This window comes from Cannabis sativa, chromosome 7, assembly GCF_029168945.1.
Source record: "Cannabis sativa cultivar Pink pepper isolate KNU-18-1 chromosome 7, ASM2916894v1, whole genome shotgun sequence".
Taxonomy (NCBI): domain Eukaryota; kingdom Viridiplantae; phylum Streptophyta; class Magnoliopsida; order Rosales; family Cannabaceae; genus Cannabis; species Cannabis sativa.
Genome location: NC_083607.1, coordinates 43053784 through 43125872, shown reverse-complemented (window position 1 = coordinate 43125872; position 72089 = coordinate 43053784). Strand labels below are relative to the sequence as shown.

The window sequence follows — 72089 nt, the reverse complement described above, 5'->3', positions numbered from 1 at the left end:
CGCTGCTTTGACATGTACAATCTCACCCGAGCTCAGGTCCACTCCTGTTCAGCCTTCGCCTTTCCTTTACCTACACATGAAAGTAGAAACTGTGAGTCGACAGACTCAGTAAGAAATGCATATAACATATCACATAAATTCCGACCTGTAAATAGGCACCCATACACCTATCTACAGGGCTTAACAGATGAGCAAGAACGTTCTAACTGCTTGTGCTACTGACCATGATATCACTCCTACCAACACTATAATCGTGTTGTAGGACCGGCACTATGTTCGTGCCGCTATGATAACATCAATAGCATCCAAAAGTATGATTGGCCATGATATTCAACCTAACTCAAAAGCTTGAAAACTAAAAAGGGTTTCATTAGAACTTACCTTAGGTTGATCCCCCCCTTGGATTACTTGCTGAAAACTCAGAAAAATGGAAGAGAGGATTGATCCTTGCCCTTGCTTGTCCCAGCCGAAAGAAAGAGAGAGAGAATTTCAAGAAAAGTCTAAATTTCTAATTTTCTTTCTTTCCTTAAATGAAAAAGGACTTTTCCCCAAATTAATTCATGCTGAATAAATCACTTGGCTAGGTGTCAATCACCTAGGGCAGCCACCTATCCTCATTAAGGAAAAGACTAAAATGCCCTTTAAGTTATAACTTAAGTATTTCTAAAGCTAGGGGTAAAATAGTCAAATTCCATAACCCCGCTCAATCCCGATAATTATTTCCTTTTAAAATATTTCCCACTAAGAAATAAGGTTCTAAACTTACCCATGTGATCAATCTAGCCATCCATCGCATTTTCCGTTGTCGCCGAACAAAAATTACAAAAAATATTATATTCCACATATAAACTAAATAATACCCCTAGAGTCTAATAAAATCTCTAGAATTGAGAAATTATAACTCTAATATTTATTTCTAAATATTGGGATCCATTATTAAATAAATTCACAAATAATAATAAAATAATAAAAAATTAGTGCTAATTGCCTTTACTAATCCTTATACTAGAGCGGTCATTACAATTATCCCCCCGTTAATAGGATTTCGTCCCCGAAATCTAACCTGAATAGCTCTGGATGTTGAGTCCTCATATCCGACTCCAACTCCCAGGTGGCGTCTTCCACCTTACTGTTCCTCCAGAGCACCTTAACCAGTGCGATAGTCTTGTTCCGAAGAACTTTTTCTTTTCTATCCAAAATCTGAACAGGTTGCTCTTCATAGGATAAGTCTGGTTGAAGTTCAAGGGCTTCATAACTCAAGACATGAGTCGGGTCTGACACGTATTTCCTTATCACAGAAATGTGAAATACGTCTTGAACAGGTGGCTTCTTCTACCTTACTGTTCCTCCAGAGCACCTTAACCAGTGCAATAGTCTTGTTCCGAAGAACTTTTTCTTTTCTATCCAAAATCTGAACAGGTTGCTCTTCATAGGATAAGTGTGGTTGAAGTTCAAGGGCTTCATAACTCAAGACATGAGTCGGGTCTGACACGTATTTCCTTATCATAGAAATGTGAAATACGTCTTGAACAGCCGATAGTGCTGGTGGTAAGGCTAGCCGATACGCTACCTGCCCGACCTTCTCAAGTATCTGAAATGACCCAATGAACCTAGGGCTTAACTTACCCTTCTTCCTGAAGCGTCTAATACCCTTCATTGGTGAAACCCGCAGGAAAACATGTTCTCCTGCCTGAAATGTAACATCTCTACGCTTCGGATCAGCATAACTTTTCTGCCTGCTTTGAGAAGCAAGCATCTGAGCCTTGATCTTATCAATAGCTTCATTGGTCCTCTGCACTAACTCTGGACCCAGGTACTTCCTTTATCCTATCTCGTCCCAATGAATAGGAGAACGACATTTTCTACCGTATAACATCTCATAGGGAGCCATCCCTATTGTACTTTGGTAGCTGTTGTTGTAGGAGAATTCAATCAAGGCAAGTACTTACTCCATGAACCCTCAAAGTCCATGACACAGGCTCGCAGTAGGTCTTCTAAAATCTGGATAGTTCTTTCTGACTGGCCATCAGTCTGAGGGTGAAAGGCTGTGCTAAACTTAAACTTGGTACCCATAGCCTTCTGAAGACTCACCCAAAACTTCGATGTGAACTTTGGATCCCTATCTGATACAATAGATTTAGGGGCTCCATGGAGACGAACTATCTCCTTCACATACAATTCAGCATACTGATCCACTGAATAGGTAACTTTCACTGGTAGAAAGTGAGCCGACTTTGTGAATCTGTCCACGATGACCCATACTGAATCATACATCCCCGTAGTTCTAGGCAAACCAGTTACAAAGTCCATTGCAATGTCCTCCCACTTCCATTCTGGAAGGACTAAAGGTTGCAATAATCCTGCCGGCCTCTGATGTTCAGCCTTAATCTGCTGGCAGGTTAAACACTTGGACACATAGTCCACCACATCTCTTTTCATTCCATACCACCAAAGGTAGGGTTTCAAATCCTGATACATTTTGGTGGTTCCCGAATGCAATGAATAAGGCGTGGTATGAGCTTTATCTAGTATCTCTCTCTTAAGCTCATCAACATTAGGAACACAAACTCGAGCTTTGCATAACAACATTCCACAGTTTGAGACTGAAAAGCCTCTAGGCCGACCAGCCATTACCTCGTCTCGAACCTTAATTAGCTCGGGATCTTCCAGCTGTGCGTTTCTGATTCTCTCCAAAAGATCAGATGGGAGTGTTAAATTATGTAATTTCCCAACCACAAACTCAATCTCTGCACTAACCATTTCCGAGGCTAGTTGAGGGGCTATCATAATCGTAGTATAAACTTGCCCAGGACCCTTTCTGCTTAAAGCATCGGCCACAACATTGGCTTTCCCGGGGTGATACAGTATTTCACAATCGTAATCTTTAACTAACTCCAACCACCTTCTCTGCCTCATATTCAAATCTTTCTGGGTGAAAAAGTATTTAAGACTCTTATGATCAGTATAAATCTCACACTTTTCACCGTAAAGATAATGTCGCCAAATCTTTAAAGCAAAAACCACAGCAGCGAGCTCTAAATCATGAGTTGGGTAACGCTGCTCATAATCCTTCAGTTGACGAGAGGCATAGGCTATGACTCTGTCAGCTTGCATCAGAACACATCCTAGACTCTGTCTGGATGCATCACAATAAACAACGAATTTCTCTTGATTTGATGGCAAAGCTAACACTGGAGCTGTTATCAAACGTTGCTTCAACTCCTGAAAACTTGTCTCACACTTATCTGACCACACAAATCTCTGATTTTTCTTGGTCAATTCGGTTAGGGGCATAGAAAGTTTAGAAAATCCTTCGACGAAACGTCGATAATACCCTGCTAACCCGAGAAAACTTCGAATTTCCGTCACAGACTTGGGCCTCGGCCAATTCTTCACTGATTCCACCTTGTTTGGATCGACCATAATTCCATTCTTCCCAACAATATGTCCCAGAAAGGACACTTCAGACAACCAGAATTCGCACTTTTTGAACTTGGCATACAGCTTGTGATCCCTAAGTCGCTGTAACACCATTCGAAGATGATGCTCGTGCTCCTCTTCTGACTGAGAGTATACAAGAATGTCATCGATAAACACTATAACGCAGTTATCGAGGAAATCCTTAAACACCCTATTCATGAGATCCATAAAGGCCGCAGGAGCATTAGTCAATCCGAACGACATTACCAGAAACTCATAGTGCCCATATCTGGTTCTAAAAGCAGTCTTCGGTATGTCCTCCTCCCGAATTCTAAGTTGATGATAACCAGACCGTAAATCAATTTTCGAAAACACTGTCTTTCCCTGAAGCTGATCAAACAGATCGTCGATTCAAGGCAACGGGTACTTGTTCTTAATCATTAATTTATTTAGTTCCTGATAGTTAATACATATTCTGAGGGAACCATCTTTCTTCTTCATAAACAGAACCGGAGCTCCCCAGGGCGATGCACTGGGTCGGATAAACCCAATGTCAAAGCATCCCCTGAAGTTGCAACTTAAACTCCTTGAGTTCGGCTGGAGCCATTCTATATGGAAACTTTAGAAACAAGTTCGACTCCAGATGCCAGATCAATTACAAAATCAATCTCTCGCTGTGGCGATAATGCCGGTAACTCCTCGGGAAACACATCAAGAAAATCTTTCACCACCCTGACTTCCCCAGGCCCAAATGTTTCAGGTCCGCTGTAGTCAAATACCACCGCTAGAAATCCTACACAACCATTGCATAGTAAATCCCTAGCTCTCAGCACAGAAATAACCGGGAACCGAGACCCCTGAACCGATCCAACATAAACAAATGGATCTTCACCTTCCGGCTGAAAAGTCACCATTCTACGCCTACAATCTATACTGGCCGAATACTTGGATAAGAAATTCATTCCCAGTATAATATCAAACTTAGTTAATTCCAATTCTATAAGGTCAGTACTCAATTCCCTATCTTCGATCCTAATCAGCATAGACCTAATGCGCCTATTAGAGATAACCAATTCCCCGCTAGGCATTAGGGTTCCAAACCCTCTTTCTAAAATATCCCAAGGCCTACTCAAAAATGAATTATTCTCATAGCTACATCTGAACGTGCAGCTCCCGAATCAATCAACACGATAAAAAAAATCGTTTACAGGGAGCTAACCTCCCACTACAGAAGGGTTGCTGCATCATCAGCTTGAGCATTATCATTCACCGGGGTAGGAACAAATATCGCTCTCTGCTCTTGTTCTTCTTTCTCCACCTGTGAGCAATCTTTCTTACAATGCCCAACCTTGCCACATTGAAAACATACTTTTCGGTTGCATTCTCCGGGATGGTGTTTCATGCAACGTGGGCACTTAGGGTAAGAATAACCCTGGCATCCTCCTTTGCCTTGAAACCTTCGGAACCGCTTGTTCTGTCTTAAACCCACCACTGATGACGTAGGTTTCCTCTTCCGCTCAATCATGGAGCTCCTACAACTTCCACCATAATCTGAATTCAGGCAGGTAATATTCTGACCCTCTGCCATAATCTCCTGAGGTCTCATAATAATTTTCCTAGGGCTTCAGCCCAAGAAGCATTCTTCATATTTGAACCTCCCTGAAAGTCTGAAGGTTCTTGGATCCAAATCTTTCCACGCAATGGTTCCACTTGATTACCAGCCATTCCATGCTTCGCTGGTAATACCAAATCAAAAATGATTGGCATATGTGGTAAAGATACTACAGGAGACCTTTGTTGTTTCAACCTCTGAATCTCTTCTTCATGTCGTTGAATCACAGCTTCCATTTTTGCAAACCTTTGCTCCAAATCCAACGGAGCCTGTGCGGATAACCATCACTCCCGTCAGAAGTCCTCCAAGGGATTTCACCTTGGTTACGGGGACAACTTGAACTCCATTCTCTCCAACCGTTACTAGCCCTGGCCACTATATTTTGACTCTCCATAATGCACCAGGTGTCCATTCTATAAGACTAACCTGTCAGTTAGTAAGTCACCTTGGTCAGGCAACGGCCTATTTACATACTTACTACCGCACTTATGGATTTTAAGGCAATGCACTTAACATAAACAGTTATAATCTAATATGCATCCTAACATGCTTTCACATTTGTAATCATTAAAAATACTAAACAAGTACGGGCTTACTGAACCGTAAACCAAGCTTTCTCTGATGAAGATTGTACATGTCTTAGCAAGCTTCGGTAGACAAATCTGGCGGCTCTGATACCAAAATTGTAACGCCCTAATGCTAAGGCACGCTACAGTGCTTTTTCAATTATTGTGCAATCTTTGCTAATCAAAGATTTTTCTCGAAAAATGTGTCAATTTAAAACTTTTATGTTAATTATTAAACTTTATAATATAATAAAATATTTACATATATCGGGATCCCATTTTCAAACTTATAAAATTAACTTTTCAAAATATACATTTATTACAGGTCGCACAGCGACTACCAAAATACAAATCCCCAGATATCCCGAGACCGAACACTCCAGGTCGCGCTGCTTTGACATGTACAATCTCACCCGAGCTCAGGTCCACTCCTGTTCAGCCTTCGCCTTTCCTTTACCTACACATGAAAGTAGAAACTGTGAGTCGACAGACTCAGTAAGAAATGCATATAACATATCACATAAATTCCGACCTGTAAATAGGCGCCCATACACCTATCTACAGGGCTTAACAGATGAGCAAGAACGTTCTAACTGCTTGTGCTACTGACCATGATATCACTCCTACCAGCACTATAATCGTGCTGTAGGACCGGCACTATGTTCGTGCCGCTATGATAGCATCAATAGCATCCAAAAGTATGATTGGCCACGATATCACTCTTAACCAGTACGATGCCTGTACTGCTGAACCGACACAATGGTTGTGTCGCTATGATAGTACCAAAACATACTTTCCAGGGTGAATAACACTCTTAACCAGTATGATGCCTGTACTGCTGAACCGACACAATGGTTGTGTCGCTATGATATCACCCAAACATATACAAGGATACACACAGCATGCATATATATATCATACATATACATACACCCAGATATTTATATCACACGTTATATTCAGTTCTTACCTGTTTTCCGAATTCAAACGTGCTGGTCAACCTGAACAGAAATCTCGTGCTAGATGGATGCCCTAATCACATTTTGAAACCGGGTAAGTTACATGATTCAAAACCCTAATCCTGGGAACCCAAAACTAAAACCCTAGGTTCTGCTATACTCTAGAGGGGTTATTCTAACTCTGGAAATGGGGAAACACCCATCCGAGGCATTGAAATGGAAAAAATTGAGAAAATGAAAGGCCCGGGGAACCCTGCCAGAACCGGCTAGCCGGTTTTTGTGGCCCTGCAAACCGGCTAGCCGGTTTGCACCAGTTTCCCCAAAGCATTTCATTCAATGCTCAATCTTCCACCAAATGCCATGAAACCTTCGAGAGTACCTAATTAGTGCATAAGCAACAAAATCCAGGCAGTATTTCACAGAACAAACCATTCAAAATCAATTTGCCATTAAAGCTCAAAGCTTTGAACTCACTATTCAAAGTTACATAAAACCAATCAATAACCTCAAAACCAGCTGCTATGGGCTAAATTCAACTCAACCTAACCCTAGAATTCAAACCAAACCAATATTAAACTCAAACAGCTCCTAAAACCAAGAATTACATATTCAACCTAACTCAAAAGCTTGAAAACTAAAAAGGGTTTCATTAGAACTTACCTTAGGTTGATCCCCCCCCCCCTTGGATTACTTGCTGAAAACTCAGAAAAATGGAAGAGAGGATTGATCCTTGCCCTTGCTTGTCCCAGCCGAAAGAAAGAGAGAGAGAATTTCAAGAAAAGTCTAAATTTCTAATTTTCTTTCTTTCCTTAAATGAAAAAGGACTTTTCCCCAAATTAATTCATGCTGAATAAATCACTTGGCTAGGTGTCAATCACCTAGGGCAGCCACCTATCCTCATCAAGGAAAAGACTAAAATGCCCTTTAAGTTATAACTTAAGTATTTCTAAAGCTAGGGGTAAAATAGTCAAATTCCATAACCCCGCTCAATCCCGATAATTATTTCCTTTTAAAATATTTCCCACTAAGAAATAAGGTTCTAAACTTACCCATGTGATCAATCTAGCCATCCATCGCATTTTCCGTTGTCGCCGAACAAAAATTACAAAAAATATTATATTCCACATATAAACTAAATAATACCCCTAGAGTCTAATAAAATCTCTAGAATTGAGAAATTATAACTCTAATATTTATTTCTAAATATTGGGATCCATTATTAAATAAATTCACAAATAATAATAAAATAATAAAAAATTAGTGCTAATTGCCTTTACTAATCCTTATACTAGAGCGGTCATTACAAAATCCCTGCTTATTAATTCCTTGTTGAATCCACTCTTAGAACTTAGAATTGCACTCTCAGACTTATATAGAGCATTCTATATGTTTCACGATATAGATATGCTATCTCATTTAACCATTGTTATAATCTTAATATGATCAAAGATCTTCTATATAGATGATTTACATCTAGATGGGATAATTTTATCGTTTTCACCCCTCAATGTATTTGGCCCCTTAAAACACTTAGCTACCTGTAAATGATGTTTTAGTGATCTATGAATTAGTCATTGAAACAAGAGCTCATCCATTTCCTTCTATTTTGCTAAGCTCGAAGGGAATCATCACTTGACTTCTATACACCAGTAGAAGCTATAGATTCCATATTTATGTTCAGCGCTCCCACTCAATCATACTATCATGTTCCCAAAATATACGTATCACCCTGACCCAAAAGTAGGCTTAACTAATAAATCAAAGAACATGAATAGTACTCCTGAGTTGAGCCTAAGCATATCAAGATTTAGATTCTTTTAATCTAAGATCAACTACTGATATTGACTTGGAAATATACAACGGTAAGTTTATAATATCTTAACTAAGTTCAATATCGGTCCATTTCAATGTATACTCCATACATTCGAAACTAGTATACTTTACCAATGTCCTGGAAAGAACATAACACTTACTCTAAGTGTAAGTACACATCATCGGTTATTATCACATCAGTGTAAATCCAAAACACTGATGAAACAGGGACTTAGTCTTTTGAATCATATAATCACAATCACATTCCACTGTGTTGACAATACTGTAATTGTGAATAAATATATGTTCTGGACTTAACAGATTTTTTGCATAAATATAATAAACATACTAAACCATAAGCATGAAAAATTCATGCAAACATAAATCAATTGAAATTTCTTATATTGATAATTAATCAGATTGTAAAGGGTTTTATTTAGGGCACAAAACCCAACAGTATCCTCCTGGAATGGGTGGTCCGTCTAGACTGCGGGGTTGGTAGACCTTCTAGAGCCCATGGGCTCTTTTCCAGAATGATGATTAGTTTCCTCATATGGGGTATTAACATTTTCTGGATTTTCAGCCATGAAGGAGGTGGTTTTTCTTCAAAAGAAGGTGGGGTTTTTCTGAGTTTTTTCAGAGAGACTTTCAATGAAAGAACCCAACTGTTAACGCAAATTCTTGTTAACTAAATTTGAGCCTAACCGTGACAATCTCACACAGAAAAAAAATAAAAGTTATAACATAAAAAGTATGAACACACAAGGTTTTTTATGTGGTTTTGCAGTTAAAATTCTGCATAGTCCACGAGTCAATCTTATTCAGATTTCTGATTTCTTTTCAGGGCCTCTTTTGTATGAGTTTTTCCATCACTTTTCTGATCTTGTTTCCCACTGTTTATAATTACATAGTGGGAAGTTAATTACAAAGTTGACTGCAATCTGTTTACAACGATCATCCCCTTAAATCACGGGGTTTGATTACATATCACGTAGTGTACATGCGGGTGTGATTTGAAAATCATATAGTTGTGATTTTCTCGCTTTTACTGGGTCAAAATGATCGAGTATTAAACACATCTTTAATTGTTGTATCTAGGGATGTCTCGACAGACACTTGGTTCCAATGATCTCAATAGCGAGATGGGGCCATTTTTCCTTCTGAGGTCGAGGATGCATGTCTTGTGACGATCGTGGTTCTTATTTACAAAGAGATCTTCAAAGCTTGTTTGAATGTTAGCTTCTGACTTGTCAGGGTTGTAAGTCTCACCGACGTTAACTGGATGAAGTTACAGGAATCCTTCCGATAGCGAGATGGGCACCTCGCTTACTTGGTCTCGAGTCGATCCGACTATTGCACTTAGTTTTTACATTATATACTAAGGGCTTTCGCAGTTGATATGTGTCGCTTTCGTCTTCCTATGTATACTGTCCTTGATGCCTCTCTATCCGCTTTCAGCGTCATACAGATTCTCGCTAATTTACTAAGCACCAGTTTGTATATTGATTCCTTGCCTAATACCTTACACTCAACAGGTTACAAATATACTCTGATACTTACGTAATTAATGAGTTATTCCATAAAAAGTGATTGCAGCGATCCATATTCCCTTTATCTTGACATGTGTCCTTCACTGAGATCGCAACCGAATTTCGTGGATAACACAACGAAAAGGTGGAAAAGAGGCTCTTCAACGTTGGAGACTTGGTGCTAAGACAAGTATTTGCAAATACGAGAGATGCATCCACAGGAGTATTTAACCCAAACTGGGAGGGTTCTTATGTGATCGAAGCGATAGTAGGAAGTAGGGTTTACAAATTGGCTCAGCCAAATGGCTCGCTGATAAACAACTATTGGAATGTGGAACATTTGCGACCCTACTACCAGTAATTTGATGTTGTAACTCATATTTCTGATGTAATATTTTGAACTTAAGTTATTAATAAAATTAATCATTTTTTAAGTAATTACAAAGTATTATTCTTTAAAATTACTTGAGGGGCATATGTTTATGATTAACCAGAATTTATCTGGAAATACATGATATATTGCAAACCCAGTACTTTAAAAAATTTCAAAATTTTTAAAGTTTTTTTATTAAAGAACCTTTTTGACGAGAAACGAAAATCAAAAATTATAAATGACTTATTGATTAAAGAACCTTTCTGACGAGAAAAGAAAGTCAAAAGTTAAAATGAGATATAACTCATAGGCTACATGCGAAGCTGAATACTAACGGCTTGCATTTTATAGAAAAGAATTAAATGAGACACCAAGATGCCTTGAAAAAATACTTAAACCTAGTCTATGAATAAACGACTTAACTATTCATATAAGCAATTAAAAATATACAAAGTGATAAATCATAAATAGTATATTCAAGTTTGCTTAAAACAGATTATAACTGTTCATGCGAGGAAGAATTGATGACAGCTCACAAATCAAAAGCATAGCAGATAATAACTGCTCGTGCACATAATAGATCGTTAACTACTCAAATAATATCGAAGGAAAATATGAGCAATAAAAATCCCTAACGTAATTTAAATTTGATCAAAATATAATTGTTTAAGTTGTGAATTAAAACACAAACAAACAGATATATTAAGTTCAAATATAAAATTACGAAGCATTCAAGAAAGATAAAATAAAAGCAAAGTTGGCTATCCAACCTTGCAAATTTGTCTTTACAAAAAAGTGCCACAAGGGGCAAACCATTGTCTCATTCTGAAGACCGTTTGCCTAAATAAAATCAAAATAAATAAAACCAAGCCTACATAGTAGGAGACTTGGACAGTTCTTCTTCTGTTGCTGCCTTGTCATCTTCTTCCTCCTTCTTAATCTTTTCGTAGAAGGCAAGGATTTCCTCCTCAGATTCTCCCAAGAAGCTCTTGTCCATCCCTGGATTTGCCATCCAGGCTTGATAGATGGTACGAAGGGCAACATCGTTGCATCATTCAATGATTTTGGCCTCTTTCACATCAAGCGTTACCTTGGCTGCATCAAGTTCCTCTTTGGAGTTTTTTGCATGCATCGGCCTTGTCCTTTGCCTCCTTCTTGGTAGCTTCAAGCTCGGCATCGAGGTTCCTCTTCACCTTCTCGAATTCTTTGGTAAACGAGTATTTTACAGCGGCATCAGTCCATTGCTTGGTATAACCTCGAGCTGGCCTATGAGGTTCTGGACCATGCCTTCCAGATACTTTATCTTTTCCGAGCCTCGCTGCTGGGTGACAAAGGAGAGGAAAGAAGTCTAGAAACCAACAACAAAGATGCATGAGTATTTTGAAAGATGTAAAAAAAAAGAAGTGAGCAAATAAGGATAAGGAAAACTTACCGAGAGGCTATGAGACAAACTCCTGTTAGAAATTTATTGGGGTCACAATTGTATATATAAAAAGTGTGTTGGGTCATCAAATAAATAAGTCAAATTTATGTTGTCTATTTTGGAATAAAGTTTGTGACTTAAGGGCATGATTGTCATGATTTTAATATGTGGATACCGTAAGGACAATTTCTATTTTGATGAGGGGCCAAATAGAAATAGTCAAAAATATTGCCAACAGTTTTGTCTGTGGGTAATATAACAGGTAATGGTCCCCATTTGCATCGTATCTTTTCACTCTTGTATCCACATCACCAAGAGAAAAAGTTTCAGAGAAAGGTTTTGATGCAAATTGGAAGATCATACACCAATTAAGGATCGTTACAAAATCGATTCTATGGACTCCGGTACGCTTCCGCTATTCCTTAATCCTATTGTTTAATTCTCATGAATTAATTAGGGCTATATACAGATTTACAGTATTCTAAAAACTCCTTGTAAGCATCGCCCCCAAATCCCCGTGATTGATGAAATCCCATTCGTGGGGGAGGAAAGCCTTGAAATGACATAAGCATGCTACAAAAAACTCTACAATGTACTCTGGGCCAGTTTTTTTAGCCTCGACAAACAACGTTTCGAGGGCTTGGCTCGAGGAGGTAGAAGCTTGGGTCGCTTTGGGAAGAGGCTCGTCGGTACTTTCAGGGATCGGAGGAGGAATCGAATTCTGTATTTCAATTTCAGGGACCTCGAGATTAACGGTCTTGGAGGCTTGCTTCTTGTTAGCAATGGACTTCTTATGCCTTTTAGGGGGTTCCACGTCAACGTCTGATGGAGCCTCCGGGATGGTCCTCCTCTTCTTTCCCTTTCACTGAACGAGACCCTCAAAATTTATTTCTGTGAGATAAGATAAAGTGTTAAACATGTATAGAAAGACAAATAAAAGTGGAGATTGGGGCATAGTTTCCTACATAAGGAATTTACCATAATCACAAGAAGATGAGGAAGTAGGACTATAATATCCACTAAAATCCCTGCAACCCGTGATCCTGCATATATCATAGGGATTAATTGGTTCTAAATTCCAGCTCTAGTCTAAGTGACTCGCCCTATCCATCATAGTCCCGTACTGCTCGGCTATCCCGTAGTACGACTCAGTACAACTAATTTGGACATGGAATCTTGGATACTAACTATCAAATCTATGCGTAATACGATCTATGAGGAGGGGATGCCAAGTATAAAAGTTATAAAGGCTATCTTGAAATGAAACTAGAATGTTACACTCGACCCTGAGCACTGTGGGTGACCAACCACATTGATTACCTGGAGATGCTCCTTCTCTGGTTTCCCGAGGGACATTATTCTGGAGGTATTATGCCCGAGCCACACGATCCTGAGCTTCTTCCTCCGTTGGGACAGGAACCTGCTGCCAAGAAGAATACTTGGGATATTTATAATCGCAAGTAAACTCCTTGTCAGTAAGGAGACCCACGGACCTCAAGTTCACCTCGTTTAAAAGAAAGTCACATGGCCGAAGGCCGTATGGGAGACCCATCAGAAGTCTGCGTCGCTCGGCCATTTCAGGAGCAGGGGCAGGTCTTTTCGAGACAACTGTCAAAAACAAAGTAAAAATTCAGTCAAATAAACCAGAATAAAAGACATGGATTAATTTAACCAAGTCTTGTGCAAATAATAACTGATGAATTATATGGAAAGTGGTTGTGCCAATCGGGGAGAGACCGGCCGTCCAAAAGAAGTCATCTTTAAAGGGAGTTTTGTTGGGCAAATCCATAATGATCTTACGATCACCTGTATGAGTCCCAAGATAGTAAAAACCCCTACTACATTCTTCCTCGCTGGAACCGCCTTGACAGAGTAGAGATACTCTATTTCCAAGGGAGTGGGGCACTCCCATCTTAAAATTTTGTACAGAACCTTCAAGCTTGTGAGGATTCTGTATGAAATGGGATTTAGTTGAAACGGGGCAAGCTCGAGATGGTTCAGGAAGACCTTGAAATAGTCTCGCAGGCGGATTATTTCTCCAGCCCTGATGTGTTCAACGCTCAAAGCGCCTATCCTGGTCGAGCCACTTGTACTGGTCTCGCCACTGGCCCCCTCAAATGTTTCGCGAGTAAGTCGCACTGGTGCATAACAACTAAACTCGCCAACAACCACCAATCTAACCCAGCTGTCTCGTTTATATTCAATACCACAAGTCCTCAAAGTATCACCTACATAACCTCAGATGGCTCGCACCTTCGACTCTATTAGCTCTGCCTCGAAAGTGACGTTAGGGTAGTAGGGAGTCTTTGATTTACGTGGCTTGGAAGACATAATTTCAAAATCTAAGTCACCTGGTTTAAAAGCAATTTTGACCTAGGTTAAAAACAAAGGCTTAGCCAAAGGAATAGAAGACGAACTGGGGGGTTCAGGCCAAGCAGCGTCTCGCAAGAAACCACATCTGCCTTTTGTAATTTCTTGCAAGAAGCGTCTATGGCGACTAGCAAAATCTTCTTTGTGAATTTTCACTAAGTGCTCTCTAATTCTTGCATCATTTATCTCTAATTTGGATTTGGGCTCTGAAGCTCTAGGGTTGTATGGGATGGCAAGTTCAGTAGGACACTCTATTTCTAATTCTTCTAGATGATAAACTTCTGAACCAGATTGGGACATTGTTGCAAGGAGAAAGCAATCCCAATTCCTGGAAGAAATTTATCAAACCAGAAGTTGGTAGAGTGGAGATCTCGAAAACCTATGTTTTGCCTAAACCTTAACATTTACCCAGATACAATTCAACCCTAAAGTTTCTAAAACCAAATGAAGTAACAAAGGTGCTAACTAAGAAATTAGTAATCAAACCCAGAAATGCAAAATTAAAATCATGTAAGAAAATAAGGAGAAAAATAACTTAGTGTTCGAAGTTGGGTTTTGAGACGATGAGCGGTTCTGCAATCTACGAAACAGCGAACCTCAGGAAGATGTCAAGCAAGGTTTTGGGTAAATCTGGGTTTCCGCAGAAAAGCTTGAGAAACTTTTAGAGTTTTTGAAATGGCAAAGATATTGAAAAAATGGTTTCTTTTTTCGTTTTATACTCTTGGGTCAATCTCCGTTAGATCAGGGAGACAATTGATCTAACGAATAGAATTTGAAAAAAATATGAAAAGATGGTCATTAAATGCTGATATACCTTGAAAGTACAAAACTACCAAAATCAGAAGACATGTGCTTTTTCAAAAGGGATTTTGACAAATATACCCTCTATAATCATTTAAAAAGCACTTTGCATTGAAAAGAACTTTTCAAGGGGCGATTGTTATACCCAAAATTCGGCTAGTATTTTAGAGGAGGACACGTGTCAACCAAGGAGAATACGAATCAACAAATATAATGATGATTATATTAAAGGATATTAAAATAGAATAACTCATTAAATGCAGAGCTGATAGAGTATATTTACAACTCGCTGACTATAAAATCTTAAGCGAGATAAGGATATATAAAATATTGTCTCATGAGTTGACAAGAAACCATTCCGCGTCAGAAGACACAATCATAAGGATGACATCAGTAGTACAAAGCGAGGCACCAACTTCACTATGTATGAAGAGATGTAGACGAGACATGTTGACTGTTAGAACACTTAGCGTATAATATACATTATACAAACTAAGCATAACAGTTGAATGGATCTTAAAAACGAATGGCGAGGCATCCATCTCGCTATAGGATGGCATACTCCTGTTACCTTCACTAATCAGCTTCAAACATCTTTCAATGAGATCCACTGCTTCGTCAAGTCAACTCTCTCAGATAGCAGCTGTCATTCAAATGATGCTGACTGTTGAAGTTCACCTTGTCACCAAGAACTGCGATTGTCAAATGGAGTGTTATGTCTTCAGTAGCAGAAATGAAGAGATTTACATTATCAACCTCGGAAAGACATGGGAAAAGTTCCAGCACGCTGCCAGGGTTATTGTTGCTATGTTCTTAGCGAGATGGCCCAACAAGATACACTTTGCAACGTATTTAATCCACGTATACATTGACCCGGTAAAAGCAGATAAATCACAGCTGTGTGATTTTTAAATAATAACCGCATTTATTTTATGTGGGTCGTAATCAAATCCAACAATTTTAGGGGATTATTGTTGTGGGATATCAATTTGATTGTAATTAACTACCCTCCTATGAAACTATCAATAGGGGCAGGATACATTGAAAAAAGGAAAAAAATTCTTAGACAAAAGACCCTAATACTGTATCAGAAAAATCTAATAAGATAGACTCGTGGACTATGCAAAATTTTAACTGCAAAACCACGTAAAAGAGCTTTGTGTTACTTCATTTTTATTTTAGTATTAATATTATTTCTATGCAAATCCATCACGAAATAGGCTTTAATATAGTTAACAAAAATTTGCGTTAACATACACTACTACAATATAGCCTTTTAGTGACATGCACAAAAGTGTGGGTCACTAAACAGTTAAGAGTAATTTTTAGTGACATGCACAATCACACTCTAAATATGTGGGGTTAGTCTCTTGTAATGTGAGTCACTAAAAATATGGAGTGCCACTATAGAGTAAAACCCAAAAGTACTTAATTTTTATTACTTAAAAAAATATTGCTCTATAGTGACCTGCCAAACGTAATTGGGTAAATATTTCCCAACGCACCTGGCGCGTGACTATATCATAATCTTACTTTTTTTTTAATGAAAAGTAAAAATATTATTAATATGTAAATGAAAAAATAAATAAGAAATAATAAAATGAAATATTTAAAGAAAACAAGGCAGTTTCTTTCTTTAAAGAAAAGCAATAAAATAAAATAATAAAAAAAAAGGTTGTATATGTACTGCTTCTCTCTCTTTAAAAAAAAACCTAATATCATTAACAATATTTCTCTCTCATTCTCGCCTCTCTCTCTCTCTCTCTCTCTCTCTCTCTCTCTCTCTCTCTCTCTCTCTCTCTCTCTCTCTCTCTCTCTCTCTCTCTCTCTCTCTCTCTCTCTCTCTCTCTCTCTCTCTCTCTCTCTCTCTCTCTCTCTCTCTCTCTCTCTCTCTCTCTTTTTGTCAATCGAAGCAGCGCCTCTTTCTTTCTCTTAATGGAGCTACTACTATTTTTCTCCGGTGACCAGCAACACCCTCACTCTCTCTCCCTCATCAGTCCTCAAAGCCCAAATCTCTCTTCTCAGGTCGACTTTTTGTTGCCCAGGACGAAGCCCCGATCTCTCATCTTCTCAGCGCCGCACCACACTTCTCTTCTCCCTCTTTATTTTTTCATCCTGTGGAACTTCTACTCTGGCCAGATGGCCCTGCTTCGGTGACCGACCACCCAAATCCACCAAAGATTCAGAATCCCGGCCCTCAAAAATCCCAGGTACCCTCTATGTGTGTTTTTTTTTTTTTTTGAGAAAATTCTCTATGTGTGTTGTTTTGTCTCACTTTCTCAGATTTATTAATAATATAAAATAGAATAAAATTAAATATAACATAATATAATGTATATAGAGTTGGGCTTGTGCGTGTTCGTAGATGCAGTGGGCACTTCGAGTAGAGCTCACCAGCCTCCGCAGTTAGGGTTTTTTTTGTCTCATTGTTTCTTTCTCTCTGTGCAGGTGGACTGAGGCGAATTAGGGTTTGTTGCCAAGGATAGTGGATTGGGTTTGTGGCCGCCGTAGTTAACGTTTGTTGCCACATTTTGTATATAGATCTAGATTTTCTTGTATTTGTGTAAAACCCTAACTAGCATAGGCGTATTACGTGATTTTTATACGTACTGTGCAGCTCGTTGCTAATCAACGAGGTTTATGGAAATCGTGATTAATTAAAATTTTTGCTTTTTAATTAAACTTATAAAATATTTATACAAAAATACTCGGGATCCCGATTACAAAACATTTTACAAAAGTTCACTGACTATACAAAATACTTGTCGCATGGCGACTAATTACAAAACAAGCACTGTTGTCCCGAGGATCGTACGCTCCAGGCCTAACCGCCCCGACATGTACAATCTTCACCGGCTTGCTCTCACGGTTCTTCTGTCTTAGCCTTGCCCTTACCTACACATAAACATAGCACTGTGAGTCGACAGACTCAGTAAGAAAAGCATAAACATAAACATACATAAATCCCGGGTTATGATCAGACGCCCATACCCCTGACCATAACCCTAACTATCGTGTCCCACACGATACTGAGTCCCGAACGTTCATAAGACAGTACTATTGACAAGTAACAGCCTATACTCGGTACACTGGTCATACTCCAGCTGCTAGTCATACTCTAGCCCGTGCCAATGTGTTACAGTATCAGCCTATACTGGGTTCACTGGTCATACTCCAACTGCTAGTCATACTCTAGCCTAACCGATGTGATACGGTCAAACAGTACAGAACCACCAACCATAGTATCAGCCTATACTCGGTACACTGGTCATACTCCAGCTGCTAGTCCTACTCTAGCCTGTACCGATGTGATACAGTTTCAGCCTATACTCGGTACATTGGTCATACTCTAGCTGCTAGTCATACTCTAGCCTGTACGGATGTGACACAGTCAGATGGTTCGAAGCCAACATACATATCTAATGTAATCTAACAGGCTTCCTACATGCACGCTAAACATGTAATACATATGCATACTGTTATACTAATTTTACCTCAATTTCGAATTCAAGTGTGCCGATCAACCTGAGTGGAACGAACTGCACGGCGATTTACAGGCTCCTAAACCATAACAATCATAACACTTAGGTGACTCACTAAATCACAACCGGGACAAAGGTTTTAAAACCAAACTTAACCTACTGCAACTTAATACAAAAAATACCCTAAACTAGCAGGAAACAAACTGCCTGAAAACCTGAAGCTAGCACGAAACGACCAGTTGAGAAAAACCGATTTCTCACCCTAACATGCATTCAAATCAACCCCAACCTACATAAACATGCATAAAATCACCTCTGAAAACTACAGCAAACATCAATAAAACAACAGCAACAGATTTCAAATATTCTCTTTGAAAACCATAGTTTTGAGCCAAAATTCCATATTTGCTTAAAATCAACTAATCATGCTTCAAAACCTATTCTATTTCACTCATTCAAACATGATTAAACTTCTGAAAACCACACATAAATCCAGCAGCAACAAGAACCAAAAACAAAGCATGCAAACTATCATTTTCTTCCAAAAATTGCAAGAAACTAAAAGAGAGTTGCTAGAGCCTTACCTTGAGTTAAAACCACAAAGAATTTGCTTGAAAATCCCTAGATGAAGTTGCAAAATCCACAACCATAGCTGGGTTCTAAGGGAAAAACGAGAGAGAGAGAGAGAGAGAGAGAGAGAGAGAGAGAGAGAGAGAGAGAGAGAGAGTGTTTGATGAGAGAGAGATGTATATCTTTTCAATTTTCTCATTTTTTACAAAAAAGGATAAAATGGGATAAAATGATGGTTTTATTAAATCATTTCAGCCAAAATAAGCTTTAAAAATCTTATTTCTCATTAACATAAAATTCACTAAAAGACAAACATACAAATGGGCAAAAAGACCATTTTGCCCTTTCCACACTAAAAGGCATAAAAGGTACTTAGGGGTATTTTGGGAAAACTCTAAATTCCCGACTAATCCCGACATTCCCAATGTCTAAATAAACCATCCCACTATACTGAAATACTAATTTGTGATTCTACTGAGCCATACACCGAGTTCCATATTGCCGGACACCGAAAATGCAAAATTATGAAATTTCACTATATGACATAAAAATGTATTCATAATTCAAAAATAACAGCATAAATAATTATTTAAATATCTATAAATAATTTTCCATAATTAAACATAATTAACTGCTAATTTCCAAATTAAACTAAGCGATCTTTACAACTATTCCCCCCTTAAAAGGATTTCGTCCCCGAAATCTAACCTGAATAACTCTCGATATTGAGCTCTCATATCTGACTCTAGCTCCCAGGTGGCTTCCTCCACCTTGCTATTTCTACAGAGTACTTTGACCAAAGATATGGTCTTATTCCGAAGGACTTTATCCTTTATATCCAGGATCTGCACTGGCTGTTCTTCGTAAGACATATCTGGCTGCAGTTCAAGGCTCTCATAGTTGAGTATATGAGAGGAATCTGAAACGTATTTTCTCAGCATAGAGACATGGAATACGTTGTGAACTGCTGATAAAGCTCGACGCAATGCTAACCGGTATGCCACTTGACCTATCTTCTCGAGAATCTCGAAAGGTCCTGTAAACCTAGGGCATAACTTGCCTCTTTTCCCGAAACGTTTGATCCCCTTCATTGGAGATACCCGTAAAAATACATGGTCCCCTACTTGGAACTCAACATCTCTGCGTTTCTGATCTGCGTAACTCTTCTGTCTGCTCTGTGAGGCAAGCATTCTAGCTTTTATTTTCTCAATTGCCTCATTAGTCCGCTGCACTGACTCCGGACCTAGGTATTTTCTCTCTCCTGTCTCATCCCAGTGGATGGGAGATCTACACTTCCTACCGTATAACAGTTCATAGGGAGCCATCCCTATTGTACTCTGATAACTGTTGTTGTAAGAAAATTCTATCAACGGTAGATGTTTATTCCAAGAGCCTTCAAAATCCAAAACACAGGCTCGTAACATGTCCTCCAATATCTGAATTGTTCTTTCGGACTGCCCATCTGTTTGAGGATGGAATGCTGTACTAAATTTCAATTTTGTACCCATTGCCCGTTGCAAACTCTGCCAAAACTTGGAGGTGATCTTCGGATCTCTATCCGAAACTATAGACTTCGGTACCCCGTGAAGTCTTACAATCTCTCTAACGTACAATTCTGCCAACTGATCCACTGTAAAGGTTGTTCTAACAGGCAGAAAATGAGCAGACTTCGCGAATCGATCCACCACAACCCAGATGGAATCGAATAAACTCGTGGTTCTAGGTAACCCAACCACGAAATCCATAGTGATATCCTCCCACTTCCATTCAGGTAGGGTGAAAGGCTGCAACAACCTTGCTGGTCTCTGATGTTCAGCCTTAATCTGCTAACAGGTGAGGCATCTCGATACGAATTCTACCAAATTCTTCTTCATACCGCTACACCTGAAGTACAGTTAAGATCCTGGTACATCTTGGTGGTGCCGGGATGCAGAGAATAAGGGGTAGAATGAGCCTCTTCAAAGATCTCATTCTTGAGTTCCACACTACTCGGAACACAAACCCTAGCTTTATTCAGAAGCATCCCATTGTCTGACACTGAAAAATCTCTGGCTTGACCAGCCGAAACCTCATCTCTGATTTTCGCTAACTCTGGATCAGTCATCTGAGCAGTTTTAATTCTTTCCAACAGATCAGATTGAAGCGTCAAGTTGTGAAGCTGACCTACCACAAACTCAATGCTGGATCTAACCATGTCTTCAGCTAACTGAGGTGAAATTTGAATCATGCTAGCTACCTGCCCGGGACCCGTCCTGCTCAGGGCATCGACCACTACATTGGCTTTCCCAGGGTGATAGAGAATCTCACAGTCGTAATCTTTCACTAACTCCAACCAACGCCTCTATCTCATGTTCAAATCTTTCTGAGTAAAGAAATACTTGGGACTTTTATGGTCGGTATAGATTTCACACCTTTATCCATAAAGGTAATGCCGCCAGATCTTCAATGCAAAAACAACCGCGACCAACTCTAGATCATGAGTCGGGTATCGCTGTTCATAATCCTTTAACTGACGGGAGGCATAAGCGATAATACGATCGACTTGCATCAGCACACACCCCAGACCCTGTCTGGATGCATCACAATAAACTACGAATTTCTCGCTGTCCGAGGGAAAAGCTAGCACTGGAGCTGTAATCAACCTCTGTTTCAACTCCTGGAAACTAGCTTCGCACTTATCTGACAAGACAAACTGCTGATTCTTCTTTGTAAGTTCGGTTAAGGGTGTTGAGATCTTAGAAAACCCTTCAACGAACCTACAATAATACCCAGCTAAACCCAAGAAGCTTCTATTTTCTGTCACTGTCTTCGGTCTTCGCCGATCCCTGACGGATTCTATTTTCCCTGGATCCACCTTGATCCCATCTTTGCTAACAATGTGCTCTAAAAAGGAACCCTGAGATAGCCAGAATTCACATTTCTTGAATTCGGCATAAAGCTTGTGTTCCCGAAGCCGTTGCAAAATCATCTAAAGATGTAACTCATGCTCTCCTTCTGATTGAGAGTACACAAGGATGTCGTCGATAAACACAATTACACAGATATCGAGGAAATCCTTGAATACTCTATTCATCAGATCCATAAATGCTGCAGGAGCATTGGTTAGTCCAAACAACATAACCAAGAATTCGTAATGTCCATACCTAGTACGGAAAGCCGTCTTCGGAATGTCCTCCTCTCGGATCTTCAACTGATGATAACCCGATCGGAGATCAATCTTGGAAAAGACTGTCTTCTGCTGAAGTTGATCAAAAAGATCATCGATCCTAGGTAATGGATATTTATTCTTCACTGTTAGCTTGTTTAATACTCGATAATCGATGCACATTCTCATAGTTCCATCTTTCTTCTTGATGAATAAAACTGGAGCTCCCCAGGGTGACACACTAGGCCGGATAAACCCTATGTCAAGTAACCCTTGAAGTTGAATCTTTAATTCTTTAAGCTCAGCTGGAGCCATTCTATACAGAGCCTTGGAAACCGGTTCCACTCCTGGTGCCAAATCTATAACGAAATCAATTTCCCACTGAGGTGGTAACCCTGGAAGTTCTTCGGGAAAAACATCTAGAAATTCCCGAACCACCCTAATATCCTCTGGCCGAATAGTATCTGGCAGAGTGGTGTCCATCACCACGGCCAGAAACCCTAAACAACTGCCATGCAGTAACTCTCTAGCTGACATGGCCAAAATTGCCAGAATCTGAGATTCCCAAACCGAACCGACAAAAACAAACGGTTCTTCATTTTCCGGTTGAAAGATCACCATCTTCCTTTTGCAATTAATACTGGCTGAGTATTTAGATAGGAAATCCATTCCCAGAATAATATTGAAATCTACTAGGCTCATTTCTATCAAGTCAGCACTTAACTCCGTACTGTCTATTCTGATCGGCATAGACCTAATCAACCTTTTGGAGATAACTAACTCTCTGCCAGGTAATAGGGTTCCAAACCCTGATTCATAACTATCACAAGGTCTATTCAATTTACTAAAGATTCTGGCTAGCACATAAGAATGTGTGGCCCCAGAATCAAACAGCACTGAGTAAAATGAGTTATTAACTGAAAGCTGACCTGCTACAACTGAGGGGCTGGCTTCTGCATCAACCTGCGTAATGGCGAACACCCTAGCTGAGGTGGGTCTCGCCGGAGCCCTTGGTGCCTTTGATCTGATCTAGGGACAATCCCTCTTGTAATGTCCAGGCATGCCACACTGAAAGCATCCTTGACGTCTGCACTCACCCAGATGGTGCCTTTTACAACTGGGGCACTCTGGGTACGAAAACCGAGTCTCAGCACCACCTTGACGGCTGCCTCTACTCTGGTTCCCCCGGAACCTCTTGCTCTGCCCCGAGCCACCGGATGCAGCGGATATTTTCCTCTTCTGGTCCATGGCCGAACCACTACCTCCCCTGCTAAAGCCTGATGCAGGAGGGGTAGGAGCCCCGCCACTCACTGGAGTCCTAACTGACTCCGACATACATCCAACTGCGCTCTCAGCTCGCACTGCTTTTTCCACCCTTTTTACTGAAATCGGTTGGCACAAATCCCGAGACCAATTTTGCCAACCGTTCAAATTGAGTTGTGTACTCGGTCACACTCATAAAATTCAATATTCTCGTAATCACTGATAGCCACTGCTCGGCTTTCATGACATCCGGACCTCCAAGAAACACCGGAGGTGCCTGCTTGCAGAACCTTTCATACAGGGGTTCCATTCTATTCGCCGCTACTACTGATTCGACCTAGACAACAGGAGTAGGTGCCACTGGAACTTCTGGCACAGGCACTGCAGGAGCCCTTTGCTGTCTTATCTCTGAATCTCATTATCTTGCTCCTCTATTCTGGCTTGCATTTCAGCAAACCTAGTTTCCCAATTCTGGGCTTCCTAATTGGCTTGGGCAGCCTGTGATGGGTTAACATCATCCCGTCCACGAGCCCTGCCCCTAGGACCTCTACCTCGGCCCCTAACATCTGGGGGAAACTGAGCTCCTTGACCTTGATTTGACCCGACTGAGTTGCCCTGACTCCTGGTGTTCTGCCTGGCGTCCATCTAGTCTGAACAGCCTCGAAACCCATAGTTGGCACATCAGGTCACGATCAACGAGAGCTTATTAATGCCGCTTAATTTAGAAATTAAAAACATGCGCCTATTCTACTATCAGGCTACTAACAAGCTTCCTATCAGGGTTTTCTTATTTCATAATAATTTAATAAACTACTAAAGCAATAAAAGCTTACTGAACCGTAGAACGAGCTAACTGCTGATGATGATTGTACATGTCGTGACGATCTTTGGAAGACAACCTGGCGGCTCTGATACCAAATTGTAACACCCTAACTAGCATAGACGTATCACCTGATTTTAAACGTACTGTGCAGCTCGTTGCTAATCAACGAGGTTTATGGAAATCGTGATTAATTAAAATTTTTGCTTTTTAATTAAACTTATAAAATATTTATACAAAAATACTCGGGATCCCGATTACAAAACATTTTACAAAAGTTCACTGACTATACAAAATACTTATCGCCTAGCGACTAATTACAAAATAAGCACTGTTGTCCCGAGGATCGTACGCTCCAGGCCTAACCGCCCCGACATGTACAATCTTCACCAGCTCGCTCTCACGGTTCTTCAGCCTTAGCCATGCCCTTACCTACACATAAACATAGCACTGTGAGTCGACAGACTTAGTAAGAAAAGCATAAACATAAACATACATAAATCCCGGGTTATGATCAGACGCCCATACCCCTGACCATAACCCTAACTGCCGTGTCCCACACGATACTGAGTCCTGAACGTTCATAAGACGGTACTATTGACAAGTAACAGCCTATACTCGGTACACTGGTCATACTCCAGCTGCTAGTCATAATCTAGCCTATACCGATGTGTTACAGTATCAGCCTATACTCGGTTCACTGGTCATACTCCAACTGCTAGTCATACTCTAGCCTAACCGATGTGATGCGGTCAAACAGTACAGAACCACCAACCCTAGTATCAGCCTATACTCGGTACACTGGTCATACTCCAGCTGCTAGTCCTACTTTAGCCTGTACCGATGTGATATAGTGTCAGCCTATACTTGGTACACTGGTCATACTCTAGCTGCTAGTCATACTCTAGCCTGTACCGATGTGACACAGTCGGATGGTTCGAAGCCAACATATATATCTAATGTAATCTAACAGGCTTCCTACATGCACGCTAAACATGTAATACATATGCATACTGTTATACTAATCTTACCTCAATTTCGAATTTAGGTGTGCCGGTCAACTTGAGTGGAACGAACTGCACGGCGATTTACAGGCTCCTAAACCATAACAATCACAACACTTAGGTGACTCACTAAATCAAAACCGGGACAAAGGTTTTAAAACCAAACTTAACCTACTGCAACTTAATACAAAAAATACTCCAAACTAGCAGGAAACAAACTGTCTGAAAACCTGAAACTAGCACGAAACGACCAGTTGAGAAAAACCGGTTTCTCACCCTACTGCAAAATCCAGGTAACCAGTTTTACAAGCAGTGTAAAATCGGTTAGCCGGTTTTACCCAGAAAAACACCAAAAGTCAATTCTCCAACAAAAACGTTTCCAAACTCAACCAAACTTTCCAGACCTGCTAATTAGACCCTAATAAACATTTTCCAAGTGATAAAACAAAGCTTCCAACATAAAATCAAAATCCACCATTAAAGCTCCAAGCTTTGAGTTCAAAACTCAAACTTTGTTAAACAACACTAACATGCATTCAAATCAATCCCAACCTACATAAACATGCATAAAATCACCTCTGAAAACTACAACAAACATCAATAAAACAACAGCAACAGATTTCAACAATTCTCTTTGAAAACCATAGTTTTGAGCCAAAATTCCACATTTGCTTAAAATCAACTAATCATGCTTCAAAACCTATTCTATTTCACTCATTCAAACATGATTAAACTTCTGAAAACCACACATAAATCCAGCAGCAACAAGAACCAAAAACAAAGCATGCAAACTATCATTTTCTTCCAAAAATTGCAAGAAACTAAAAGAGAGTTGCTAGAGCCTTACCTTGAGTTAAAACCACAAAGAATTTGCTTGAAAATCCCTAGATGATGTTGCAAAATCCACAACCCTAGCTGGGTTCTAAGGGAAAAACGAGAGAGAGAGAGAGAGAGAGAGAGAGAGAGAGAGAGAGTTTGAAGAGAGAGAGATGTATATCTTTTCAATTTTCTTATTTTTTAGAAAAAAGGATAAAATGGGATAAAATGATGGTATTATTAAATCATTTCAGCCAAAATAAGCTTTAAAAATCTGATTTCTCATTAACATAAAATTCACTAAAAGACAAACATACAAATGGGCAAAAAGGCCATTTTGCCCTTTCCACACTAAAAGGCATAAAACGGTACTTAGGGGTATTTTGGGAAAACTCTAAATTCCCGACTAATCCCGACATTCTCAATGTCTAAATAAACCGTCCCACTATACTGAAATACTAATTTGTGATTCTACTGAGCCATACACCGTGTTCCATGTTGCCAGACACCGAAAATGCAAAATTATGAAATTTCACTATATGACATAAAAATGCATTGAGAATTCAAAAATAACAGCATAAATAATTATTTAAATATCTATAAATAATTTTCCATAATTAAACATAATTAACTGCTAATTTCCAGATTAAACTAAGCGATCTTTACAATTTGTGTTAATATATGTGCATATTGTTCTTGATATTGTACAAATATGATGTTTTTTTTTTTTTTTTGCATTATAACAATTTGGTAATTTTTCTGAATTTTAGGGTGCAAATAATAAATTTTTGTGTAAAATTTTCATTTTGTTTTTATTTTAATTTTGAGCACCAAACAAATAAATTATTTGATAAATTAAAAAAATTATTTATTCTTCCCAAATTAACAAATTGAATTTTTCAAAAAGAAAAAATAATAATAAAAAATAATTACTTATATAAAAATTTTATTTAAAACAATTAAATATTATTTCTTTTAGAAATATATTTAATGTAGTGGCACTTTTAATGTGTCACAATATCTCCAAAAATATTAATAAAAAATAATAAGAAGAAAAAAAAAAACGATATAGTGACACTTTATTTGTGTTGTTGTTACTTTTTCAGTTTGATAAAACTTGACTCTATACACTTATAGTGACGCGCAAAAAGTGAATGTAAAAGTGTTTAGTGACACGTGTGAAGTGTCACCAAAAACTGTCTTTCCAGTCACCCTCATTAGTGACGCGCGTTGAAGTGTCACAATACAATTTTAGAGTTATTCGATGTGGGTCACGAAAACCCATTTTTCTAGTAGTGATAATAAAATGGCATACCAATAATATAACATTGACAATTACCCTTACAAGATGGTAATTGTATTTGATGATGATTTCACATTCGACTGGAGAGTAAACATAGAACTTCTACTGCTCAAAGAGAATTTATATGAACTTATAGCCAAAGAATCAGGTCACGCTGCCTGGAAGGCCTTTGAACAATGGCATGAAAGAAATAATCATTCAAAGTATATCTTGATGACTTCATTCAATGAAGAGATTGGAGAAAAATATGAGACTTTTATCTATGTTTGTGATATTTGGAAGGCATTTCACAACCAGCATGGTGTCGCTCAAGAACAGCTAGTTCAAGATAGAAATATTCTTTAAAATAAGTTAAACATTTTGACAAAATTGTAACATGATAGGATGAGATAAATTTGATTTACACAATATTCCTATTATATTAATGGATATAATAGAATGAATTGTTCTTTGACACTAACAATATTTTCTCATGCTTCCAGATTTCAAAATCTTTGGAGATGATAAAAGGAAGTGAGACTTATTTACAGTTCAGTTGCAGGAGATTTTAGAAGAGCATTGAAGCAGTCCAATGTAGTCTTAGTGTAAGAATTTTTGTTTAAAGACAATTTGTTTTAAGTTTAACGAATAAAATTTCAAGTTGAATATTTTTTAAACTTTTTTTTATGAATAATATAAATTATATAATATATTTATGTAAAACTTCTTTTATATTTGTGATTAGCATAAATATTAATCACAATACAATAAAAATAAAGATGCATCTCGGATAACGTTATTTATAATAATTAAAAGCTATTGAAAATATAAATTCTTTTTAAATGAGTGAGATATTAATTATAGTAGAATAGATTTTCATTCATTTATAGCAAAATTTAATTTTTTACTCATATATATTTAAATTAAATATTTTTATATATAGAGTTAATAAGTATAATACTCACATAGTTTATAAATAATGTTGTACTCTTACAAAAATTAAAAATATACGTCACTTAGAAGACATATTATAAAATAGATAAATAGTACAAAAACGATCATAAGAAGACATCTCATTTGATTTGTATTTTTTCTTATATACAGAAAAAATAAAATTTGCCTAGTTTCATTTAAAATAATTTAGTTTGAACACTTTTTTGAGCTAACAAAAATATAGAATAGTATATGTAAAATTTTTAAAATAAAATCAATTTATAATAAATTGTTATTATTATGTATTACTTAATAGATTGTATATTAGATGAAAAATAAAAAAACTTATAGAGTAAGACATTAAAATTAAAAAAATAAATAAAAACTTATAGGGTAAGAAATTAATTAAACACCCATAAAAATAAATCTTGGATGAAAATATGGCATAGTAAGAATAATATATATATATATAACCTATATGAATAATACCTACATAATTTATAAATAATGTGAGATATTTAGTTCTAATATATTTGAAGAAGAAAGTGTGTGCATATTTTTTGTTTGTGTAGTTATTTTTTAAACAAAATAAAAAAATTTCTCAAAATTTTAAAAATAGAATAAAAAAAATCTAAGATGCCACTTATACTTATTTTGTGTTTTCTTTTATAATATATATATATATATATATATATATATATTGATTGATTGGGATGAAGTAGAATAGTTATTACTAATAATAATAATAATAATGTTATTTATATAGCATCAAATACTTACAAAAACTACAATTCTCATATATAATAGTTAGATTTTAAGTAGATTAAATGTAATAAAAAATAAAGTTGAATTATATTAATTACAATTATTCGTAGTAAATTTACTCTAAAAAAAATAGTGTAGTAATTAATTCTGTTTCATTTAAATTTTTATGACAATAATACTAATTATTAAGTAACACATGTAATTTTTCCTATTTATATATATATATATATATATATTATATTTTTTTACAAACATTTTATACATATAAATTAAAAAAGTAGACCAATGTTTTTAATATTTTGATTAATATTCACCCTAACCCCATTAATATGATTTGATGATGAATTATTTTTTTTCACAGTTTACAATATGTATGCGCATTTTTTAATTGTGATATTTATTAGAACATAAAAAGACATTATTGATCCCATTAATGAATAATTTGATGATAATTTTTTTTTGCATTAATACTAATGGTGATAAATATTAAAAAAAATGAAAATACATGATTGATCCCATTATAATGAATTGAATAAGTTGATGATAGTATTTTTTTTATTAATTTGATGACAATTTTTTATAGATAGTTTACAATATGTATGTGTATTTTTCTGAGAGGAACAAATGTAAAAATTCTCGTAAAATAATAAAAAATAGATTGAAAACTTTGTGGTTTTTTTTGTTAATAAATTTTATGTTGATCCATATTATTGATGTCGCTTTGCATTGAATTTATTTGTTTTGATTTTCTTTAATAATTTAAAAGTTAGAATTAAAATGAGTAAGCATGTAGAAATAATATCTTTAAAGGAAAGTTTGATAAATATTAAAAATTATAATAATATAAAATAAATTAAAAAATTATAATATACACAAATTAAATAATGTAGAATGATAGAAATTTTTTTTAATTAATTGGTTGTTATATTATGTTCTTGATAAATGTTAAAAGTTAGAATAATATAAATTAAAAAAAATTAAAAATAACTACAACAGTTTATATAAAGTTAAAATTATAGAAAGAAATAATGCTACCTTATTTTAAAATTAAATAAATAAAATAATGAAGAAGTATGTAACAAAAAAATCTTTAGAAAAAGTGTAAGAATAAAATTAAAAAATACATTTTTAAATTGTAAATTGGATGCTATACAAATTATTGATTGTTTCTTTCTATTGAGGTTGTTTGGTTTTTTTTTTTTCTTTATTTTTCTTTAACCAAAGTAAGAAATAATTTATATTTATTTTTGTAAGATATTATTATCATTATTATTGAGTTTATATGTACATAAAATAATTCTAATATCAATAAAAAATATAATGTACATGATAATATTAATTTGTTTAATTTTTTATTATTAAACCATATACTTTCTTTTTACAAAATATAAAAATCTCACAAAATAGTAAAATTATTGTTGCTATATTTACCTTGCATAGAATTATATAATTAATTAGATACTATAAAATATACAAATCATATTATGTAGGTAATATAAAAATATACAAATCTAAAAAAATAGATAGAATACTAATAATTTTAACAGTAACAAAATTAATATGTGTATTTTTTTTACTTTAACCTAAAAAGATAATTAATCAAAAATCACACACGACTATAGATAAAAAGGTCATTAATAATTGAAAAAGAAGAAGAAGAAGAAGACGATGTTGATTAAGAACACTCAAACTCTTTTTTCTTCAAATAGTACAACCACAAACCCAAACATATATAATATAAATATATAAGCAAAATATACAAATTTACAATAAGCATATCTATATTTCAGTAGTTTCATAGTAATAATTTTTCATATAAAAACGAACTTGATCTATATCATGAAGATTTGGGTTGAACATGTGGTGATGAAGGAGACTGTAACAGATCGAGTTTAGAGGCGGCGATAAATGTGAGAAACAAATCATAATAGCCTTTAGATTCACTTATCAAAAGAAAAAAAAAGCCTTTAGATTATTAATTTTTTTAATAGAAAATTCTCTCTAAAATAGTTGGCATAGTAACTTGGGAATAGCTAGTATATATATATATACACATACATGAATAATATAAAGAGTCAAACATTTAACTTATTTTTTAAGCAAAAGAGTTATGAGAATATAAAGAAATTATAATAATATTAATGTATACATAATAATGCATATATTTATGTGTAAGAGTTATAAAATGAAAAGATATTATCATACATATTTATGAGTGGAAGTTATAAAAAGAAAAGACACTATCATTATTTTTTTATTAATAAATTTAAAAAATTAAAATATGAGATTAAAATTCAAAATAACTATAAAATAGATAAATTAGAAAAAAAAGATGGAGAACATGTCACATGCTTTATTTTTTAGATATATATATATATATTAATATTGATATTAATTAATAAATATTTATATATATATGATAGAAATGATAGTTTTTGATTTTAAAATGTCACTTGTAAACTTTTGTGATTTTTTAGTATAAAAAATAAATAAAAAATAGAAAGTTTATTTTTCTTAACTTTATATTATAATTGATAATAAATAACATTAAAGATGATATATGAAGAGATATCTTATTATTGTGAAAATAAATTTTTTTAGCAATAAGTATAATATTGATATGATACATATATGACTTTTGTTCTATATATAGAAAAATACAAAATTATTAAAATATTAAAAAAAGGACAAATAAGTATGGAAGGTCATAAGAATCTTAAGCATGCCGCATAAACTCCTCAGAACCTTTCTTTATATATATACTAGGGAACTAAGCCGCGCTTCGCGCGGGTTTGACCATACTTTTGTATTTTTTTAAGCTAATTAAGATTTTTGCCCCCTGAAATTTTAACATGTACCAAATCATGTCCCTTGAATTTTTAAGGTCGTTAAAAATGCCCCATGAACTATTGAGATTGTTGGATTTAAGGACTTTTTTATACACGATATTCTTTAGTGACACCTTTGTTTTGAGTGATGATGAGAGAGAGTATTTTAAAATATTTATTTGTCCACGATATTCTTGATTATATTTGGATCTTTGACCTCACTATCATCATTTATTATGATTAATCCTTATTTTGTAGTGACTTGAAATACTATAATATTTAATTGGCCATGAGTGAATACGTATTTAGAAAAATATAATCCGACGTGTTTAAACGATTGTTTTATTGATTGTCATGGTAAAGTATGGTGCCAAAAGGAGTTTCGGTTTATTAACTTGACCATTACTAATTCCTCATGGTTGTGACAAATAAAAAATTGTAAATTTATCATTAATTCTTAGTATTTATTATGAATTTAAGTTTAATATGAGAATTGAAAGTAATTATTCTGTTAGTCTAAGTTTAATGTGAGAATTGGAATGGATTATGACATTAATAGTTATTTTATAAATATAAAATTAGTAGTAATTACAAATTTGCAAATAAAAAAGCACTATGTTTTTATCTTTTGTCTTTTGTCTTTTGATTGACAGATTTTATTAATAATAATTAATAGTCTATAAATATTAAATGACAACTTAATTATAATTCTTTTAATAGCCCATATGTATTAAAGGAAATTTCTATTATGACTATTATTTTTTTAGAATACGTTAATCATATAAATTTATGTGAATAAGTGATAACTGTTGGTACTTTACTTCTGAAAGATAAAAAAAATTTATAATTTGAAGACATGATTATAAGTACATTATTATATCAATTTCTTATAGAGATCATACGTCAAAAAAAATTAATTTTTAGAGAAACATGGGGATGACTTTTTTTATTAAAATAGAAAATAGGTTAAAACAAATAAAAAAAAAAGTGCAAATTTATTATTAATTCTTACTGACTTAATTATGAATTTAAGTTTTTTTTGTCAAGATTATGAATTTAAGTGTAATGTAAGAATTGAAAGTGGTTATTCTTTTAAGCATTAAATTTTTTGGTTGTTATATATAGATTTAGTTAGGAGGAATAAAAATATAAAAGTATGAATATACATAAAAATAGGAATGGAATAAAATTTAAAATTATATAGAATTTTTTACACCAAAAATTCAAAATATCAATTTTATTACATATATACAACAACACGCTCATATCAACATTTTTACATTCTCTCTTAATTTTATTACACATATACCACTTCACATCAAATCCATGCACCTATCAACATCAATCAACTCTCAATCACTTCTCTTTCTTTTTTTTTCTTTTTTTTTTCATTTGATTTTTTATTTCTACTCATTTTTTTTTTTTGAATTATCAACCATCAATCAACTCTCAATCACTTCTTTTTTTTCATTTGATTTTTTATTTCTATTCATTTTTTTTAATTAGATCAAATAACGTCCATTGTTTAACCATAACACCCCACGATTCCTCAACAATTTTTTCCCTCTCATTTTTGTTCTTCAAAATTTTTTCAACTCCTACTAAACCAATCCCATAACTGTTTTCCCTCTTTCCTTTTATTTTCAATCTCTATTTAACAAAGATTATGATTTTGCTCCTCCATTAACGAAGCGTGGGAGACCTCATCCTAAGAAGAAAATAAAGCTCGGTGTGCAAGAAAAAATAGTTGAAGACGTTTTTTTGGAAAAAAAGCTAATGTTGGCGCTGATATTCGAACCTAGGTTTGTTTTCGGTTTCTTGGTTTTCCCCCATTTTTGAAATTTTTTCTTATTCAACTTTTGTGGGTTTTGTGTTTATTGATTTCTCATTTTGTAATAGTTTTTTCATAGTTATTTAATAGTGTAAACACCTTCTGTATATATTTTTTTTGTAATATGTTTTTTTATCTAGTTGTTTCCTATCCATTTTTATATCATCAATGGGTAACAATGAGATTTATCATGGATGTTGATGTTCAAAGAGTTTTTCCTGTATTTTAGTTTGTATACAGTTGTTTTGTAGTTTTATTATAGTTTTGCTACTTGCATAGGTTATTTCATATAAAACTAATATGCAACTATTTACACAAAACTTACTATGTATAACTACTATTTCTTAGTCCCCGTCAAATTAAATTCCTGCATAAAATATAAACTATCATAAAACGATAATGCAACTATAAGGCAACCAAAACAAAAAATAAAAAGACTTATACGTAATTGGTTGTACCTTAATTCGATTTTAATCTTCTTATTGTGTTTTTAAAAAAATATATTTATATTGAAAACCAGTAATCAATCAAAATGCAACTGTATATAACGTAGATGTATTATTCATGAGATTTTTTTAAAATTTTTTAAGTTTTTCCTATACTTTAGTTTGTATACAGTTGTTTAGTAGTTTTATTATCGTTTGGCTACTTGCATATGTTATTTCATTATAAAATTAATGTGCAACTATTTGCACAAAACTTACTATGTATAACTACTATTTCTTAGTCCCAGTCAAATTAAATTCATGCATAATATATAAAGTATCATAAAACGATAATGCAACTATAAGGCAACAAAAAAAAAAAATAAACAGACTTATACGTAACTGGTTGTACCTTAATTCGAATTTACTCTTCTTATTGTGTTTATAAAAAAATATATTTATATTGGAAACCAGTAATCAATTAAAATGCAACTGTATATAACGTAGATGTATTATTCATGAGGTTTTTTTTTTAAATTTTCACATCATACATTCGTTTTGGGTTTTGTGGGAGCTCCAGATCTGTTTGTTACAGATCTACATTTCATGAATATAGATTTCGATATTAGGGGGAGTTATTTTGATCGAATAAAACAAAAAACAAATGTGTAATTTCAGTTTCTTCACAGTTTTTCTGATTTTTTTTTCGTCATTTTCTGTTTAGATCATTGCAGGTCTTCTTTTCCAGTTGATTTCGCCAGAATTAGTAGTTGTATTTTCATCGTTTTGGTTTCATTTTAGTTGTTTTGCGGTTTTGAAACGATCGCGGTATTTTCACCTTCATGGTTCGCTCTGTACAGCTGAAGGCTTAGTGCATGTGGTATTTTTGTAAATATTTGTATGTGGACTGTATAAATATTTAATGGGCCGGTCCAAAGTATTTTTGTAATTTTTTTTCTTTTTTTGTATTTTTTTGTTTTTTTCCCCAAAAATTTTATTATCTTTAATCAAACGCTACCTAATAGTAATCACAAATTACGCAAATTAAAAGATATTATTCATATCAAAAAACTTAAGGCTTGTGTCTCTAATATAGAGAAAAAAACTAAGAATATAAAAACTAATATAAAGAAACTAATACACAAAAATCAAAGTATCTGGTTTTTGTATATTCTTCTATTGATTTCTAGGACACAAAAGAATATAAGATTCAAAAGTTTTTATACAACCAAGTTTTCTTTTTCCTCTAATTATAGAGCCAAGTTAAAATACATAATTTTGTCATACAAAAATCTTTCACGGTGCTTCCCTTCAAATATTATGTTGTTTTTCTTTCTGTTCATACTGCCTAAAAGACAGTAAGAATAACTATTTTTCACAACTTTGAACTCCTAAAACATTTCTCTCCAATTTGCACACTAATAATATTTGGAAAACAGAATTTTTTTTGAATTTTATTTGTACTTAAAAATGATATAATAACTAATACATATAAAAAAAAAACATGTAAAAATTTTCAGTTTTAACACTAAACATTTCTTAATTTTTTATACACCAATAGTAAGAGAAGTTTATTAGACTTCGAATACATAAATAACTCCCAAATTTATAAATTTTATATATAAATATATGTATATATCTAAAGTGCTAAATACAATTTAAGATTACTAAAGTTTAAAAAACAGCAAATTAAATATTCCTGTATGATTAAATATTATAAGAAAGATATTAAAAAGCTTAAACAAAAATAGAGTAACAAAGCTTACATTGGTAATTAAATGGATATGGTGATAAATCCAAATATTTTTTTTGTCACCATTTTTTATAAGCAAAAACATCTATGACAATAATAAAAATAAATAATAGATTAATCAGAAAATAAATTTAGTCTTGGATGTCATAAAATTGTTTTAAAAAAAATGAAGAACTAGCAATTAAAAACTTATCTTAACATCACCTGCAAATGTAATGAAATAAATGGCTCAAACATTACAAATAATAAATAAAATTATTTATATAAATACCAATTTTAAAAGCCACAAAAAGTGTGGGTAATTCGGGATCATAATAGTTTTCTGTTGAATGCTCTTACGAAGCTTTTTATAGGATCTACTCATCCGACGGTTGTCGAGGCGATAAGCTTTCGTGAAGCACTGAGTTGGCTGAAAACACATCCAGTTCATACGGCCACCATTGAAACCGACTGTTTGTTGGTGGTTCAAGCCTTGAGAAGTACTATTCATACAAGTTCTTTATTTGGTGAAATTATTTCTGAATGTAAGATTTTACTTACTCAAGTTAGTAATGTTTCTTTTAATTTTGTGAAACGGTCAGCTAATGTAGTCGCTCATGAGTTTGCTAGAGCTCTTATGTTACATCCTGATCGTGTTTTCAGTATGGGAAATATTTCCCAACTGAGTTGCTTCCTAGTGTGGTTGCTGAATTTGAAGGATAAATAAAGTTGAATTTCCTTTAAAAAAAAAAAAAAGCCACAAAAAAAGTATCCACTTTAAATTATATATATCCATATATATATATATATATATTAATAATAAAATCCAAATAAACAAAAAATATTCTGTATTCTTATTATTCATGGCTAAATATACAAAGAAAGTTTATTACATACGTATGAAAATAGCAGAAAAAATTAAATTCTTACCTAATAAATTTTCAAGATAATCCAAGCTATTCGTACATGTAAATCATCCACTAAATAAAATTAAATGTTCAATAAAACATAATACCACAAAATCATCCACTAAATAAAATTAAATTTTCAAAAAGGTATTATACCAAATGAAGTGAAAAGAGTCGATATATATATTTATACATACATATAAATACAAAGTACAATAGAAAAATGAGGTTTAAATACAAAACTAAAAAACATATACATGAATAAAAATAGATGAAATAAAAAAATTATCAGTAAAAAAATGAATGATAAATGTTTGTCTCAAAGGCTCAATTTTGAAGAGACCATAGAGGAGAGAACAATGAGAATTTCTTGCATAATAACTTCAACTTTCAAAACTATTTATAGAATTAATCATATGTATAAACCACTTGAGGCTAGCTCAAGTGGCCATAGGGGGTGCGTGTGTATTGGAGGTCCTGGGTTCGAGTCCCAGATTAAGCTGATGTAATATATAAACGCTTAAATCAAAAGAATTAATCATATGTATAGGGGAGACAAATAGACGAGAATACGAAAAGCTAGAAGGGAAGATTGAGAGACGAAAAAGAGAAAAAAAAAAAGTTTATTATTAATGATTTTTTTTGTGGCATTTTATTTGTCATTAATAATTTGATCTCTAACTATTGAGTTCTACTTTTTATAGGCTAAATAAAGATTAAAAATAAAAGAGAGAAAGAAAAGTTGATCATTAATAATTGGGTAATACCATTTTGGACCCTGTGTTTTGTTAAATGACAAAATGGACCTTGTATTTTCTAAAATAGTACAAATAGGACCCTGAATTGATTTTTTGTCAAAATAAAGTTTAATTATAATCCGATTTAAAAGTGCTATATGACAAAACTGTTTACATTTTTTGTATCTGTTCGTATTAAGCATTGTCTTCAAGTTGGTTGTATTAAAAAAAAAGTTATCAAAAATTAAGCTCAGGGTCCTATTTTTACTATTTTAGAGAATACAGGGTCCATTTTGTCATTTAACAAAACACAGGGTCCAATCTGTAACTTTTGCAAAACACAGGATCTAAAATGGTATTTACCCTTAATAATTTGATCATAGCCATTGAGTTCCATTTTTATAGGCTAAATAAATAAGAATAAATCAAAAAAATAAGAGAGGAGAGATTAGAAAATAATCAACAATTAAGTTGCCACATCACCCTCTTCAAAACACTCCTTTATATATATACTAGGTTTTTTAGTTTTTTTCTAGTTTGCTTTCTAATTTTCCTGAGGCATCCCTAGTTCATGTCTGTTTCTCATAAATTAGTTGTGCATGCACTTAGGGTGGATGGTGAATTAGCTTAGATTGAGAATTTTTCATCTTTTTTATTGATTTGTATTAAACTCTGGTACTTGTTAATAAGAGTTTAATTTCAAAAAAATAAAATAATAAATAAATAAATAATAGTCTTGAGCAATATATATATATATATGACATATCTATGGAAAGTATATTGATTTTGTCCAACCATAGATAGTAGATCTAATGGTGATAAATTGATAAGTGGATAACAATAATTAATATTTAGAGTGTATTAGATTATTTGTAAATTTATTTATTTAATAATATTTTAAAAATTAAATAATAATTTATTAAATCAATTAATTAATATATTTTTACTCCTCAATTAATTAATACATTGTTTGTTTTCCTTTCTCTCTCTCTCACTCCTCTTCTCTTCAATCAGATACAATTTGCAATCAAAAACCAAATACATTAATACATAATTGCAATGGAAAGAAAACATTATTTCACAATGACCATTTTTGCTAAAGTGACAGTAATTCTTTTGCCCAAAAATACCGATTTTTTTTTTGTGGAAAAATAAGATAGATGACGTTTTAGTTGTCTCATACCCATGAACTATAATAGAAATAGGTAATTGATATAAGGAGGGAGAGTATCATTTGGCATTATCACCAAATCATTGTCATAGAAGAGGAGGCTTCATGAAGCATCACAGGCCTGTGTCCCTTACTTCTCTGACGATGTTGAGCATGTATGAAACCTAGAAAAATGTGTGAGCCTTTACCCCCCATTGTCGACTTGCCCAAAAGCTCTGTTTAGCAGTGACCTCCGCCCTTACCGTCAATTTCCTCAGCTGCGAGCTCCCACGTCTGTCATTGGCTCACTCATCTTACTTTTCAAAAATCATAGAGAAATAGAAACTAGAGAGGAAGAGATAGAAATTAGGGATTAGGGTCACTGATATATGTCTTTCCAATATTTCATATTAAATAATCTAACTTTTTTTTTTTGGGTGTTAATACATTTAAAAATTAACATTTAATTCGATACACACAAGTACACATTTAGTAATGTGTACACTTATATAGAAGAAGGGTTAAGAAAATGTCTCTATGCTATAGGAACAAAACCAATGTGCCTATCATAGAATTATTCTGTATATATATTTGAAATTAGGCATTAGCTTTCTTGTGTATACAAGAACAAAGTTACAAGTTACAATTCAGCACTTTACAACCAAAAAAGAGAGTTAAAAAATATTTACATACATCATTAATTTGATCTCTATCTATACTACTAAACTCCTTTATGTTAGCTATATATAAGCTTGTTCTTTATCACCAATTGTATTGCTCTAACATCTGAATCAAGAGCGGCAAGTTGATAATGTTGGGTTTTATGCCCTAAATAGAACTCATTTCAATATAATCAGATTTACTTATTAATATAGATCAGAAATAACATTTAATGTTGCATGATTCACATGATTTATTTCATGATTATATGTACATAATGTATAAATTCATCTGAAACCCTTTTCACATACTTGATCATGTTTATTGTGCCGTCAACACATTGGAAAGTAAACATGACTTTGTGAATAAAGTTTCCTAGATTTATCAGACATAGAGTTTTACTGATATGATAATCTACAACAGAATTTACTTGCATTTGGAGAAGTGCTATGTTCTTTCCAGAGCATTTGTTAAAGTAAAGCTCAGGTTGGATGCATGGAGTATGCATCGGAAGGGACTGATATTGAACTTTGACTTAGATTTATTAAACTTACCGTAATATCTATTCAAGTCAATATCGCCTAGTTGATCCTAGATAAATGTTCTTAATCTTGTTATGATTGGGCTCAATCTTGAAAGGCTATTCTTGTTCTTTGATTTGTTAGTTAAGCCTACTTTTAGGTCAGGGTGATACGTACATTTTGGGAACACGGTAGTGCAATTGAGTGGGAGCGCTATCATAAACATGGAATCTATAGCTTCTATCTGGCGAATAGTAAGCAAAGGATGATCTCCTTCGAGCTTGACCAAACGAACATAAATGGTGGAATACTCATTTCACATAAGCTGAAATATCATTTATACGGGGTCAAGTGTTTTAAGGAATAAATGTTGGGTTTTATGCCCTAAATAAAACTCATTTCATATAATCAGATTTACTTATTAATAAAGATCAGAAATAACATTTTATGTTGCATGGTTCACATGATTTATTTCATGATTATATATGTATATAATGTATGAATTCTTTTTAAGTCCAGAACATATGAGTTTGTTAAAGATTATAGTGTTGTCAGCACAGTGGAATATAATCTTTATTATATGTTCAAAAGTAGATTCCCTGATTTGTCAGAACACTGGATTTAGACTGACATGGTATAATCAGCGATAGGTATTCTTACACCTTGGAAAAGTGTTATGTCCTTTCCAAGACATTGGCAAAGTTTTCCAGTATCGGATGCATGGAGTATGCATTGGAATGGACCGATATTGAACTTTGAATTAGATTTTGAAACTTACCGTAATATCTATTCAATTCAATATCACTTGTTGATCCTAGATCACATGATCGAAATCCTGATATGGTTAGGCTCAATCTCAAGAGTGTTATTCGTGTTCTTTGATTTGTTAGTTAAGCCCAGTTTTGTATCAGGGTAATACGTACATTTTCGAAACACGGTAATGCAATTGAGTGGGGGAGCGCTAACATAAATATGGAATCTATAGCTTCTATTTGGCAAATAGAAGTAAAGGATGATTTCCTTCGAGCTTAACCAAACGAAGATAAATGGTGGAGATCTCATTTCACTTAGGTGAAATATCATTTATACAGGGTTAAGTGTTTTAAGGATAAAATACATTGTAGGGTGTTACGGTAATTTAATCCTGTACAGTGTAAATCATCTATATAGAGGATCATTGATCACATTAGGGTTATAACAATGGATAACTAATGACGTGTCTATATCGTGGAACATATAGAGCGTTTCTATATGACTGAGAGTGCAATTCCAAGTTCTAAGTGTGGATTCAATGAGGAATTAATAAGTTAGGGAATTTACTTGGTAAATTCGGTTCGACTTATTGGATGCTCGGTTATATAGACCCATGGTCCCCATACTAGTTGAGGCCATACTACTTGTAAGACTCAGTTAATTGATTTTAATTAATCAATTATAATTCTAAAAGTTAGACTATGTCTACTTTATGAATTCTCACAGTTTAAGGATGAAATCGTAAAGAAAAGGGTTTCTAGGTTTAATTATTAATTAAGAGACTTTGTATGTCTAATTAATAATTATTTTAAATGACAATATTATTTAACAATCTATTTTACTTATTAAATAATTAGTTTTGGCATTTAAATGATTAGAATTGGAAAAATGATATTTTTGGAGAAATTGAAATAAAATTGAGGAAACTGCAAAATCCAAGTGAGGCCCATATCACCCTATGGCCGGCACCTCTTTTCTTGTTTCCCAATTATTATTTTTAATTTTAATTGTCATGTAATTGCTAATCAAAGCCTAGCTATAATAGGAAAGTGGTGGATCACACTAAATAAGGCAGTTAATTGATTACACAGTAATTAAGGAAACTGTTTTATTTGGAAAGTTGTGCTCTCCCTTTTCCCTATATAAAGCAACCTTGTTCTCTTCTCTTGTACATCATAAGACACTATCAGCCACGAAATTAAGAGAGAAAAGAGAGAGAATTTTCGAAATCCTTGTGAGATGAGTAGTGCCCACACACATCAAGTGGTATCTCAATCATAGTATGGAAGACTATGGAATTTATGCATCAAAGAAGGAGAAAAGAAGATCCAGGTTCAGATCTTGGTGATGCTCTGCTACAGAAAGGAATCAAGGGCTAGAGATCTGAACGGAAGGAGTCATATTATTCCGCTGCACCCACTGTAAGGTTTTCTAACTTTATATGTGTTTATTTTCATTGTTTTAGAATTCATATTAGGTTGTTAATCCAACATACTTGTTAGTAAATCTAGATCCTGGTAAAATAATATCCAACAATAAATACATTGTAGGGTGTAACGGTAATTCTCAAATTAGACTATGTCTATTTGTGAATTTTTCACTAAGTAAGGGCGAAATTGTAAAGAAAGAGTTTTAGGGGCATATTTGTTAAGTATGATACTTTGTATGGTTCAATTAATAAATATGATAAATGACAATATTATTTAATAATTATTTATAGTTATTAAATAGTTAGAATTGACATTTAAATGGCTGAATTAGAAAATTGGCGTTTTTGAAAAAATCAGATGCAGAAAAGGTAAAACTGCAAAATTGCAAAAAGTGAGGCCCAAATAAACATGTATAGGGCCGGCCACTTTTGTAGGGTTTTCCCTCTGATATTTTCATTATTTTAATGCCAAATAATTCAAACCTAACCCTAGTGGAATGCTATAAATAGATAGTGAAGGCTTCAGGAAAATTACACTTTTCTTCTGACACTTCTGATTCAGAAAAAACTGAGCCTCTCTCTCTCCCTATCTTTGGCCGAACCCACTCTCTCTCTCTTCTTCATTGAAATTTCGAAATTCTTAGTGTATGAGTAGTGCCCACACACAGCAAGTGATACCTTAATCATAGTGAGGAAGATCGTGAAGAAAGACTTTCAGCAAGAAGGAGTTTCAACATCAAAGATTCAAAAAAAGAGATCCAGGTTCAGATATTGATAATGCTCTGCTACAGAAAGGAATCAAGGGCTAGATATCTGAACGGAAGGAGTCATTATATTCCGCTGCACCCAATGTAAGGTTTCCTAAACTTTATATGTGTTTATTTCATCGTTTTAGAAAGTTCATATTTAGGGTGTTAATAAACATACTTTTGAGTAGATCTAAGATCTTGGTAAAATAATTTCCAACAACTGGCCTCAGAGCCATGGTAATTGATTTACTTGCAAGAAATTTGGACTTTAAAACGATTGTTTGTTTGTTTTTTGATGGTATCATGTTGTATTGAGTGTTATTTGATGATTGATTGTTGTTTGTGAATTTTTGTTAAAAATAATTGAATATCTGTTTCTGGAATTATTTTTATTGGATAGTATGGAAAAAATTAAGCAAGTTATTTTTTTACAGAACTCAATTTCGATTTAATTTGAATTAGTTATGATTTTTTGAAGATTCGAAAAAATCGGAGTTGTGCTGAAATTTTCCTGCGATCGAGAAAACTGTCCGTACAGCTCACAATTTTTTCGTTTTTTCTTCGATTTTTCATGCTTTTTCATGGAATTAACTTCCGATTTTTTGTGTAGTTCTATATTTATACTATTACTATTCCTAATTCAATTCTAATTATCATTATGAATTAATTTACTATTTTTTAAATTTAATTCAAGATATTAGTGTAATTTGAATTTAAAATAGTTAGTATCTATCTTTTTTGCTTAATTATCTATCTTATTTTTAAATTTGATTATATTTTATCTTATTTTTAAATTTAAGGTCAGATTTTCAATTTTTAAATTAATTTTTTTTTTAAATAATTTGACCTTATTTAAATTTAAAATAAGATAACTATAATCATGTAATTTTAAAAAGATGTAAGATATTTTGCTAACTTTTAAATTTTGTTATTTTATTTATTTAAATTACATTTAAAATCTGAAAAAGATATTCATTTATCTTTTCTAATTTTTTATTTAATTTTTATTTATAAAATAACATTTAAATTTTAAAAGTAGTTAGCAGATTTTGAAATGATATTTAGGTTGGTTGAAACCTAATTTTTCAAAATTGTAGGTTTAATTTTAAATTTATTTTTTAAAAAAATTTCGAATTATTCAAATTTTTTTTTAAAATTTTCGAAAATTATTTTTTTTATTATTAATTATTTCGAAATTAATAATTTAATTTAAAATTAAATAAATCCTACATCCAACTATCCAGCTAACCTTGTTGCAGGAGTATGTGTTTTAGCTTGTGTGTAAGTTTTCAAAACCTATTATTACTTGATTGCAAATAGCCATGGTTACCTTTTGCCAGATCTATTAATTTGATGGCTCCCTTGGTCAAGATAATAATTTGTAACAGGTATATTTACAATCTTCTTTCATCTGTGTATGACCTAGCAACATGATAGGACCCATCCAAAGTGTGCCTGTGTGAGCCTATGTGCTTAATTTTATTATAGATGTATATAGGTTGTTGTTGCTAAATAAAATATCATAGTTCTTGATAGATTTTATTTAGGCCCATTTAGTTTTTGGGCCTATTCAATTAATAACAGTTGTTCATTTTAAGGTTAAATTCCTCTGTTTTGGGCCTTGTGTGAGAGTTGGGAGCCATAGTAGTGGGTACGACATACTGAACCCAGCACCCCCTCACATGAACTACCCCAATTGTGAAGGCCCATTTGCCTGATTTGAATAACTTTACTAGGTTAATTACACTAGTTTAACCTAATAAAATTGATTAGCAACATAATTAATTTCATTTATTATGAAATTAATTTAAGAAAATTATAGTTTAAAGAATTCTTTATTTTAAGCTAAACTATATTTATTTTCTTGTATTAAGTTAAATATAGAATTATAACCATCTAGATTCTTTCTGGAGCTTAATTTAAATTTTTCATTAAATATTCCTATTTAAGTTTATATTTAGTTATCTACAACTAACCAACTTAAATCTGAATATCTTTTGAATTTCAAATTTCAAAATTAAGTTGAGGAATTTTAGGCATTGGTTATTAAGATTCTTTAAGATATTTTTTTTAAGTTAATATCTTTTCGAATATTAACTTAAAATAGAATATTTTAGATATTTTTTAAGATAATATCTTTTCGAATATTAACTTAAAATGGAATATTTTTCAAATTAAGTGGTTACAACTTAATTTTTGATATTTAATTAAATTTAAATTTGAAAAATATTTAGGTTCTAGATTTTTTTCTAATACAACCTAAATTAGATATTTTTTCAAATTTTGTGGAAAAGATACTTAGTCAAATAAGATATTTTCTAAATAGTTATTTCTAGACTACTTATTATTTCTAATATTTAAAAGGAAAATATTATACATTGTGAAATTAATTATTTATATAATTAATTTTGGTACAATTAATTTTAAGTATATTTTTCCTAGTATTAAACTAGAGATTAATAATTAAGCCTTCTCTACACTTAATTATTTATTTCTTGAATTTAATTAACTTGAAAATTAAATATCTAAGTTGATTCTCATCATCATACTTAAATATTTCTTTTTCATGACACTTAATTAAATAGAGAATTATTTTTTGGTTGAAATTTATTTTTTCAACTAAATTTAAATAATTTTCAAAATATATTTTTTCTTTATTTTATTAATCAAATTTCAAAATTGTATTTCTTAAATGCTGGAATTTCGAATTTTATTTGAAAAATAGATTAAAGTTGTAAATTATTTATTTTAATTTTGGACCAACTTAAATCAATAATTTTTTCATTTAATTGATTAATTTAAAATAAATAAATTAAAATATATTATTAGAAATTGAATTAATTAGTCAAAGGAAAATCTAGATAGGTGATATTTTTGCTTGAAGTATTTTTCTAGTGTATTTAATTAAATAGAAAATTAATATTTAAGTGGATTTTCACCATCATACTTAAATATTTGAAATTTTTCTTATACATTTAATTAAATAGGAAAATTATATTTTTTGTTGTAAATTAATTTTGGGCCAACATTAAATTAGAATAATTTTTGCAGGATTAATTTTTTATTTTAACATGCAATTTCGAAAATTGTATTCTTGAATACTTTAATTTTTCGAAATGCAATATATATATATTTATAGAAAATTAAATTTGAGTTGTAAATTAATTTAAATTAATTTTGTAACAACTTAAATTGAATATTTTTCTAAATATTTATTGGAAATTATTACTAAGATGAAAATAATTCATGTTATTTTTATATCCATCTAAGTAAAATTTATAAATATTAAATTAAAATTTATATTTAAAATTTTTCATTCTAAATTGGAAATTTTAAATAAATATATATTTAAAATAAATAAATTAAATAAAGAGAATCAAAGAAAATACAACTCACTTTAAATAATGAGCTTGATTATTATTAAGATATTCGATCTCAATTGTTGGTCTTACAAAAGTTAAATGTTTTTAATATAACCTCGAGACGCTAGACTTCGTCCCCCTATGGATGGTTATTCGTTGAACGCATTTAACACCGTAAGATTTCATTTGATAAGTGTTTTGTGAGTTTTCGTCTCTATTTAGACTCTCCCCTACGGTGACTACTTAGAGATAAACTCATAAAACATGAAACAATGGTGGAAGCTCATAAAATAAGAATAACCTTGACTCTCGCCTACCGGGACAACGTTGGATTCTTATTTTGATCGAATAAAAGGTTGCTAGAATGGTTTCTATTTTAGATGAGCTGACAACTCTATTCAATAAATGATACTTTGACTCTCGCCTACCGGGACACTGTATCAGTTTGTTGAAAACCTTGGAAATTATTTAGGATTGTATGTTTTAGTATTTTCACTAGTCATTCCTACTTGCTATATGTTTATAATTTCTGAATTGTGTATGAATTTATATTGAACCATGTTATTTTCTGTTATTAAATTGTAGTTTAATTTCGAATCTTCATTGTTGGTCTAACATGTTTATTTTTCTAATGAGATAAATCCCTAATGGATTTTCACCATTAGACATGCATAATAATGTTAGATCTCGAAAGATAAATATTGTATATGCGACATCTAGCTGTTCATCAATTGATGACACCTTAGACTAGTATTTTTACTATAATGACCGCTCTAGTAATGTGGATTAGAAAAGGCAATTAGCACTAATTTTTATTATTTTATTATTATTTGTGAATTAATTTTAAATGTGGACCCCAATATTTAGAAATAAATATTAGAGTTATAATTTCTCGATTCCGGAGATTTTATTAAACTCTAGGGGTATTATTTAGTTTATATGTGAAATATGTTAATTTTGTAATTTTTGCTCGGCGACAACGGAAAATGCGATGGATGGCTAGATTGATCACATGGGTAAGTTTAGAACCCTATTTCATAGTTGGAAATAATTTAGAGAAAATAAATTATCGGGATTGAGCGGGGTTATGGAAATTGACCATTTTACCCCTAGCTTTAGAAATACCTAAGTTATATCTTTAAGGGCATTTTAGTCATTTGCTAATAAATAGAGATAGGTGGCTGCCTTAGGTTTTGACACCTAATCAAGCTAATTTCAGCAAAGGATTTACTTAGTCCTTTTGTCTCATTTGAAGAAAAATCAAGGAAAAAGGAAAAATAGAAAATTGCTTTGTTCTTGACCCTCTCTCTCTCTTTCTTGCTTTCGGCTGGGACAAACCAAGGGAATTTGGTGTTGATTGTTGGATTTCAGCAAGGATTTCATAGGAGATAATCAATCTAAGGTAAGCTCCATTGAACCCTTCTTAGTTTTCAAGTTTTTAAGTTAGGTTGAAATGGTGTTTTGATGTAATAGGAGCTGTTAAGGTTTGAATTGCTTAGGGTTCGAATTCTGGGGTTAGGTTGAGCTGATTTGAGTCCCTAGCTACTGTTTTTGATGCTTGATTTTAGTTCTAAGCAAGCTTGAGTTTTGAAACTCAAGCTTTGAGCTTTAATGGCATAATTGGATTTATTGGTTTGTTATGTGAAATACTGCTTGGATTCTATTGTGTATGCATTGTATAGGTATACTGGAGAGTTTGGTAAAGTTTGGGCTTGATTTGAATTAAGGGGGATGATTTTTGGTTCCCATGAAACCGAATTCCGGTTCGGGAGGCCGGTACCAACCTGGTCGGCCAGGTTGGTGACCCGAACAGTTGCTTGGTTGGGAACCGTGCACTGTTGGGGGAATTTCCAGAACCCTAGGTTTGGCCAATTTTGAGATATTTAGGGTATTGCCATGAGGGTTATCGATAGGGAAACTTTTAGTTTCAAGTTTAAGTCCCGGAAAGTGATTTAGCGAGTCACTCATCTGTGTTGCAATTATTGTGATTAGGGCATCCATCTAGCACGTGAATTCCGTTCAGGTCAGCCAACACACTTGAATTCGGAAAACAGGTAAGAACTGTGTATAATGTATGATGTGATTATCTGAATGTGTGTATATGTGTTTATATATGCATGCTTGAATTATGTTAAGCACTACCAACACTTGTATGAACAAGTTATAGAGTGCATTGGTATAGTGATTATTGTGATTGTGAGTACGATACAGTGATACCAACACAAGCATGGGAAAATGCTAAGGTGTGTGGTACATCACTCAGTGTTACTCAGTGATCGGGATAAACCCTACCAACACTCGTACAGTGAGGTACGATGTGTATGTGGTATAGTGGTTGTACTCTGGTATTGAACGTTCATACTCATCTGTTAAGCTCTGTAAATAGGTGTATGGGCGCCTATTTACAGGTCGGAAATTATATGGTATGTTATATGCATTTCTTGCGAGTACGTTGACTCACGGTTCGCTTCCATGTGTAGGTAAAGGAAAGGCGAAGGCTGAACAAGAATGAACCTGAGCTCGGGTGAGATTGTACATGTCAAGCGGCGCGACCTGGAGTGTTCGGTCTCGGGACATCTGGGAGTTATATTTTGAAAGTCGCTGTGCAACCTGGAAGTTATGTATTTTGAAATGTAAAGTTTAAATAGTAAATTTTTAAAAGATTGAAATTGGGATCCCGGGATTTGTAAATATTATATTATATTACAAAGTTTAATATTTAAAGCAAAAGTTTTAATTTGACACGTTTTTCGAGAAATTTCTTTGATTAGCAAAGATTGCACAATAATTGAAAAAGCACTGTAGCGTGCCTTAGCATTAGGGCGTTACATTTACGATATGAAACAAGAAGATTATATAAATAAGATTACTTTGACTCTCGCTAATCGAAGCATCGTTGGATTCTTATTTATTAAAGAAATTATCCTAATTCCTCTTAGCTTATTCATTTCGAATTAGCTAAATAATATATTATTGGATGAATGGCCTATAAATCATTTCATGTCATTATATTTTCTCTTAAGAAATTAAATGACGCATATGATTATAATCCCGAAATTCTATTCCCAATTGATATAAATCCTCAATCTTAGAAATCTCCTACTTGTATGGGCAAATCTGACTTAGAGTTTGTATTAGTAGTGCTGGTCCAAGATAGAATTACTCATTATATTTGGTATAAATTTAAGTCTTTGACTTTAATTTTAGATTCCAAATAGAAATTTTCTTATATTTCTAATTCCAGAATACAATACAGTTACACTTTCTCAAGTGTTTAATATCCATCTTCTATTAATGGATTCAAACTGTATGGAATATGAGTTTGGTATTCTGTGACCAAGATCCACTTGCACTATTCTAAGAACTCTTTGATGTAACTATACCTAAATCATCAAAAGACTCAACCACATTTTTCATTAATCTATGGCATTTGTATCTTGTTCATAGTGGATTTGACAAGATCAATCTCTGCAAAGAGTTAATATGCCTATATCCACTGAAAGAAGTTCATCTCATTCGCAGATGGATGTACATTCAGGGGTGGATATGAGTTTTTCGTTGTATTCTTAAAACGACAACTCTAGATTATACCTTTTAGCAAGAAATTTGAAATGTTTGAAAAATTTCATTAATTTCTAGCAATGGTTAAAACCATTAAGGTAAGTGGTTAAAGATCTTGCGAACTGATAGGGGTGGAGAAATAGTTAGTAGATATGCAGTTCAAAGATCATTAATTTGATTTTTGAATTATATCCAAACTTACCTCCCCAGAAATTTCGAGTTGCATGTTGATGATTAGTTACTAGTCGTTGCCTAATTCCTTCTATGGTAATACAATTTCAAAATGATGTAATGGTTGTATACTTAATGTAAATCATTACTAGATTCATGGATGACCTAATCAAAATCTTAAGAAAAGCTAGAACTGTTAACCATGGTTTGTTAGCTATTCTAAGTGATTAGGGGTGGACCATCCCATTGTCAATAGATAAGAAAGTGTTTGTTCAAACAAATACTACTTTTCTAAGATAATGACTAAGTCTGAAAACAAGTAGCAAATAAAGGAGACATTTTTCTTGATTCCGAAAGTTTTCTATCATCTTATATAACATATGATGATCTCACTGCCTCTGTTGTCTTGTCACAACCGAAGAGATCAATACCATTTAGTTTTCTTCGACATAATTCACGGTACCTTGTCGTAGTGGGAGAGTTTCTAGGAACTCGCTTTCTTATGACTTGGGAGACACTAGTGATTAAAATCCATTGTGAGTTTAAACAAGTAATGGATTGTCAAGATAAGAAACTAAGAAGAAAGCCAATAGAACTATGGTTTAATCCATTCACATGGAATAACCTAAAGTTTTCTATTACAAGGACATAAAAGGAAATTTTAGTTAATAAGTCTATTCTATGGACTTAACAAACTTCTTGTTCCTAGTATTATAGGTTTGAGTTTATCTAAACCTATGGCTTATGGTATACCTGGTAATTACTTACTCTAATGCAAGCAACTTACTTTAGTAAGACGCTGAAGCATTTTCTTTCTAATGGCAATCTATAGAAGCTTCACAACTTCTTAGGCATAGATTTTATTTATCTAAGGAAAAGTCTCAACTATTCCAGAAAAGATAAGCCATGAAAGAATTTCTTAAATCAACAGTGAGAGGTCTTAGATATGCTTTTGTATGCCTTAGACCAGACACCTGCTGTTGAGTGGGAGTAATGAGTAGGTATCAGATTAATCCAGGAGAAGAACATTGGAAGACAATCAAGTAAATCTTAAGATTAAGAAGAGGAACTATATGTTAGTCTATAAGGGTGTGTTTAAAACTCTTAGACTACACCATATCAAATTTCGAAATTTGCCTTTATGCTAGTAAATCTTTCTGATAAGATGGTGGTTACTCTGGAGGTGGAATAGTGATTTTGGAAAAGTGTAAAAACCTATCTGAAGTCTCTAGGTCTACCAGAAAGGGACTGAATGTTAAAGCTGCAGGAAAGGTACTTATTCAGTCTAAGGAAAGTTCTATACATCTTTCGCACCATTCTAAATTGCCTTAAACTACTAGTGTTAATTTCTTGATTAACCAAAAGTAGTTGCCAAAGGTATAGAATCCAGTATCCCAAGAGAGTAGACATATAGAGAGGAATTTCACATTATCAATGATTTTGTGATTAAAGGAAGAGTAATGGTGGAGAAAAGGTTGTGTTTAATTCAACCTTTCAGATCCTATTACGAGGAGTTTACTACTACTACACTTGATTTGTATATCAAGGTGTTGAGATTATTTGAAACGCATTTTTTGTTTTATATTAGTGCAATTGGGAGTTTGTTGGGTTTTATGCCCTAAATAAAACTCATTTCAATATAATCAGATTTACTTATTGATATAGATCAGAAATAACATTTAATGTTGCATGATTCACATGATTTATTTCATGATTATATGTACATAATGTATAAATTCATCTGAAACCCTTTTCACATACTTGATCTTGTTTATTGTGCCGTCAACACATTGGAAAGTAAACATGACTATGTGAATAAAGTTTCCTAGATTTATCAGACATAGGGTTTTACTGATATGATAATCTACAACAGAGTTTACTTGCATTTGGAGAAGTGCTATGTTCTTTCCAGAGCATTGGTTAAAGTAAAGCTCAGGTTAGATGCATGGAGTATGCATCGGAAGGGACCGATATTGAACTTTGATTTAGATTTATTAAACTTACTGTAATATCTATTCAAGTCAATATCGCCTAGTTGATCCTAGATCAAATGTTCTTAATCCTGTTATGATTAGGGTCAATCTTGAAAGGCTATTCGTGTTCTTTGATTTGTTAGTTAAGCCTACTTTTAGGTCAGGGTGATACGTACATTTTGGGAACACGGTAGTGCAATTGAGTGGGAGCGCTATCATAAACATGGAATCTATAGCTTCTATCTGGCGAATAGTAAGCAAAGGATGATCTCCTTCGAGCTTGACCAAACGAACATAAATGGTGGAGTACTCATTTCACATAAGCTGAAATATCATTTATACGGGGTCAAGTGTTTTAAGGAATAAATACATTGTAGGGTGTAATGGTAATCTAATCCCTTTACAGTGTAGATCATTCATATAGAGGATCATTGATCACATTAGGATTATAACAATGGATAACTAATGATGTGTCTATATGGTGGAACATATAGAGCATTCTATATACTGAGAGTGCAATTCTAAGTTCTATGCGTGGATTCAACGAAGAATTAATAAGTTAGTGAATTTTAGTGCTAAATTCTTGATCTACTTATTGGAAGCTCGGTTATATAGACCCATGGTCCCCGCACTAGTTGAGATAATATTGCTTGTAAGACTCATATAATTGGTTTTGATTAATCAATTATAATTCTCAAATTAGACTATGTTTATTTGTGAATTTTTCACTAAGTAAGGGCGAAATTGTAAAGAAAGAGTTTTGGGGCATATTTGTTAATTATGATAATTTGTATGGTTCAATTAATAAATATGATAAATGACAATATTATTTAATAATTATTTATAGTTATTAAATAGTTAGAATTGACATTTAAATGGCTGAATTAGAAAATTGGCGTTTTTGAGAAAATCAGATGCAGAAAAGGTAAAACTGCAAAATTGCAAAAAGTGAGGCCCAAATCCACATGTATAGGGCCGGCCACTTTTGTAGGGTTTTCCCTCTGATATTTTCATTATTTTAATGCCAAATAATTCAAACCTAACCCTAGTGGAATGCTATAAATAGATAGTGAAGGCTTCAGGAAAATTACACTTTTCTTCTGACACTTCTGATTCAGAAAAAACTGAGCCTCTCTCTCTCCCTATCTTTGGCCGAACCCACTCTCTCTCTCTTCTTCATTGAAATTTCGAAATTCTTAGTGTATGAGTAGTGCCCACACACAGCAAGTGATACCTCAATCATAGTGAGGAAGATCGTGAAGAAAGACTTTCAGCAAGAAGGAGTTTCAGCATCAAAGATTCAGAAAAAGAGATCCAGGTTCAGATATTTATAATGCTCTGCTGCAGAAAGGAATCAATGGCTAAATATCTGAACGGAAGGAGTCATTATATTCCGCTGCACCCAATGTAAGATTTCCTAAACTTTATATGTGTTTATTTCATCGTTTTAGAAAGTTCATATTTAGGGTGTTAATAAACATACTTGTGAGTAGATCTAAGATCTTGGTAAAATAATTTCCAACAGATAATTCTAAGGCTCATTCCAAACTTGCAAAATCTTGTATTTAACTGTACTGACCGCAACTAAATAAAATCTCTTCTAGATTGATTGCTTCTATTGAACAAAATAATTAAATAACTAACTTATAGAAAAATGTGAGTGTATGTAACAAAACCAAAAATCATGAATATTTATTTATGTTTATAACTTGGTAGGTTATTAGTATTGGATGATTCAAAATAATTAATGAATTCAATTCAAGCACATATATGTATATATATTTTTGAAAGAATTTTATTGATTTGTATGCAGCCAAACCGATAGAGAGAGTAAATGAGTGAGTTGTTTACCATAGACTTAATTCGCCGATGGCAAAGTGAGTGGTCCTATTACCCCCTTGATCATGTGGAGAACTGAGATGAGTATTGAATTGTGAGGTAATAGTGAGACTTCGAACTGTATTGTTCTTAGTAAGATCGACAAGCAGAGGAACTCAGAGAGAGGTTCAACAACAGTTTTCAAAAAAAAGAGGCAAGAACGGATACCTACAGAAATGGGATGATACCTAACTAAGATCAGAAATATATTATTATTATTATTATTATTATTATTATTATTATTATTATTATTATTATTATTATAAGTAAAAATAAAGGAAAAATCTATTTTTATTTTATTTTTAAAGTAATATCATAGTCCAACCCAAATATTTAGCATAAATGTATTTAAATATTCCTAATCAAAATATGTAACCAAAAAAAAAAGTAGAAACCACTATCAAACCAAAAAAATTAAACATCAATTTTTATGCTAGCATCAAATCCGAAGATAAAATCCACATTGACAAATATATTCATAACTCTTAATTTAGGACTTTGAATGATGAAATGGCTGAATTAAACATACCCTAAAATAGAACCAAGGCTTTAAATATCTTCATAAAGCGAAATAATCCCAATCTAACCAGAGGCAAAGTCTTCCTTACAACTTTGGAATAGCTACTAAACTGTGGACATCTTCTTATCTACCATATTTTCCTGGTTTTATTATTCGTATTCCTCACATTAGAAGTATAAAAGAATCTGCAAAACTAAATAATCATGGCTTAAAACCAAAGAAATTACTTTTGGATTGAGTTACTATGATTTGGAAGTTTTAAATAGAAAGTTATAATTTAAATCAAGTATCTAAATACACAAGAAAGTGATTTTAACTAAAAAGTTAAGGTGTACCATAGAAATAAAATGAATATTATGAATTCTTGTGTAATGTAAAGCTTGATAAGCTAAAGCAATACCTAAATGTGTACATTCTTCAAAAGATCTTCAATCCATTGTTATACAAGAATCAATAGAGATTTTTCTGAAAAATAAAATAAAGGCTTAGTAAAAGAGGAATGAGAAGATAGACATAAGTATACATTAAAACATGCAAATATAAAGATAATTAAACCTCAATCATTTTTGCATTGTGGTGTGGGTACGATTATACTTCAAGTATATATATAAATTTCTCAAATTCTAAAATCACATTTCTTTGTTACTGTTGAACGATAAAATTTTAATAACAATAATAATAATAATAATTATTATTATTATAGGAATGGGTCAGTCAAAAAAGGAAGAGAAAATTAAGGAGATATTTTCTCCACCTCCACCACTTTCACGATTAAGTGAACTTTATCAACAAAAAAATAATAATAAAAAATTGGGATATAAAGAGAGAGAGGGTGGGGAACGGTTAAATGGGGAACGGTTAAAAAAGAAAAGGGGGAGAAAAGGGTTTTGAAAAAAATATCTTTGGTAATTGATACGTAAGAGCAGAAACAGAGAGAAAAGAAATCTGAGAGAAGTGAGAAGAGAAAAAAAACTGCATTATCCCAAGTGATTTTTCAAGCTCTACAAGGGTAAGCAAAGATCCATAAATGGATCTACCTCTCTTTCTTCTTTTTCTTTATTTTTGTTTACTGCAAGTAGTCATTCCAATCTCCTTTGATTCACTAAACTTCAGAAAATAAGTTGATGTGATATATAATCAAAGGGAAAGGAAAAGACTAATATTTTTTATGCTGTCAATTTCATTATTGATTTCTATCCTTCTCTTCGATTCACTAGACTTCAGAAAATAAGTCAATATGTGATATATAATCGAAGAGAATAATACAAATCTTCATGGTGTTATGCTGTTAAAATTTTTACAATGTGAGGATCGTTTCAAAAAAATAAATACCTAAATTGAATAAGGTACCTCACGAAAATTACAATGAGCCAAAAAAAAAAATAATTAATTCTGCTTCAGTTGTTTACCCTCGATTGAATCAAAGTGCTTCAAATTTTCTCTAGAAAATGATTAAATATGTATATGTTAATCCCTATAAAAGAAGAGAGGGTAATAAGATATACAGTGAGCGCAAACTTATGAATGATTCACTTGGTATACCTTTTTCGTTTTCTTAGCAATTAAAAAAATATATATCTGAGTATCAAAAAAAAAAAAAGAAGAACATACATCAGAATATATGTTGAGATCCTAACTCTAAAATATATTTTATATAAAGAAAACAAAAAAAAGAAAAGGAAAAAAAGGTAATTAGACCAATGTGAAATCATGTATATATTATATACATGTATGTATGTCAGGGTACATGGAGTAGTCACTGTCTTGTTTGTTTCTCACAGAAAATTCACACAATATGTATATATATATATATAAGTGTGAATATGTTGTTAAAATAAGTACAGTTTACATATATACGCGGTATATATGTGGCTTGCAAAAGTCAATTGTACAAGTCCAACTTCAACTTCTTGAAGCAATACTTACTGTGTATAGAGATTTATGGAGCCAATCGACTACTTTTTTCACTGTCTCAGCGGTTAACAAATTTTTTTTGGGCTCCGATTATATATCATATAATACTTTCCTTATAATTCAATTGGGAATAGGAAATTAAAAATGATAATATTATATCACATAATATCTTAAATTTTAACTGCCAAAATTATATTTGAGATATTATTGGATATGAAATAGATAAATTATTATTCCTTAAATTTTGGAATAGATAATTAAATATCAGTCAAATAATCTTTTTATTTCTAAAGATAATAAAAAGATTGCAAAACTGAATTTCATCACAAAATAAAGTGGTGAAATTCTAAAGCCATACAAAATGGCACAAAATTCCAAATGAGCTCACCAAAATTAATATTGGAATATTAAAGAGGTCACTTACCTCACCAAATTTCAAAGAGGTCATTAATCTCACAAAAATCTCAAAAATGGTAATTTTACCTAAAAATTAAAAAGTGCACTAAAATTCAAAGCCATGACAAATTAAATGGCATTCCAAAGAAAAAGAGATCATTCACCTCATAAAAAGATTAAATGCTTATGAACTACGTTCGATTTGATTCCTTTCAAAAGGATACGTAGGCAACCTAATTGCTAAGATTAGGTACAATCACAAATCCTCAAAATCTCAAATGAGGTCATTCATCTCATCAAATCCCAAATGAGATCATCTACCTCAAAAATCTCAAATGAGGTTATTTACCTTAAAATATCAAAGTTATCGAAGATACAAAATAACGCTATCGGAACTACGTTTGACTTGATTCCTATAAAAGGATACGTAGGCAACTTAGTTGCTAAGACTAAGTGCAGTCCCCGATACCGCAAAATGGTATAAAACATAACTCTCAAAATTCCATAAAAGGTCATACACCTAGGAATTTTTCCAAATTTTCAAAATAGCAAATGATTCCTGAAAGTGGTCATCTAGCGGAATTCTTATATCCAAATTCTAAAATACCGCATTCTGAACTACAAGTGGCTTGATCCTTCACAAAGAAGGTATGTAGGCAGCTCGGTTAATTAAATTGACTGAGTTCAGCTGCAATTCCAAATTTACCCCAAATTTCCCAAATTTATTTTAATTATTTAATGTCATTGTAATTGGAATCAAAGGGTATTTCCTTTAAATAAAAGGATTGTAATTAAGAGATTATTCTTATAATCTTGGATGGGTCGAACTTAAATTAATAAACTCTTATGCTATAAATTCAGCATAGGTGAAATTGTGTTTTGCATTTATTTTAATATGTTAAATGTGAAATTTTTGCTTAACATAATTTTTGGCACGCCCGGTGGGACCCATTCTCCTTTTCGTCTCCAAATATGATTACTACTATTCAACTTTAACTTTATGGTGCTAATCATGTTTACTGTTTTCAGGAAAAAATGGCACCACAAGTCACGGTTTACTTCCACAAGTTACCAACAACCTCTTCTGCCCAAGGAGGGAAAAAGAGCCGCTTTTTGGCAGCATTCTCTATTGACCGAGCACCCATTTCATGCAGGGTGCCCGAACCAATAAAGAATGTGAAGACACCTACACCAGCTAAAAAGGCTGGAAGAGGGAAAGGTGTGAAAAACATCACTAAGACTGCACAGGCCTTAAGAGGCAAGGCAGCAAAGGGCTTTAAAAAGAGGCAAGCCCGGGCAGTGAAAAGGTCTGCAGCAAAGGTTGCCAAGACCGAAGGGAGGCCAACGAAGACTGGCTCCCCCGTAATGATCCAGGAATGGGAGCGTATCTTGATTGGATCTGTTCCTATTCTCTTGCCCACTACCGTCTCAGTGATGGTTACCTCTGCGGAGGAAACTGAGGCAACACCGACTTCTCAACCTCGGAGAGGTAGGAAGGCGACAAAAGGGAGGAGGGGGACAAACACTTCACCTTCACCAAACCCTCTTGAAATGAGGGAATTAGTAGGAGGCACCCCGATTAGGCCTCCGATCGTAATCTCTGTCAACCGCCAAGGTCAACAGGGGCCATCTGCTGAGATCAATGAACGCCCTTTATTAGATGAAGGGTGTAGGACGCCGTTCTCCTTCCCAAAGAAGGCTAGAAGCGATAGTGTAAGGGTTCCCTAAGCAAGCCCTAACGCATTCCGAAGAGAACATGGTGACTAGATGTTTCTCCAGGGCTACCGACCAACAAGGGTCACCTCAACTGCTAAGCTTACCTCCTACACGGGCCCTGTAACTCGATCGAAAGCTCGTGCCATGCAGGAATCAATGAATCCCTCTTTTCAAAAAGTTCAGGAAGAAGGGTGTACATCTGGACACTCTTTAGAAGACACTCCCCATATTGAACACAGTGAGGGGGTGTCTGCTGATCTCATTACTCAGTTTGAAGCACTAACCATTGGCAATGATAAAAATATGCCAGTGTTAGTAACTGGGACAATCAGTAATGAAGAGAAGATTCAGGAACTGCAAAGGTTATTAGCTGAGAGGGACGAAGAAGTAGCCCGACTCTCAACAGAATTATCTCATCTCAAGTTAATATGAGACAAAAGGAGAGTGAGATTGGGCAACAATCCTCGTCCTCCATGCCGCCTGTAGGCAACACACAACCGCCACCACAAGGTGTGCAACCACCACTAGCTGGTGCCCAACCTCAGCAGGACCTGAAGGCTCTTATCATGGAGGGTATTCGGGAATATCAAGCTGCAACAATGCCTATTCTTGGATATCATAAGCCATACCCGGCTTACTATGATCAAATTCCATTTCCACCAAACTACATCAGACAAAAGTTTGAAAAGTTTGATGGAATTAATGGTTCTCCTCATGAGCATTTGGCCTATTTCACCTCTGCATGTGGTGAATCTGCCCAATCAGATGCACTATTGATCCGGCAATTTGTGCAATCTCTAAAAGAGGCAGCATTCACCTGGTATACTCAGTTACCTGCAGGATCGATAACTACTTGGGATGACATGCAAAAAGCTTTCCTGGCACAATTCGTGAGCTCAAAGAAGACCATAAGTCTCCATGACCTGGTGGAAACAAAGCAACGAATTAGTGAAAGTGCTAATGAGTTCATAACCAGGTGGAGAAATCTCAATCTCCAATATCCAGAAAGGATATCGGAACAAGCGGCGGTTTCAATGTGCACCAAAAACCTCAACCCTGAGGTGGCAACTTTTGTGGGCACAGCAGAACCCAAAACTTTTAATGAGCTCGTCTCGAAGGCTTGCAATGTTGAGATACAAATTTCTCGACAAAGGGGTGGCAAACCTTCACCGAGATTCGAAAATAAAAAGCCATTCAAGAAGGGAGAATCAATGGCAACTTTTGTCAATACCGGCAACAAAGATAAAGGGAAGGCACGGGAGCCGCAAAAGAAATTAACTCTCAAAGAAAGGAAAGAAGTTAAGTATTCATTCGACGATGATGATGTCGACCAAATTTTCGATGAGTTGTTAAAAGCTAAGGCAATACGACTCCCCGAGCCAAAACGACCCAACGAGGTTGGCATGAAAAATGATCCAAATTATTGTCGGTACCACCAAATTGTGAGTCACCCATTGTCGGATTGCTACATCCTCAAAAACATTATCGAAGGCATGATCAAGAGAAAAGAGATTGAGATTGACTCTTCTCTCGGGAAAGCGATAACAAATACAACTTCCTTAACCGAGAATGACCAAATACCAAATGATCCCACACAAAGGGACATAATTTCCGTGGCATTTGAAGTCAACAAGGAAGTTACAATAGTCCAAGCCTACTCAGACATGCCAAGGCCAGGAAACCCAAATATTCCTACGTTATATGAGCTCATGACAGAGCCTAATTTAGAAATTTGGGAGGACTGGTATGATAGTGAAGAGGATTGAGAAAGTACATGGCAAACATGTACTCGGAAAAAAACGGCAAAAATTCCATCTCGGAAGTCATCTGGAAGCTCCGGAGTCAAATTTCGGAGTAGACCAGATATAAAGGATCAAAAGAGTAAGAAAAGGATCGGCAAGCAAAAGGCCGTTTCCAAAAGAAACGAACTCGAACAACCAAAACGAAATCTAGTAACTCTGGAGGAGTTTTTACCAAAAGAGTTACGGGACAAGGCAGCTAGTTGTAATGACAGTGTGTCGGATTGCTACATGACTTTAACGAAAGAAGATCCTGAATTTACCTCACCTGAAAGGGAAAAAGAGGTAGATGAAATTACCTTGCAAGATATGCAGCGGAAAATTTTTGCAAAGAAGGAAAAAGAGGCGAAAGAGCTTGAAAAAGCTAAACAAGACCTTCAAAAGCCTTCATCTTCGGCCAACCAAGAATCCACCAATGACAATCGAAGATGTAAAAACACTGGTGAAGATGAGATGACGCGAGCAAAATATGACATATTGGCTCATCTAAAACGCATCCCTGCTCTTTTAAGCGTTTACGATGCACTGCAAATGTCTCCTGAGCATAGAAATGCACTTGTTGTCGCATTGACAAGTCCTGAATTTTATACGGAGAAAATAGAGCCAATGAAACCTATATCACTTGAGACGCATACCTCTTGTATGGCATGCATAACTTTCGATGATAAAGATCGTCAGTTGGGAGCTGCCTTACATAATCGACCTCTGTACGTGACGGGTATGGTTGCTGATAATCGCGTGAGCCGCATCATGTTGGATTGTGGATCGGCTGTGAATGTACTCCCCTTAAAAACCTTGAGAGATGTCGGGTTACACCCACGCCAATTGTCTCCATCATCATTGACTATTCAAGGTTTTAACCAAGCTAGAGAAAAAGTAAGGGGAAGTATCACACTAAAAATTGAAATAGGCGAGTTAAATTCTGAAGCCTTATTTCATGTCATCGATTCAGATACATCCTACAATGTATTATTAGGGCGACCATGGCTTCATGAATATGGAGTCATTCCTTCAACACTCCACCAATGCTTTAAGTTTTGCAAGGAAGGCAAAGTCAAAAGTGTCAATGCAGACCCGAATCCCTTTTACGGGGAACAAGTGAATTATGCCGATGCAAAATTTTACAAGCCAGCTAATGTCACCATCTTAAAAGGGAAACCTGAGGAGAGCAAACATCACGAAAACTCAGTCATACAAAACTCTCCACAAATTAAGCGACTATCGCTGGTGAAATCTCCTCAGTCCAAAGAGGAGAACTTGAAGGTATCTAACCAAAAACGAACCTTTAAGTATATCCCTAAAAGTCAACGAGGAGTAGGGCAAAAAGCGTTGACACCGATCGAAGATTCGATGACAGCCCTGATGACAAGCTTTACTTTACCACTAAGGAAAATCGATCAGTCACTACCCAAGGGTAAAATGCAAATTTCAGTTTCCTTTGGTAAAGATAGCAAGAAAAATAAAAGAGTCATTACTTTCAATAAAGCGTCCTCCACTTCTGTAACTTCGAAAACCTTCAAAACAACGAAGAAAATTGTTCATTTTAAGAAGCAAAAAGGAGTCACAATCCATCAAAATAGTGATTGTTTAAAAGCTTCTTTTGAACCAGATGAGTTAACAGAGGAGGAACAAAAAATGTTTCACAGCGACGATGTTCCTACACCTTCCCCGCGGGTCTCAGTATTTGATAGACTTGAACCAAGCACATCCACCCCACGAGTGTCCGCATTCGAAAGGCTTGTTTTCCCAAGTGCTCCACAGTCAAAGGGGACTAAAAAGCAAAAACAGTGGATGCCAAAACAGAAGAAATCTTTGAGAATTACTATTCGGGGGCATGAAACACAAGAAGATGGAGAAAATTTTGCTCAAGTCAATTACCTCTCTTTCGAAGAAAGCTTGACCGTAGAAGATGAAGGCTCAAGCTCAAACCCTTCGGAAGATTTTATAGACATCTTTCAACCAGCACCTCAGGAATTCGAAGATGGAGGACAAGCAACTGTGGATGACTTAGTATAGATCAATCTCGGGACCGAGGATGATCCAAAGCCCGTGTTTGTCAGTGCTTTATTATCTGAAGAAGAGTTACCACAGTACATACAATCCTTCGCGAGAACAAAGATGTATTTGCTTGGTTATACCGTGACATGCCGGGGTTGAACCGAAAGGTTGTTGTGCACAGGTTGGCAGTACCAAAAGACGCTACCCCTGTTAAACAATCTCAAAGAAGGATTCGACCAGAATTACTTCCCAAAGTCGAGGCAGAAATTGACAAGTTAAGAGACTGCTGGTTTATTCGGGAAGTTCAGTATCCTACTTGGCTTGCAAACATCGTCATTGTGATGAAGAAAAACGGGCAACTCCGCATATGCGTGGATTACCGAGATCTTAATCGGGCTTGCCCAAAAGATGAATTCCCACTCCCCATCACTGAGTTATTGATAGACGCTACCACTGGTTTTGATGCCTTATCATTCATGGATGGATTTTCTGGGTACAACCAAATCAAAATGGCACACGAGGACGAAGAGCTCACTGCTTTTCGGACACCAAAAGGCATATTTTGTTATACAGTTATGCCATTTGGCCTCAAGAATGCAGGGGCAACCTACCAAAGAGCAATGACCACAATTTTTGAAGACATGATGCACAATACTGTCGAATGTTATGTCGACGATCTAGTGGTCAAAACAAAAGAAAGGACAAATCATCTTGATGATTTAAAACGAGTCTTTGACAGGCTCAGGCAACACAATCTCAAGATGAATCCTTTAAAATGTGCATTTGGGGTAACATCGGGAAAGTTCCTCGGGTTTATTGTCAGACATCGAGGAATTGAAATCGACCCCGCAAAGATCAAAGCAATTTTGGAAATGCCTCCCCCGCGTAATTTACGTCAACTACGTGGACTACAGGGAAAACTTGCGTATATTCGAAGATTCATCTCAAACCTGTCTGGTAGATGTCAACCTTTTTCGAGATTGATGCAGAAAAATGTCCCATTCATTTGGGATGAGGCATGTCAGAATGCTTTTGAAAGTATTAAAAAGTACCTGTTGCACCCACCAGTGTTGAGAGCTCCAATCTTAGGAAAGCCATTGATATTATATATCACTTCACTCGACCGCTCCTTGGGAGCCATGCTAGCGCAAAATAATGAGGAGGGAAAAGAAGTTGCTCTTTACTATTTAAGCAGAACTTTAGTAGGGGCAGAACAAAACTACCCTCCAATTGAGAAAGTATGTTTGGCTTTAATTTTTGCCGTCACAAAACTACGACACTATTTGCTCTCACATCCTGTGACTTTAGTGTCAAAAGCTGACCCGCTAAGATATATCCTATCCAAGCCCGTGTTGTCTGGAAGACTTGCCAAATGGTCCATGATGTTGTCAGAATTTGAAATTAACTTTGTCCCGCAAAAAGCAATAAAAGGACAAGCTTTGGCTGATTTTCTGGCAGCACACCCAATTCCAGATGATATGGAGTTGCGAGAAAATCTCCCGGACGAAGAAGTCTTCACAGTTGATACTTCATCGTGGCAATTATATTTTGATGGGGCAGCAAGAAGTAGTGGGGCAGGTGCGGGAATTGTCTTTGTGACACCGTCAGGAGGCCTGATACCTTATTCTTTCCATATTCTAGCTATATGCACAAATAATGTAACAGAATATGAAGCATTAGTTATCGGCCTCGAAGTTGCACTCGAAATGAAAATACAATCATTAGAGGTATTTGGCGATTCTCTTTTGGTTATTAAACAAATGAGTGGTGAATTTGCCGTCAAGCATGAAAATTTAGTCCCTTATCACGAAAAAGCTAAATATTTGCTTGGCCAATTTCAAGATATAACTCTAAATCACATCCCCAGATCAAAAAATGGTAAAGCTGATGCCTTGGCTAATTTAGCTGCATCACTAACACTTCCTGAAGAAAGGGATATTCAAATTACCATAGGGGAACGCCATGTATTATCCCAATCTACGGAAAGAGTTGAAGAAGAAAATACAGTCAACTTGATAACTTTCCTGGATAGTGCAAATGAAAATGACTGGCGTCAGCCAATCAAAGACTACATCCAAAAAGGAGTCTTGCCAGAAGACTTGAAGAAAAGAGTGGATGTAAGAAGAAGAGCGCCTCGATTTGTGGTCTTTAATGACACACTGTACAAGCGTTCATTCGATGGGATATTATTGAGATGCCTCTCGATAGAAGAAGCGGCACATGCACTTCAAGAGACTCATGCTGGTACATGTGGCGCCCATCAAGCTGGCCCAAAATTGTCAGCTCAATTAAAGCGGTTGGGTTACTATTGGCCTACTATGGTTCAAGATGCAATTAATTTTGCTAAATGTTGTAAGTTATGCCAATTACATGGAGATTTCATCCATCAACCCCCTCAACCACTCCATCCTTCTATACTGTCATGGCCTTTCGAAACCTGGGGAATGGACGTCATTGGTCCTTTTACGCCACCCTCTTCCAAAGCCCATAAGTATATTTTGGCCATCACAGATTACTTCTCTAAATGGGCCGAAGCCGTGCCACTAAAAGAAGTACGGGCAGAAGACGTCGCTGATTTTATAAGGACCCACGTAATTTATCGATACGGGGCTCCTTCAAAAATTATCTCTGACAATGCCCTTTATTTCAAATGTAAGGCAATGGTCAAGTTGATGAACAAGTACAAATTCAAGCACAGTTTCTCAGCTAGTTACAACCCGTCTTCAAATGGTCAAGCAGAAGCATTTAACAAAGTGTTATGCAAAATCATGAAGAAAACCGCAACAAAGAATAAGAGGGATTGGCATGAACGCCTCCTAGAAGCTTTGTGGGCTTATAGAACCACTGTGAGGACTGCGACTGGTTGTACACCTTATAACTTGGTGTTTGGGTCTGAGGCAGTGTTACCTTTGGAGGTACAAATACCTTCATTAAGAATTGCTACTCAACTAACAAACCCAGATGAAAATGTACAAGTCCGTCTAGCCGAGCTTGAAGCATTAGATGAAAAGCGGCTTGCTATTCAACAAAAGCTCGAAATTTACCAAGCCCAGGTAGCTGGGGCATTCAACAAGAAAATTAAATTTCGATCTTTTTCGGTTGGAGACCTAGTGCTTACTGTGAAACGACCAATTGTCATAACTAGAAGGATGAAAGGCAAATTTGAGGCAAAATGGGAAGGACCTTATGTTGTTACTAAGGTCTTCCTAAGAGGGGCATATGAACTTTCAAATTCAGAAGGCCGACGCATTTATCCGTGTGTTAATGGGAAGTTCATCAAAAAGTTCTACGCTTAAACAAAAAGGTATTTACCCATGGTGTAGACAGTGCACTTAAAAAAAAAACGAGTGTGCAATGAACTACGTAAGGCTTGATCCCACTCCGGGTACGTAGGCAATCTAGTTTATAACTAGGTCCAGCCACACAAAATAAAAAAATTATCTCCTCAAAAAAAAAAAAAAATTGTAAAGAACTACGAACGGCTTGATCCCTTAAAAGGGTACGTAGGCAATCTGAACAAAAATTGGATGCAGCCACACAAAAAAAAAAAATAAATAAATAAATATTCTTTATTCCTCCTAACACAGGAATCAAAATTCTAAAAGGTCTAAATGACAAAATACTATTAGTCCTCAAGGCTAATAAACAAAAAAAAAGGCTAACAAAAACTAAAACTAAAGCTAAAAAGTTTTAGAAGCAAAGTTGTAAGATCTTCAGTCCATCTGGAGAAATAAAGTCAAAGCGCCGAGTCTCCGCTGGAATTCTTCTTCTTGAATCTTGAGTGTTGCTTTCGCTCTCTCAGCTTCATGGAATTTTTCCACATTAGCTTGGTTCTTTGACTGATCTATCTCCTCAGCGAGATGTCGTTGCTCCTTCAAGGAATCATTGAGACTAGAAAGATCTACTTCAAATGATGCTTTTTCAGCTTCGAACTCAGCTCGTCGCTGTTGTATGGCTAGTTCTGCCGCAATAATCTCGGCTTCCTTTGCTTTAAAATCTTCAAAATCCTTTGTCTTGTTAGTAACAGATATGGACAAATGATCTATAGCTGCCAAATTATCCTTATCACGACGAAGAAGATCTGTGATAAGAGATTCATCAAGACTAAGGGCATTCTCAACAACTTGAGCAGAAGCGAGAAACTTTTCTTGAGTTTTGAGCAAGTCATTAACATTGTCGGTGAACCATGCAACCTCTGCTAAGCCACATTTATAATGCCCGCAAAGGGTACTCAACACGTCAAGTTGCACACCCACGTCCGCACAATGTTTTGAGACGTCTGTTGTTGTCAAAGGAGAAGATAACAAACGATGAATGTCTTTCATGCATTCAATCACAAACCTCTTAATGTGTTCACTCGAATCGGAGTTGGTGATTGTTGAAGCTGACATTGCCAACATTGGATCTGGTAAAGGAACAGGTTGATCAGAGGAAATAACAACTAATGATGAAATAACGGGTTCTGGTGAATCAATTGCCTCTTCAGGTAATGCCTCACTGTCAAATCTATTATCGGCATAACCATCAGACCCATCAAAATCAACAAGTTCTTCATCTTTAGAGCTTGAAGCGTCAAAGCGAGTATCAGATGGTGGCATCTCTACACTATGAGCAAGTGGGAAGGATTCAATATGACTAGACTCGTCATGCTTTGCACGCTTCGTCCGTTTGAAATATGGGTCAAAAGAATGGTCATTCTCTGAGCCAATGTTTGATTCAGTATCAGCATGGTTGGCGCTAGAGACAGCATGGTTGGCGCTAGAGATAGCATGGTTGGCGCTAGAGACAGCGTAGTTGGCACCAGTAAACTCATGATCTTGAGGAGAACATCTCACAAAAACCTCATCAAGGGTGGAGTAAATTTCGCGAATGTCTTGGATCACATATTTCGACTCTTCCTCTTCATAGGGTTGTTTCAATTCTTTATGAATCTTCTTGACAGACCTCCCTAGGTACGGAAGACTACTCCTCACCCACCAACGACAATACCACCATGTACATTGACCCATACGAGTCATCTTAGGTATATGAAAGCGAATGTTGGTATTCCTCCTTAAAATCAAATTCCAAGCGTTGGCTAGATCTTCTATTCCACATTGCATCCTCCTAGGGATACTCAAACAAAAGTTCTCTGAAGGAACACCTTGGTCAAAACCAAATTGACGAGCAAATCTGTTGGGATAATAAGGTTCCATGTATATATCCTTGCCAACTCTAACGGGTAACAAAGCAGAGCGCATCGACATTAACAATTCAAATTTTTCGTCAGACAGATCTTCATTATCCAAACAGTCATGATTTTCCTCTGAAGGAAAATAATATGGTCGATGTATAACATAATCTTCCGCCCTTAAAATATGTCGAGCCCTATTCAAAGTATGATGCCTAGCTTGAATCCCAGCATACTTACTCAAATGAGGTGAATCGGGAATGAGATCCCAACCACGATAAAGATCACGAAAATGCTCAGCTAACCACCCCAACACATAATGCATGGGTAAGAAACATTCACCTCGCTCTTGACAATGTAATGCAGAATTATATAAAGCATGATATATATAGCCCAAAACAGAAGGTGCAAGTGAAACTCTGACCCCATGCGCCATTACCGAAGCCATATAAAAAGATTCAGGCCTCATATTTTGACCGGGAGCAGGAAAAACGAAACGGCTTAGCCATAAGGACAAGAATGCTGCAAGACTACCCTCCTTTGTTACATTCAAAAGAATAGAATGTAGATCATAACCTTCATTAGTATTCTGCTGGCTAACTTTTCTTGGAGTCTTAGCCTTCGGGTCCATTTTTACTCCTTCAAAGACAATTAGATCCCTGTAAAAGAACTCAATCCATTGCTTCCAGGAGACATCCATACCTTTAGAACGGCTATATATATCCCTGCTCTTTAAGTAATCACAAAGGCGAGCGTGGATTCTTAAAAGCTCTGCGGTAGTGGAATAGCATGGATCACCGCTCACCAGTTTCTCATTAAGAGGGATAAATTCTTCATAAGGAACTCCTAAAATGGGCAAACCACCGATAACCTTCAAGTCATACAAAGAAATACCCATTTCGCCACTACTATGATGGAAGGTGTTGGACAGAGGGCCCCACAGTTCTGAAAAAGCCCGCCAAACATGAAAAACCCATAAAAAGGGGTACTGGGATACAGAAACAGCACCATAAATCCCGGCCTTATTTAAGACACCTGAGTGTTGAAGTAATACTTGATCAGTCCATTCAATGAGACACCTCATAAAACCGGCTCGCCCCCGAAAGACAAAATCGTTATGCACTTTCTTATCTTTCAAGAAACGGTAAAGACACGGAAAGAAATCTTCGTCCACCCGGTAAGTCAAATCCCCATCATCTTTATTATCAACATCTCCTAAGACATTTGCCTGAAAAATGGCACCATAACCCCTGACATGGTGAACAGCGTTATCATCATCAGAAGAATGGTATCTTAAGTCTCCTGAACTGACACCCTCGATCTTGAAAAGAGAAATAGGATCTTGGTGGTTATTAGACGCCTGAATCTCTGTCAATGACATAGAGCGAGGATAACGCGGCCCGATATTGACCTCTTTCCCGAATTCATCAGGAGCTCTCTGAGAGCCTAGAGCCCCAAACGTAGACATGCTGCAAAAAAGAAAAAAAAATCAGTATGTTAAAAAATTCTCAAGCAAGGTACGTTTACATAAATGACACGCACTTGCTTGAGGGGGCATCTGTTGAACGATAAAATTTTAATAACAATAATTATTATTATTATTATTATTATTATAGGAATGGGTCAGTCAAAAAAGGAAGAGAAAATTAAGGAGATATTTTCTCCACCTCCACCACTTTCACGATTAAGTGAACTTTATCAACAAAAAAATAATAATAAAAAATTGGGATATAAAGAGAGAGAGGGTGGGGAACGGTTAAATGGGGAACGGTTAAAAAAGAAAAGGGGGAGAAAAGGGTTTTGAAAAAAATATCTTTGGCAATTGATACGTAAGAGCAGAAACAGAGAGAAAAGAAATCTGAGAGAAGTGAGAAGAGAAAAAAAACTGCATTATCCCAAGTGATTTTTCAAGCTCTACAAGGGTAAGCAAAGATCCATAAATGGATCTACCTCTCTTTCTTCTTTTTCTTTATTTTTGTTTACTGCAAATAGTCATTCCAATCTCCTTTGATTCACTAAACTTCAGAAAATAAGTTGATGTGATATATAATCAAAGGGAAAGGAAAAGACTAATATTTTTTATGCTGTCAATTTCATTATTGATTTCTATCATTCTCTTCGATTCACTAGACTTCAGAAAATAAGTCAATATGTGATATATAATCGAAGAGAATAATACAAATCTTCATGGTGTTATGCTGTTAAAATTTTTACAATGTGAGGATCGTTTCAAAAAAATAAATACCTAAATTGAATAAGGTACCTCACGAAAATTACAATGAGCCAAAAAAAAAATTAATTAATTCTGCTTCAGTTGTTTACCCTCGATTGAATCAAAGTGCTTCAAATTTTCTCTAGAAAATGATTAAATATGTATATGTTAATCCCTGTAAAAGAAGAGAGGGTAATAAGATATACAGTGAGCGCAAACTTATGAATGATTCACTTGGTATACCTTTTTCGTTTTCGTAGCAATTGAAAAATATATATATATATATCTGAGTAACAAAAAAAAAAAGAAGAACATACATCAGAATATATGTTGAGATCCTAACTCTAAAATATATTTTATATAAAGAAAACAAAAAAAAGAAAAGGAAAAAAAGGTAATTAGACCAATGTGAAATCATGTATATATTATATACATGTATGTATATCAGGGTACATGGAGTAGTCACTGTCTTGTTTGTTTCTCACAGAAAATTCACACAATATGTATATATATAGATATAAGTGTGAATATGTTGTTAAAATAAGTACAGTTTACATATATACGCGGTATATATGTGGCTTGCAAAAGTCAATTGTACAAGTCCAACTTCAACTTCTTGAAGCAATACTTACTGTGTATAGAGATTTATGGAGCCAATCGACTACTTTTTTCACTGTCTCAGCGGTTAACAAATTTTTTTTGGGCTCCGATTATATATCATATAATACTTTCCTTATAATTCAATTGGGAATAGGAAATTAAAAATGATAATATTATATCACATAATATCTTAAATTTTAACTGCCAAAATTATATTTGAGATATTATTGGATATGAAATAGATAAATTATTATTCCTTAAATTTTGGAATAGATAATTAAATATCAGTCAAATAATCTTTTTATTTCTAAAGATAATAAAAAGATTGCAAAACTGAATTTCATCACAAAATAAAGTGGTGAAATTCTAAAGCCATACAAAATGGCACAAAATTCCAAATGAGCTCACCAAAATTAATATTGGAATATTAAAGAGGTCACTTACCTCACCAAATTTCAAAGAGGTCATTAATCTCACAAAAATCTCAAAAATGGTAATTTTACCGAAAAATTAAAAAGTGCACTAAAATTCAAAGCCATGACAAATTAAATGGCATTCCAAAGAAAAAGAGATCATTCACCTCATAAAAAGATTAAATGCTTATGAACTACGTTCGATTTGATTCCTTTCAAAAGGATACGTAGGCAACCTAATTGCTAAGATTAGGTACAATCACAAATCCTCAAAATCTCAAATGAGGTCATTCATCTCATCAAATCCCAAATGAGATCATCTACCTCAAAAATCTCAAATGAGGTTATTTACCTTAAAATATCAAAGTTATCGAAGATACAAAATAACGCTATCGGAACTACGTTTGACTTGATTCCTATAAAAGGATACGTAGGCAACTTAGTTGCTAAGACTAAGTGCAGTCCCCGATACCGCAAAATGGTATAAAACATAACTCTCAAAATTCCATAAAAGGTCATACACCTAGGAATTTTTCCAAATTTTCAAAATAGCAAATGATTCCTGAAAGTGGTCATCTACCGGAATTCTTATATCCAAATTCTAAAATACCGCATTCTGAACTACAAGTGGCTTGATCCTTCACAAAGAAGGTATGTAGGCAGCTCGGTTAATTAAATTGACTGAGTTCAGCTGCAATTCCAAATTTACCCCAAATTTCCCAAATTTATTTTAATTATTTAATGTCATTGTAATTGGAATCAAAGGGTATTTCCTTTAAATAAAAGGATTGTAATTAAGAGATTATTTTTATAATCTTGGATGGGTCGAACTTAAATTAATAAACTCTTATGCTATAAATTCAGCATAGGTGAAATTGTGTTTTGCATTTATTTTAATATGTTAAATGTGAAATTTTTGCTTAACAGTTATGATGATATTAGATTTATCATTGCTAGTTATACCTGCACCTTACCACTTCACAAAAGTCCTTTTCTTTCATTTCCTTTCAGATCAGCCACAATCGTTAGATTGTTGCATTACGGAGCCGACGGAAGCAACAGTGGCTGTTGCAACAGTGGCTATTTGAAGTTCTTCCATCCTTTCCTTTTCTCTCCGATCAGCCACATTTGTTGATATTGCGGCATTGCAGAACCGACAGAAGCAATGGTGGATGTTAGGAGCTCTTCAATTGAATTTAGTTTCGCTTCCGCTTTTGGTTAAACAAGGATATTCTTTTCATTTTGCAAATGATAATGTTGACATTATGCTTGACTCTCGAATTATTGGAAATTGTTTTTATTCTGATGGTCTTTACAAGTTGTCATTGGCTCCTTTAGATTCCTCTTTTAATGTTGTGAATACTGTGGGTAAAAGACCTCATATTAAGGAAACATCCTTATTGTTATGGCACAAAAGATTGGGTCATATTTCCAGAGAAAGGGTTGATCGTTTAATTAAATCTGAAATACTTCCTCCTCTTGATGCTTCTGATTGGGATACTTGTGTTGATTGTACTCGTGGAAAACTGACTAAAACAAGAAAGAAGACTGCAAACCGCAGTCAATCTTTATTGGAAATTATCCACACAGACATCAGTGGTCCTTATTCCACCACGTTGTGCAGAAACAAGTATTTTATCACTTTTATCGATGATTTTTTCTCGTTATGGATTCACCTATTTAATTAAAGAAAAATCTGACGCCCTTGATAAACTCAAAATTTTTCGAAATGAGGTTG

The 72089-nt window shown here is 34.4% G+C and overlaps 1 long non-coding RNA gene across 3 annotated transcripts; it reads right to left on the bottom strand.

Annotated features, from left to right (window-relative positions):
* Positions 1-38310: 38310 nt before the first annotated feature.
* On the bottom strand, positions 38311-71540 carry LOC115697097 (uncharacterized). Of its 3 annotated transcripts, none has more exons than XR_004007880.2 (5): positions 71326-71540; positions 54534-54598; positions 54143-54326; positions 53587-53781; positions 38311-38901 (listed from the first exon to the last, which is right to left on the bottom strand). It is a non-coding gene; the product is annotated as an uncharacterized LOC115697097 (long non-coding RNA). The 3 variants fall into 3 exon arrangements; XR_004007878.2 differs by having other exon boundaries at positions 54143-54318; XR_004007879.2 differs by having other exon boundaries at positions 54143-54273.
* Positions 71541-72089: the final 549 nt, after the last annotated feature.